This window comes from Salvia splendens, chromosome 17, assembly GCF_004379255.2.
Source record: "Salvia splendens isolate huo1 chromosome 17, SspV2, whole genome shotgun sequence".
In the NCBI taxonomy this organism is placed as follows: Eukaryota; Viridiplantae; Streptophyta; class Magnoliopsida; order Lamiales; family Lamiaceae; genus Salvia; species Salvia splendens.
Genome location: NC_056048.1, coordinates 24810606 through 24882694, shown reverse-complemented (window position 1 = coordinate 24882694; position 72089 = coordinate 24810606). Strand labels below are relative to the sequence as shown.

The following is a 72089-nucleotide window of genomic DNA, read 5'->3' as shown; positions in this document are numbered from 1 at the left end:
TTTGGTTTTTTTACTCAATTTTGAAAACTTGCCAATTAAGACCCAATTGTCATAAAACACTTTTTCAGTATTGAAACACTTGCAAATATTCATAAACCACTTTCTGATTCCAAAACAACCCACTTATATAATTTAAAATGAACAATAAAATTCATTACTCTAAAGCTCGAAATTCAATCCTAAAAAAACTCAACAGAGCTAACAAAACTTTGAAGGGAAGGCAAGTTAGATATTCAACTTATGTAGCTGCTCTCACTGTGTGGACTTCATGCTCTTCCATGAAGAATAAAGATGGCTTCAAGCCAAATTCTATGATCTTGACTTTTAGTTTTTCCTGGCCAAAATTCGTCCGGCACGGTAGCAATGCAACACACAAGTCCTAAAAGAAATTAGGAAAAAAAGAATCTAATTAGATCATCAATGAGGGTTGTGAGAGGAGTGAATTTGTGGGCTGTGCACGACACTCATCTCCAGATATTCTCTAAGATTAATTGATAAACGTTGGGTACGCTATGATCTAGATTCAGAAGAAGATGTAATGCATGAAACACAAACCAAGATTACCAAGACCACAGATCATTTCCATGCTTTCCTTCCACGGAATTGTTTATCCGAATGTTTTTGTTTTGTCTTCTTCTGTTGGCGAGATCTTGATATCCTGGCTTTTCTTGCGGCATCAGGCATGATCTTTTTGTGCTCCTTTTCCCGATTGCTTAAACCACCAGTCTGTCCAGCAACGATATGTATAAAAACACTAGACCAGTATATAATCATAAAAGCAATGCCATATTGCGACTTTATTATTCACATAAATCAATCGAGACAGATACTAATTCTGCCCTACAAGAGTAAAAATGAGGATAGTTGCAAATCTTGCTTACGAATGTGGAAACAAAAGGTCTATCTAATAATAAAGTTCTTATAGCATCGGTAACATAACATACCTTTTTCTTCTTTAGAGAGCTGCGGGCTTGATATTTCCCTCTGTCTTCCCTTCCTTCTCTGATCAATGCCAATTTTTGTTCCTTTGTTAACTTCCTCTTTATGTTTGCCTGATGCACATTAGCAAATGCATTAGATTTTTACTATCTAAAGAAGACTAACTGAGAATTGATAAGGAAACAAGAATATAAAGCTCCAACTTGAATACAGTAATGAACTGTGTCATTTTTCGTCAGATTCTCCTTGTATTTATCGGGTACTTGAAGCAAATATCATGTTGCGTGTGATTGATATGACGGTAAGGAAACTACTAAATAGGAGAGCTCACCTCGAGTGTTGCAGCATCTACTCTCTTGAGGCTAAGTTGGTCTGAGGTAGGAAGCTTGAATCCATGTTGTGTCAAAGCAGTCCTTGCATCCTTCTTAGCCTATTATCAAAGCCAGTGACATGTTACGTTCATATAGAAACACACGACCCTTTGCGATACTAGCCAAGAAAAAAAGTGGTCAATGGCCAACGCGTCCTTCACTCAGGAGTAAAAAGCACAAACCTTCAGCTCTCTGATTCTTTGGAAGTCCTCGTTAGAAAGAATTCCATAATTTGAGGATGAAGCGACGTTCTCAGTAGTTCCTGCTAATTTCTTTAAAGCACGAAGACTATTATTGGCAGCATTCAACTGGCCCTCAAAATCAGAGAACTTCCGTTTCTTCTGTTTCAGTTTATTGCTATCAACATCAGCATCCTTCCCAATACTATTATTGATTTCCAGTAAATCATCATCTTCACTCTCTTCATCACCGATTTCACTAGCACCGTCAACACTGTAATCAATATCATCTCCACCAGAGACTTCATCATTTTCGCCACTATCATCACTGCCATCATCCAATTCATCATCCGAGCCAATGGAGCCCCCGCCATCACTTTCTCCTATTCCATCCTCTTCAACAAGATCAACAGAATCATCTCCTTGACTATCATCCCCATCAATGTCCTCATCAGGACTATCATCCCCATCAATGTCCTCATCACTATTCCCTTGATCTTCTTCTTCCAATAGCTCAACACCTGGGATATTGCTCTCAACATGCACTTCACCAAATGCCTTAGGTTTAGCTTTAAGTTCAGTGGGCCTCCCTCTATCCTTCTTGACTAACAATGATGGGCAAACCTACAAACCAAGATTTCAGATTCTATGAAATACATATCTACACAGCACAATTTTCAAAAAAGGTGCTTACTTGAGTAAAGACAATCAAAAGGTGTGGAGGGAGAGATATGTACCTCTCTAAATAGTGTAAGAAGTGATCGAGCAGAAGCAGAAACTGCTTTCTCATGAGACTTCCTATATAAGACAAGGTCTTGGAGCAGTTCTTCAGTCATCAACTGGAAATAGGAGCAAAATGCATAGTCAGTCTCTGACTCTCTGCAACTGAGAAGAAAAAAGCAGGTCGGTAACATACTCCAAAACTATTCTGAACTTACCAAAGGCATGCGAAGACATATTTCGCGAACTACATTCAACCCGACAGTGATGGCCTGGAAAAAGGAGAGATGAAATTTTAAGATACTCAAGATGCAATGAATTAGAGGTTTCTCTTAATAAAGAACAATGGTACCTCAGGTCGTGATCGATCATGTACAAATTGGTTTACTATTTGCTTAAACAATGGTTCAACTGCATCTGGTGGTACCTAGTAGAAAGAATCCAAAATTTATCAATGAGAACACTATCCAGTAACTAAGATAAGCTCAGGAATCAAGAACAGAACACATAAATTCGGGTAATAAAACTTGAAGTTACCATTTCGTGGCAGGCTTGAACAGCTGCTGCAAGTAGAGTTGTAACATCTCGTTGATGTGGCTACAGTGAATACAAGCGGACTTGGTTAATATCAGGATGAATACCCTCCTCATGTTAGTAATGGATAAGCATACCTGGACGTATTTTTGAAGATACGAATAGAAGTTCAACAAGATCAGGTGGTGAAGGCCAACAGTTCGTGCAATTACTTTAAGCATCATCATTTTAACCTATGAGAAGACAAACAAAATATTTTACCACATCATTAAAGCATATATATTCCAGTCCAGCCATCACCCCATCATGTTAAAGTATGTAAATGAAGTACCTCAAACCTTTCTTGGGTGCTAGACTGCAGTCGAGAAAATAGCTTCTCGGAAAAACCCTGTGGACAAATTTTAATGAGAGCCCAACTCCCCTTGTGCCTACTATTAGAGAAGAGAGAGTGAAATTATAAAGCAAACCTGTGCATCTATCAAATGGTTTAGTGGTGAGGCGTGGTTTGTGTTACTTTTCTCGGATGATAAACGCTGCTGCTTCTTCATACTTCGTGCAACACGCTCCAGTTTTGCCTTCTTCTTCTTTTTGCTTGCTTTTGTGCCTTTATGGTTTGCCTAAATTGGTCAAAGTAATACATAAACATTTGGTATGCATACAGAAATAGGAAATGGTACATATCAAGAATGTCTCAAAAAAATTAATTGTTGAAAAAAGAAATTGAAGGAGAACATAGCTCAAGTTTATATAAATGTATTACTAAGCTATTATGTTATTGTCACAGTCAGTTTATATAATCATTTGAAGCAAAAGCAGACAACAAGTTAAAAGAATGAAACAAACCTTGTACATAGCTTCTTTATTCAGTACTACTTGAGGCTGTGGGGTTGCTTGGTCATCTTCGCTGTCAGAATCATCACTATCATCATCTTCAATCTTCTCAAAATCAAGAAGAAACGACAAGGCAGAAATCATGATCCTGCAAGGTTAAATTATATATAGAGACAATCAGATATCAACCAGATTAGCCAGAACTTATAAAGCAGCACAAAAAATAACTGGACAGCTACAACCTTGTCGACGGATGAAAACATGCCGTACATATAGCATTTGCTGTCCTATCATCACACCAAACTTTCCTCCGATGGAGATCACACAGGGTAATTAGCGCTCGCTTAGCTATTGCTTCTTCCTCTCGCTGATTTCCACAAAAATCATTAACATCACTTCAAAAACTTTAAAAACAAAGGTGAGAGAAACATATCATGTAAACACTATACCTGCAGCATTCCGAACAAAATGTTCTGGAGTGCCTTATTCTTCGGATCGTTCTTATGTTTCTGATTCATGTGCCTAATGCTTTGAATAACGTGGGAAAATGCCAGTTTTTGTATCGCTTTGTCCCCCAGTGTCTGGAGCTCCATGAATACTTCTAGTGTCTCAGCAATATCTATGATCTGGAATACAAGCAATCGACACCAAGAACTTAGAGAGTGTTCATTCTGCCTAGGAATACACACTTAGTAGAAAAATTGATCATAATACCATATCCAGTTAAACTTAACCGCACTCCATGATTTAAAAAAACACATTTCTATGCCACCATATTTCATTTTACTTTTTGCAAAATTGTGGCAAAATAGCGTGGAAAATAGCACAATACGGCATTTATATTTCACTCCTGAATCCTAATAATATCAATTAATTAACAATACCGAAAAATGATCCATCAAACGGAGAAAAGAGTTACCTTTCGATTGACCAAAAGTATCAATGCTTTCGTCACTTGCACCCGCAGACCGGAGAGAAGGCTCTTGGCCGAGGATTCCAGCAATTGGACCAATTCAGTCGGGAATTGGGCCAATTCCTTGGGGTAAAACGGCGTAACATGGGCCAAAAACATTGCCCTGTCGCCTAAGTCCTTGGCCACGGTGGTATCGGCGGAGATTCCACTAATAGAGGTGTAATTCAAGGCGGCTTGCTGCTGAAATAGGTCGAGGGACGATTTAAATTGATCGTAAACAAGCGAAAGCTCCGACCTATATCCTTCGGGATCGACTTTCATTATGGATTGCAGGGATGTAAGGTTCAGCTTTACCGAGGTCCGTCCCGACGCAGATATCTCATTGGCCGGTAGCGCCGCCATGGCCGAGAAGTTGAAGTACGGAGGAAGTGGCGGTGAGGGTTCAGGGTTCTGTTTTTCTGTTATTTCGCTTTTGTTTGCTATTTTTGTTTTTATTTATTTATTGCTGTTTTTTACATTGGATTAATGGGCCATGTTAACAAAATTGATTGGGCTCATTATTTTATTTTATTTGTTAGGTATACGTCATTTCCTTTTGATGGGCCATGATCCTTTTTTTTGGACTCATTTATCTGATGCACCATGTGATGGGTTTGGGGGATGGTGGTCTGGTGGATGTCGAGTCGGCTTTGTCGTCAAATGCCCTTCATCCTTAACGATTATGTTATGCTGTTTCATCGCTCTGCACGGTCATCCTTAGTACACGAGGTGTTGGCGGAGATGCTCCCTGAATTTTGATGTATTGTTGCTTCGCTCGGTTGAACTCCATGTGAGCTAAAAATGACGTCCTCTGTGCTGGATGAACCGTCAATGGATTGATTGTTAGCACTATTATCAGATGAATTCTCATTTTCTTCATGGGATCCATGAATTTTAAATAGTTACATGTAAAGGGATTATAATATCAATGGATGAAAAATAAAGAAATTGTAATGAAATTTAAGATAAAAAATGAATGAGAAAAGTTATAAATATTATAGATGGACTTGTGGCCTTGACGATTGTCGGCCATGGTCCACTAGAGAAGGATAAGTTCCACTAGAGTTTCTTTTCTAATGTAACACTATCTAACATTTATAAGTGAATAATAACTTAAGTATTTTATATATATAAGCACCCAGTACATACCCTGGTTCGATTTCCGGCTGGTGTAGTTTTGAGCCCATCTTTTCTTTTACTATTCTTTCTTTTTTGGTCCGTTTTTCTAAAAGTAGAAACCCTACAATCCACTAACAATAATTTCATCATTTTTTCTCTTCCTATCTACTTTACTCATTTTTTTCTTCATCTCTCTTACATTACCAATTTTGCATTAAACCTCGTGCCTTTTCCAAAGTTCCTACTTTTAGGATAGGAGGGAGTATTAATTTTTTATGTTATGTTTAGCATATTGTAAAGATTTTAATTTATTTGGCAATATTATTTATTTATTTGAGTCTCTTGGATGTCACGGTTAGTCCTCAAATAACCAAGTATCGAAAGTTGCAAATATATTAATGAGTTCTGATTCCAGTTTTTAAATTTGAGCTATTCCCCCATTTCATTTATAGTCTTCTGTCAATGAAAAATAATTATTTGAAGAATAATAAAGTTGACCCAATTGAGTTAATAATTGAAATGGTACCCAAAAACCGCGTTTGGATGCTGAAAAATAAGAGGAGGTGGTGAGGTCCATTTTCTCATTTCTCATAGTGCACAAAATAAACAAATTGTTACAAGTACAATGTTACAAATAAATTTTAATTAAGAAGATTAATAAGATAATCGAAAGCAATAAGTGGGATGATTAATCCCTACCACGGGGGATCCATTGTCCCAACTTCAACCAACATATGGAATAATTATTATTGTGCCCCAAGATTCTCATATATTGCAGGTGTGGGTGCCCACAACATAATTAATTAATTAATTACTTAAGTTAGCACAAAATAAATTTAGGGTTAGCATTTTATTAGCTTAATCTAATTTTTATTGCTCAATTAATGTAAGATGCCCCCTCAAAATAAATACACTAGATCTGGATTAGTTGACTGTTAAAGTTTCTTTTTTCTACTGGTTTTTATTTCTTTTTGACTCTTTGTATAAGTAAAAATAATTAAGTTTATGTCCAAAAGTAAAACATATAAATTTTGAAATCCTAATGAGTGAATTTGTATAATTTCAGTTAAGGTTATCTGCTATTTAATACTTACACTTCTTTAGATATGTAAATGTTGATTGCTAGTATTTTATTAATATATGAAAAATGAATTTTATATAAAAAACACTCAACTTGGAAATTCTAAAACAAGTAAGACTGCCGCAAAATAATCAAAATCACCACCAAAGTTAAGCAAAATATTGCAAAATCAAAGCCCAAAAATTAATTAGAACAAAACCAAGCAAACCGACCCCAAAGTCAATAAAAATGTAACATGGTATATTCTGTTTTATTTTGTAATTCTATAAAAAAGTTAAAGTAGTACTACTACTAATATTTTCCATCCATGCTTAAACATCAAGCTATTTTTGCTTTTTTGTACGCTATATATACTACTCCACAACTAGAATGTTTACAAGTTGGTCGAACTTCGAAGGGTCGTAAATCGTAATCAATCCAAAATTAATATCTATTTTATCTTCAAATTTAATACAACACGTATATATCATTTCCAGAGGAACACCGAAATCTACACTAAAATTATTATTATTATTATTATTATTGGTAATTACTAAGGATATCATAGTAATCCATGTGTTTATTTGTAGACATATCAAATAGTGAGACAGTTGTCCCAAGGATTTAAAGCTACTTGATGGGGTACGTACTAAACAAGCCCAATAGCAGTGACGGCCCATCAGCCCAAAGCCCAAGGAAGAGTATCAGTTCGGCATTACCAAAGAGTTCGGCCCCAGCCTACAGCTCGGTAAAAGCCGACCAATCAAGCTCTACTCTCAGATCGGCAAAAGCTGCTCGGCAATAGTTCAGCAGTTCGGTCTCAGTATTCGACCGAACTGGGAGATAGTGGACTCATGCAGAACCTCCACGACCTCCACTACACGATCTATTTAGTGGTGTCAACTCATGCAGGATCTCATGCAGGATAGCGGACCAAACAAAGAGATAGTGGACCCATGCAGGATCTCATGACCTCCACGACATCCACGACCTAGTTAGTGGTGATGCAAGCCACGATCTTAGTTCAATGTATAAATAGAACTTAGATCAGATAGACTAAGAGAAAAAAGCTCTCTAGACATCAAATATCATATAGCAAGTCTGTATTTGTAAGCTGTAAACCAGATCAAGCAATACAATCTTGCCCTCCTTTCTTCCCGTGGACGTAGATTTACCTCAGTAAATCGAACCACGTAATTCCTTGTGTCGTGATCTATATTTTTTACCTGCATTTATTACCATCAAAAATTCGCCCAACCATCACTGGCGCCGTCTGTGGGAAGCAGAGAACCAAATTTGTGATAAAGCGAATTTTTGACCCTTTTTCCACCCCAAAAAAAAAATGCATACCAGATCACGTAACACCCATAATACCGTTCGTGATAACCATGAGGAAGCTAGTCCAGCCCGCAGGTCTGGAAAACAGCCTCAGGAGAAATCTACTTCCAGTTCTCACGGAGAAGGAACAAGCCGCTCAAAGACTCATCGCACCGAGTCTTCCCAGCAGCCCGATTTGAACGAGGCTGTCAAGTTGTTTTTGGCCGAGAAGCAGGAAGAGTTCTTAATTTTCCTGCAAAAGGGCCAAAAGCCGGAGACGAAAACGGTGGATTCTCCCTCCTCATCCAGACATGAAAGTCACTACCGCAGTAGTGCCGTGTCTTCCAGGAAGAAGAATCCTCAACCCCGACATGTTCATGTTCCTCCTCGGTACCGGAATCACAGGAGAACTCCATCTCCTCCATACCGAAGAGATGTCGGGTTCGCCATGTACGGAGCATTGAAGACTCCGTTCTCGGACGATATCACCCGAACTCCCTTGCCACAGAACTACCGAACTCCGTCGATGACTTATGACGGGTTAGTGAATCCTCATGACTTCCTGGGACGCTATCAGTATAACATGGCGAACCAGGGTCTCAATGAGGTCCATATGTGCAAGCTGTTTCCCGAGCTGCTTATCGGGAACGCAAGAAGGTGGTTCGATAGCCTCCCCCAAGGCAGCATTAGATCTTACCGAGATCTAATGGATGCTTTCCACAGGAGGTTCTTTCAGAAAGCGGAAGCCCGAATCACTTCGGCTCAGCTGCTTTCTATACGTCAAGGTCGCGACGAAAAGATCAGCGACTTTATGACGAGATTCCACAAGGAATGCCTACAAGTAGATGATCTCAATGATCTACTTGTCATTTCGGCATTCCAAAATGGAATCCTGCCCGGAGCTCTCTACAGAAAGCTCGTGGAATGCAGTCCGCAAACAGCTCAAGAGATGTGGGACATTGCGGACCAGTTCTCCCGTGCCGATGAGGCAGACCGTCGCAAACGGTCTTTAGACAGCTCATCCCGAGGAGACAGGAGGAAGCCCGATCATAGCGATCAGGGACATCCTCGCCGAACTCCTTTTGGCGATCAGGGACATCCTCGCCGAACTCCTTTTGAAAGGATTCAAAGGACTCCGGTGCAAGACCGATTGGGGCCACGTCTCAATCCTGAGAAGCCGCCCGCTCAGTTCGTACCATTGAACAAGTCGAGAGCGGAAATTTTCGAACTGCATTCCGATATGTTCGAAAAACCAAAGCGGATGACGAAATCGGCCGCGCGTCGACCTCAGGATCAATATTGCTTCTTCCATCAAGACCACGGTCACGATACCGAGGAGTGCCGACATTTGGCTGCAGGTATTGATGCTCTTGTGAAAGCAGGGACGTTAAAAAAATACCAAAGCAAGCAGCCGAAAAAGAACAAAAAGCAGAGAGGTGCGAACTGCGCTCCTCAGGATCCGAAAAAGCAACAGGACCCCGAAGACGATGACGAGCTGCAATATGATGGAGTAATCCTGACTATTGATGCTCTCCCTGCCGGGAAGACTAAATCGTCCCTGAAGTCAGAGCGCAGAGGCTTCAATCGAGAGGAGCCAACGCATAAAAGGCTGAAGCAGGACGAAGTGATTACATTTTCAGATGCAGATCCCGTCCCGGCCATCTCTCCTCATCAAGACGCTATTGTCATCCAAGCCGGAGTGGCAAACAAACTGATCCACAGAGTGTTTGTGGATACCGGAGCGTCAGTCAGCATTCTTTTTAAAGAATGTTTCGATAAACTAGAAGTGGATCCAGCTCGGCTCAGTCCGGCTCCACTTCCTCTGAAAAGTTTCGCCCAGGAGGACACCCGCCCTGAAGGTATTATCAGCCTTCCGATCACGGTGGGAAAAGCGCCTACAAGCTCCAGTACGATGATCGAGTTCTTTGTGGTAAAAGCTCGGTCCCCGTACAACATCATCTTGGGAAGAGACTGGCTCAACGCAGTTCGGGCCGTTTGCTCTACTTATCACCTCACCATCAAGATCCCCACTAAAGGTGGGATAGCGGTCATCCGAGGTGATCAAAAGAGAGCAAAAGAGTGTCTGCAGATTGCGCTTAAAAGTGCCGAGCAATCAGATCGGCATCATCAAGCATAGCAATCACAGCAGCCGGAGTCAGAGGCAAGCGAAATGACCGAAGTCACACCAGAGTCGAACTCAATGACCGTTCAGTTATACGAAGATGATCCATCCAGAACGGTCAAGATCGGTTTCGCGGGAACGCCTCTACTCCGGGAAAAGACCATCCAGCTCCTCAAGGAGTACAAAGATGTCTTTGCATGGTCTCCGTTGGACATGACCGGAGTGCCCCCTGAGGTAATCACTCATCGGTTAAATATTGATCCTTCAGTCCGGCCTATAAAACAGAAGCAAAGACTCTTTGCGGCAGAAAGAAATCAAGTCATCCATGACGAAGTCCGCCAATTACTGAAAGCGGATGTATTATTCGAGGTGAAATATCCTTCTTGGGTGGCCAATCCTGTGATGATCAAGAAAAAAGAAGGAGGATGGCGGATGTGCATAGATTTTACCGATCTAAACAAGCACTGTCCTAAAGATTGCTATCCCCTTCCGAACATAGATAAAAAAGTAGAAGCTTTGATCGGCTTCGAAATTTTCTGTTTTCTTGATTTATACAAAGGCTACCACCAAGTTTTAATGGATGAGAATGATGCTTCAAAAACGGCTTTCATTACTGACTTCGGCATCTTTGCTTATAAAAAGATGCCATTCGGTTTAAAGAATGCCGGAGCCACATATCAAAGGATGGTAGATAAGCTTTTTCGGCATTTGATCGGAAAAGAGGTTGAAGTGTATGTTGACGACATAGTCGTCAAAAGCAGAAGCACTTCGGAGTACGAAGACAACCTCAAATCCACCCTCGACGTGCTCAAAAAATCCAACCTCAAACTCAATCCCCAAAAATGTACCTTTTTGGTAGATTCGGGAAAGTTTCTGGGTTGTTGGGTTTCAAAGGACGGACTCAAGGCAAATCCCTCAAAAGTTCAAGTTGTTCAGAACATGGCGATGCCGAAGTCCATACATGATGTGCAAAGGCTAACTGGATGTCTAGCCGCACTGAATAGATTCCTTTCCCAAGCAGCCGAAAAGCAACTGCCGTTCTTCAAAGTGTTGAAAAAGGCACCAAAGTTTGAGTGGGGAGCCGAGCAGAAAAAGGCTTTTGACGAGCTCAAAAGTTATTTAGCCAAGCTTCCAATTCTCTCTGCTCCAACAGATGCCGAAGTGATATTCTTATACTTAGCGGCATCAGATCAAACCATTAGCGCGGTGCTTGTACGAGAAGAAGGCCTAAAGCAGCTTCCCATCTACTTTACAAGCCGAGCATTAAGAGGTCCAGAAACAAGGTATCAACCTCTGGAAAAAATTGCTCTGGCGTTAGTAAATGCAGCAAGGAGACTGCGGCCATACTTCTATGCTCACAAGGTATGCGTCTTAACCGATCTGCCACTTCGGCAAGTTTTGACCAAGCCAGAAGCATCAGGCAGAATCGCCAAATGGGCCATAGAGTTGGGAGAACACTCAATCGAATACCTACCTCGGAAAGCCATCAAGGGACAAGCCTTGGCAGATTTTCTTACAGAGGCAAAGTTCGATCAAGTAATCCCTGTCATTGCCGAACAGAAAAATTCTGCCAATACCGAACTAGCACAGCCCCTGGAATCCGAAGTAGAGCCGCCGGATTGCTGGAGCGGATTCGTAGATGGAGCTTCGAATAAAACGGGAAGTGGAGCTGGTATTCTACTTATCGCTCCCGACGGACACGAGGTAACTTATTCACTTCGGTTCTTGTTCCCAACCACTAATAACGAAGCCGAATACGAAGCTCTCCTTGCCGGACTCCAGCTAGCGCAAAGTCTATTTATCAAGTCTCTCAAAATCCATTGTGATTCACAAGTCATAGTGAATCACCTGTTGGGTACAAGTGAAGCCCGTGATGAGAGGATGAGGAAATACTTGGACAAAGCGCAAAGCATTAGCCGAAGTTTCTCTTATTTTCGGATAATCCGCATTCCCAGAGTGGAAAAAAGCCGAGCAGATACTTTAAGTAAGTTAGCCTCATATCCAAGCTCAAAGGTGGAGGAATTGATGCACCGAAGCATTGATGAAGCTGAGGTACATTCAGTAGCCAGCTCGCCGAACTGGATGACGCCGATCTTACAGTATCTAGATCAAGGACAACTGCCCGAGGATAAGAGAGAAGCTCGGAAAATCACATGCCGAGCACTTCGGTATGAACTTCATGGAGGAGTCCTATACAGAAAGTCCTACCTTCAGCCGTTATTGCGATGTGTAGGGCCAGAAGAGACGGACTACATCCTTAGAGAAGTTCATGAAGGATCTTGCGGTAGCCACATCGGAGCTAGAGCTTTAGCTAAAAAAGTTCTGAGATGGGGGTATTATTGGCCAACTTTGGTACAAGAAGCAGTGCAGCTCGTCAAGACATGCACGAAGTGCCAAATCCATGCAAATATCCCAAGGATGCCGCAGACCGATCTATATGCTATGCAAAGCCCTTGGCCTTTTATGCAATGGGGCATAGACATAGTAGGACCACTACCACAAGCTCCTCGACAAATGAATTTCCTTATCGTTGCCGTGGATTACTTTACAAAGTGGGTAGAGGCTGAACCATTAGCTACGATAACGAGCTCGAAGGCATTGGATTTCATCTGGAAGAACATAGTGTGCCGATTTGGCATACCCCACATCCTCATTTCGGATAATGGGACTCAGTTCACCGACAAGACATTCAAGAATTGGTGCCAAGAGCTGAATATTCAACAGCGGTTCACTTCGGTCTCCCACCCACAAGCAAACGGACAAACGGAGGTAACAAACCGTATCTTGGTGAAAGGGTTAAAAGCTCGGTTAGAACAAGCCAAAGGACAATGGGTAGAAAATCCCCCTCAAGTCCTATGGTCCTACCGAACTACACCCAAAACCTCCAACGGTGAAACTCCGTACAGTCTGGTGTACGGCACTGAAGCCGTGATTCCGGTTGAGATCGGCGTACCCAGTCCCCGAACTCTAAATTTCTCCTCAGAAATGAATGATGACGGACTGAGAGCCGAACTAGATCTGGCCGAAGAAAGAAGAGAATTGGCCTGCATAAAAGCAGCCAAGTACAAGGAGCAAGTAGCCCGGTATTATAACCAAAGGGTGAAAAAGCTGCAATTTCAAGTGGGAGATCTCGTCTTGAGAAACAACGAAGTAAGCCGAGCAGAAAAGCTGGGCAAACTCGAACCCACATGGGAAGGTCCATATCAGGTGTCAGAAGTCCTCGGCAAAGGGTCTTACAAATTGACTCACGTGTCAGGAGAACAAGTACCCCGAACATGGCACATTTCCAACCTCAAGAAGTTCCATTTGTAAGAGACAGTCCGGTCAGTCAGTCTTGTGTCTAGTTCGGTCCTAGAGGTATGTGCTTTCTTTGTTTTTTACTTGTTCTTTGTGCTTGTTTTATAAAAGTTTAAAATCTTGTTCGTCCTTTTTATTTGTCTATGTGCGTTTTGTCTGTCTATGTGCGTGTCGTCTCTTACAAATGTTACTGAGGTATCTTGTTCTTCGAAGGCTGATCCCCTTTTTAGAACATATATAAGCCAACGATTGTGAGTCCAAGCTTCTAAGGAGGATACAAGACCACAATTCAGCTTAAGAAACAAGCAGTTCGTCTGAAACGAACTGCAACAAAGGGAAAGTCCGATCCACGCGATAAAACTCGCCGAATTAGGACAAGGGAAAGTCCGATCCCCAAGTTAGGACAAGGGAAAGTCCGATCCGAGCGATAAAACTCGCCAAATTAGGACACAAGCTTAGTCCGGTCAAAGAAATTTACTTCATAAGACCAAAGACGAGTCCGGTCAAAGAAGTTTACTTCATAAGACCAAAGACGAGTCCGGTCAAAGAAGTTTATTTCATAAGACCGAGGACCAAGTCCGGTCAAAGAAGTTTACTTCATAAGACCAAAGACGAGTCCGGTCAAAGAAGCTTACTTCATAAGACCGAGGACGAGTCCGGTCAAAGAAGTTTACTTCATAAGACCGAGGACGAGCACGATGAAATTTTTTCGCTGAGCTGTAAATACGCAGTGATAGAAGCGAAATGAAGATTTCATTTATTAAATCTTGTTCGGCATATAATTCTGCTGCCCTACGAGAAGGCGTTACGCCATTACAAAGGACTATTCTACTGTCCATGGTTGCTAAAGTTGAGCCATCTATTCACAAAATCCTCGTGAAGCCGAGTTCGGCCATTCCGGGCAGCTGAAGAATAAGCAGGTCGACGAGATGCTCTAATCGACCTACCGCCTCTTCCCTGAGCCCGGGAAGCTCTAGCACCTCGGCGGCGAAGAGTCTCTTCACGAATCATTTGCCGATCTTGCTCACTCATAGTCACCGCTCCTCTGCGAACTTCAGTCCGTCCTCGTCTTGACGTCTCCGGTTGTTCCTGAGTTCGTTGCTGACTTGGAGTAGGGTTTTGAGCAAGTGAATCAGAGGTTTGAGCTGGAGTGCGAGCATCTGTTGGCGGGAAATGCCTAGGAATCTCTCGATTGAGGGACGCCGGGAAAGAATGATGTCGTACCGAGAAGCCCAGCGCCGCAATGATTTCACGACTTGTTGGCAAGCCGAGCTCTCCAGCGCATTGTTCCTCCGGAGTACATGATATTCCTCCCACAGTTCGTCAACTCGTTCCTGAACTTCAGAGATGGTCATTCCCCCGCGCCTGCAGATGAAATCCTCATACGCAGTCCTCTCAGCGACGGCAGTATTCAGCTCGGCCTCCAGATCTTTCTTTTCGGACTCTAAGTCCTTATTGTCGGCCTCCAGCTTCACTAAACAAGCCAAGAGTTCGTCATTCTTCATCTGGTCAGCTATGGCTTTTTTCTCAGCTTCGTCTAAAGCGGAAGAGTACAGCCGCTTCCAGTGAAGTACCTCCAGCTCCTTAAGAGTTAAGAATACAAAGCAGCTATGTCAGTTCGGCATTTCAGTTTACTGAGCAGGTAGTAAACCACAACAGGAGTAAAAGAGAGTACGAAAAGCTATACGAAGACACAAGTGTAGAAAGAAGAATTTTTTCATTCATAAGAAAAAAAATTTTTACACAAGGAGGGCTTCAAGGCCATTTTACAACAAGGAAGAAACTAAACTAAGAGAAGGGAGACGAAATCATACTCCGCCAGCTTCGTCTCCGGCTCCTCGGTGAGGTTCAGCTTCCTTCTCCTTGTCTGCCTCAGCTTCAGCCTCGGCCTCCCTGCTCCCCCCAGCCTGCTCGGTGCCCCCATCACCGATCTGCAGCACCTCTTGCTCGGCCTGCCCGTCTCCGGTCTGCTGATCAAGCTGCTCGGTCTCACCCTCTCCGTGGAAAATTGGAGCGGGTGAAACTGGCCCTAAGGAGGCAAAGATAGCCTCCATATTCTCGTCCCGGTCAGCTCGGCAACTACGAACTCGGTCAGCAGAAAGCAGGACCGAGGACGAAGCAAGCTCCTCAAGGAGCGGCAGACTCTGGAGACGAGCTGCTATCTCTCGGCCGTACAGCGGCAGGACGACTTCGGGCCCCTGCTCGGCATTATCGGTCATCAGTTTCAGCAGATCACCGACAAAGGCCGAAAATTGATTGCTCAGAAAGAGTTTCTCCGCGAAAGCACGGAGAACCTCCCCTTGGGCAACCACGGCGGCAGCATCCCTCCGTTTCGTCTGCTCTCGCTGGATGATGAGCTGGTTTTTGGCAAACTGGGCTTCATCCTGGGCCGAGATCCTAGCAGCTCTGGCCTTCTCAAAGTCTGCCTTAGCCTGTTCGGCCTGGTGACGAGCAGCTGCCAACTTCCTCTGCATCTCAGCGTAGTCGCTGGACGCTTTAGAGAGTTCGACTGCGACGAGCTTGCTGAGCATGCTATTCCTCTGAAAATGGAAAAAGGAAAGAGTCAACAGAGGGGCCACCAAAAAAACATAGGAAAGAAGCAAAGCCAAAGAATCAAGAAGAGAAGTTACCTCGGCAAAGTCCGTTGGCCATGCAAAAGGCTCACAGACATGCTCCGAAGGGGGCGCCAAGACGATGTCTCTCTCCGGCGCTCTTGGGGGCTTCTGGGTCTTCCCCTTCCCCTTTGCCGAAGTGGACTCCGGCTTTTTTGGATCCGAAGAAGAGGTCTTCTGCCTCTTCGGATTCTTCTCGGCATCAGGCGCCGAGCTGGTAGCCTTCTGTTTCTCCGGCTCCTTAAGCTCGGAGGATTTGCGGCTAATCTTATTTAGCAAGTTCACTGCCAAAAAGCAAGAAAGCAAGGTTAGTTTTCGCCACAAAAGCAGTAAGGCACAAAAAAGAAGTCCTCACCCTCAGTCTCTTCGTCCGAAGACGAGGAGTCGAACACGAAGTCGCCCTTGACGAGCTCAGACTCCAGGTACTGCTTCCTAATCATAGGAATCTTATTGAGCTCGCCCTCGAGCTCGTCCAACGGTTCTAACCGAGGATGAGGAATCACGGACTTCGGCCCTCTCCAGGGAAAGCCCGGAGCCGCTGTCCTATTATAAAAAAAGAAGCGATGTTGCCACTTTGGCCACTTGGTTTTGCAGAAGGCCCTAAAAGGCTGTAAAGGGATCAAGTAAAACCAAGATCCTTTTCTCTTAAACTGGAAAAAATTAAGGATTGCCCTCAGAGACAGATCCTTATCTAGCCTACGCAGTTCGGTAGCAAAGGCCGATAAGTGCCTCCAAGAGTTCGGAGTCACCTGACCTAAAGGGAGTTGAAAAAAATCAAGCAGCTCTACAAAGGCAGGGGGAAGAGGGAAACGAAGCCCGCATTCCAAGCCGGCTTCATAAACGGTGGCGTAACCCTCCGGCGGCGAGTCAGCCCTATGAAGGTCGTCGGGAATCGCAACCTTCCCCCCAGGAAAAAAATATATTTCGTGTAGGGATATCACAGTATCCTTACTCAAGATGCTGTGAAAATACTCTACGGTCTTCTCCCCGGATTCTTTCCGGCTAGAAGACCCCTTACCCCCTTTCCTACCGCTACCTGACTCAGAAGAAGAAGAAGAAGACATGGTTCTTACTCTTTGAAAGTCTGAAGAAATTCTGAAGAAATTCTTGAAAGCGGAAGGAAATTTTTACGCAAAAGAGAGAGAATGCAGAAGAAGCAATAGCAAAAGTGTTCAAATGATGAAGAAAGGACGTATTTATCAGATTCGGAGAAGATTTCAAAATCATCGCACCGTTTCGAATCCCACCTTTTCAGGATTCAACGGCCGGATTTTACTGTCGCATTTAATGCAGTCACGCGCAAGGCACGTCCCCTGACGTCAGCCTCCCCCGTACCTTTATCCAGAATGCCGAAGTGACTCGCTTCGCCGAAGTGATTCACTTCGCTTTTCGGGGGGGTAGTGATGGGGTACGTACTAAACAAGCCCAATAGCAGTGACGGCCCATCAGCCCAAAGCCCAAGGAAGAGTATCAGTTCGGCATTACCAAAGAGTTCGGCCCCAGCCTACAGCTCGGTAAAAGCCGACCAATCAAGCTCTACTCTCAGATCGGCAAAAGCTGCTCGGCAATAGTTCAGCAGTTCGGTCTCAGTATTCGACCGAACTGGGAGATAGTGGACTCATGCAGAACCTCCACGACCTCCACTACACGATCTATTTAGTGGTGTCAACTCATGCAGGATCTCATGCAGGATAGCGGACCAAACAAAGAGATAGTGGACCCATGCAGGATCTCATGACCTCCACGACATCCACGACCTAGTTAGTGGTGATGCAAGCCACGATCTTAGTTCAATGTATAAATAGAACTTAGATCAGATAGACTAAGAGAAAAAAGCTCTCTAGACATCAAATATCATATAGCAAGTCTGTATTTGTAAGCTGTAAACCAGATCAAGCAATACAATCTTGCCCTCCTTTCTTCCCGTGGACGTAGATTTACCTCAGTAAATCGAACCACGTAATTCCTTGTGTCGTGATCTATATTTTTTACCTGCATTTATTACCATCAAAAATTCGCCCAACCATCACTACTCAATATCCAAAGGCATGGATCGATCACTTGACCATTTGGTTAAGGATAGACGAGTCTCATGCCACTCGATCACACCCATTGGATTAAAATTTTATTTTATTAATGTAGTAGTACTATTTTTTTTTCAAATGCAAATATGAATTATGCATAACAAGAAACTGTTAAAATTTATACTACTAATACTTTACGTTCATAAATTTAAATACTTTGTTTTCTAAGTTCTAGGCTTTGAGCTAGATTAGTTTAAATTTTTTATGTAATTGCATAAATAAAATCTGTATACTCATCCGTTCCACTTTAAGTGAACCATTTTTTTCTTTTTTGGACGGACGGAGTATAATATATTGAAAGTGACTTAATTAATGGAGTTTATAAATAATACTCCCTCCGTCCCATAAAAATATGAGCAATGAGTATGACACGGGAATTAAGACAAAATTGGTAAAGTAAGAGAGAGGAGGAAAATGATATGGTAAAGTAAGAGAGGGAAGGAGAATGATAGTTATAGTAGTGTTAGTGGATAGTGAGACCTACATTATTAAATTGATATAACTTTCCAAAAATGGAATGCACATATTTTTGTGGGACGGACGAAAATGGAAAGTGCACATATTTTAATGGGACGGAGATAGTAAAATTTTGTGAATAATACTAATTATAAGAAGAGAATAGCATTGCACGGTGGACAAATCTAATAAAATGGAACTTTATAATAAAATTTTGTAAATAATAATTAATTTAGTAGGGAAGATAAATAAATAAAGTATGATAAGAATACATTTAAGTCATTTTTTCATAATTACAAGATAAATGAGTTATCTAATGTTATGGACTTAATGTCAGGTTATAGAACAACTGGTGTGGGATTTATAAACTAAATGTGTTATCTCTTCTAATATATTAGTCTTTCGTGATTAGTCCTCTTGTTTGTCATGTAACATCTACCTTACCAAACTGTCCCAAAATACATAGATCTAATGAAATGGAACATAGCAAAACAAATTAATACTAGCAAAATCAAATAATCATATTAAATAACAATTTTCCAAATTTCCCAATAAAAACTAAACCTGTTTGGACGTCACCACATTAACAATTAAATACAACTCGACTCAAACACTTTATTTCATACGTAAATAAATTATACAAGACTCCAAAAGTAAACTCAAGTACGAGTCACTCTCTCGTTGCCTTTTATTGCAAAATAAATGAGTGAAACATATACTGAATATGTTGAATTCTCCAAAATTAAAAGTTTTACAAAAACCCAATATTGTAGTGTTATGTGATTTTGACAAGATCTAGTTCCAAGAACAAACAACAACCATAATAATAATAATAATATAAAATAATAACAATTGTAATAATATTATGTAGAGATGTTTATCTTTTTGGGAGGTCTTTGTGGGGATAATATTATTGAGAATAGGAAAATGTGGATGGGAAGGATTTATATGATGGGGTAGTATCATATTTATTGGGAGAGTAGAAGAATAGGGATTTTGGGGTTTTCTTTGTGGGGGGATAGTGATGGGGCAAGGGCACAGCTAGGGTTAGGGATGTTTCCTTCTCTTGAGGATGTGACCTGTCCCAAAGTTATCACCATGCTAATAAAGCTTTAGAATGAATGATGATTATGATTGATGCTCATGTGCCATCTAGTCGCCTTGAAAGGTCTTCGTACCTTGTCTTGGTTTTTGGGTGTGGTTTGTAATTGTACGTCAGAACCTTATCTTGTTGAACTTTTGCTCACTATCTATCTTTTATAGTTTGAGCATTTTCTATTACATCGGATTGGAACAAGTCCTCCTACTTTGATTTTTTTTTATTTCAATATGTGTTTATACATTTTTATGGTATATTAGTTCATTCTAGTTATGTAACTCAAATAATTGGATATTTTAATGGATTTATCACATCTATTAACATTTATGAACAAATATTATTAATTTAAAATCAACATCTAATTAGAATGAAAATTTGAGATGGTTGAGAATATGCAAGTTAATTTGAACTAAATCTATGAAGAAGAAGATGAGAATATTCAGGGATCTTTATGAAATTGAAAATGGAAACTCATCAAGTGCTTGTATTTTCCAGTTAAGTAGTAGTACTTGAAGTGACAAAAAAAAAAGTAAGCAAATTGAAAGTGAAAAATTGGAGTTGCGCGAACTCGCCCAAAAGTGAAAATCTTAAGGCATCATTAACCCCGACTCGGTTTAAGGCCCCAAGTCCCCTCCACGTCATCATTTCTCTATAGTTGCGGCCCAGGCCTCAACTGCTCTAACCCTGCAGGCCATAACCCGGGCCGCAACTAATAAATGACAATATTCACAACTTCAACATATTTGACTCGTAAATGTAATTCGTTGAACAATTCAAACAGGGAAAATAAATTGTTCATTCGAAAAAAGAAATTATAAATCCTAGAAAAAAAATACAAGTACAAAAAGACTAAAAATTATAACATAAAAAATGCAAAAAAACTAAAAAATATAACATAAAAAAATACAAAAAAATGCAAAAAAAATTAAAAATTAGCAAATTGGCTCCGCCGCCCCTCTTCTTCATCTTCCTCCCTCTTCTTCCTCTCCCCCTACCTCTTCTTCCTCTTCCAAATGCAAAAGAAATCAGAAAATTGAGCTCCGTCACCCATCTCCCTCTTCTTCCTCCCTCTTCTTCATCTTCCAATTTTTGGCAAAAATTGCTTCCTCTGTCACGTCCCCGAACCATCCAACGCCGGCCAGGCCGGACCGCGGGAGCGTCACCGGCCTGGGCCGGAACCTTCACCCCTCCAACGCGTGGGACGGGCCGGGACTCGTGTTTTGCGGCCCGGCCTCCCCCGTTAACGATGCTCTAAGGACTCTATTCCACATACTCTTCATCATGGTTGCATCCCAACAACATGACTTTGTCGAGGAGATGAGAGGACGTGAGAACAATAAATGAGTTTGTAAGTTTACTGAGCATTAAAACTCTTAAATCTAGTCCCACATCGACTTGATGATGATCTTAGCTCATCTATATAAGTATGGATAATCATACCCCTTATAAGGTCATTTAAGGAGTGAGTGACCAATTTCTAATACTGGGAGAAATAATCTATTTTCTTAGGACGGGTAGCTGGTAGCTGACCTTTATCTTGTCATGCATCACACTATCCCGGGTGGGAATGTGAGTGATGAGAGGATGCGAGATCTTCACAAATCAAATACCTTTAGGCTCCGTTTGGTTTACAGAATTGGAATTGGAATTCTATGGAATTGAATTGGAAGGAATTGGATTCTAATTCAATTTCAATTTCTATGTTTGGTAAAGTGAAGTAATTGATATGAAATTGAATTTAAATAATTTGTGCACACACACTATATACAAAATACACACTCACACACACTTCACACAAAATACACATAATATACACACACTGCACACACTACACACATTTCACACACTTCACACACACCGCACACACTACACACATTTCACACACTTCACACACTACACAAATTTCACACACTTCACACACTACACAAATTTCACATATTTCACACACTACACACATTTCACACTTCACACACTACACAAATTTCACACACTACACACACTACACAAATTTCAAACATTTCCCGCACTACACACATTTCACACACTACACACATTTCACACTTCACACACTACACACACTAGACTAATTTCATACATTTCCTGCACTACACACATTTCACACACTACACAAATTTCACACACTACACACACCACACACATTTCACACATTTCCCGCACTACACACACTACACAAATTTCACACACTACACACACCACACACATTTCACACACTACACACACTGCACACATTTCACACACTACACACACATATCACACATTTCATACACTACACACACTACACAAACTTCACACACTAAACAAATTTCACACACTACACACTACACAAATTTCACACATTTCCCGCACTACACATATTTCACGCACTACACACACTACACACATTTCATACACTACACACATTTCACACACTACACACACATTTCACACACTACACACACATTTCACACACTACACATATTTCACACACTACACACACTACACAAAATTCACACACTACACACATTTCACACATATTTCACACACTACACACACTACACAAATTTCATACACTAAACATATTTCACACAATACACACATTCACACATCACACAAATTTCACACACTACACAAATTTCACAGAGTTTCCGCACTACACACATTTCACACACTACACACACAACACAAATTTGTTTATAGTGTGTATTGTGTGAAATGTGTGTGGTGTGTGAAATTTGTGTTGTGTGTGAAATATGTTTAGTGTGTGAAATTTGTGTAGTGTGTGAAATATGTTTAGTGTGTGAAATTTGTGTAGTGTGTGAAATGTATGTAGTATGTGAAATTTGTTTAGTGTGTAGTGTGTGAAATTTGTTTAGTGTGTGTAGTGTGTGAATTGTGTGTAGTGTTTGAAATGTGTGGTGTGTGAAATGTGTGTAATGTGTTAAATTTGTTTAGTGTGTGTAATGTGTGAAATGTATGTAGTGTGTGTATTGTGTGAAATTTGTTTAGTGTGTGTAGTGTGTGTACTGTGAAATGTGTGTAATGCGGGAAATGTTTGAAATCTGTGTGCTGTGAAATTGTGTGTAATGCGGGAAATGTGTGAAATCTGTGGTGTGTGAAATGTGTGTAATGCGGAAAATGTGTGAAATCTGTGGTGTGTGAAATGTGTGAAATTTGTGTAGTGTGTGAAGTGTGTGAAATGTGTGTAATGTGTGTAGTGTGTGAAATTTGTGTAGTGTGTGAAGTGCATGTAGTGTGTGAAATGTGTGTAGTGTGTGAAATTTGTTTAGTGTGTGTAGCGTGTGAAATTTGTTTAGTGTGTGAAATGTGTGTAGTGTGTGTATTGTGTGAAATTTGTTTAGTGTGTGAAGTTTGTGTAGTGTGAAATGTGTGTAGTGTGTGAAATGTGTGTAGTGCGGGAAATGTGTGAAATTTGTGTAGTGTGTGAAGTGTGTGTAGTGTGTGTGAAATGTTTGTAGTGTGTGAAATGTGTGTAGTGTATGTGAAATGTGTGCAGTGGGTAGTGAAACATCTAATTTTATGGCTATTTGGAATTCTAATTTTTTGCTTTTGATATGGAATTCAAATCATGGAATTGAAAATTTTGGAATTATAATTCAATTCCAATTCTATACATTTTTGTGATACCAAACAATGGAATTGGAATTCCAATTCCAATTCCAATTCCATAGCTCCAATTCCAATTCCAATTCCAATTCCAATTCCAATTCCATAGCTCCAATTCCATGTTCCCAAACACACCCTCACTATTTTCTGACTTTTACTTGTACGTGACTTATAGCTTGGCGGAGGAGAGCAATCAATTCTTTCATGGAAGTATGGTGTAGAGAAGCGTTGCCCTAGCACGTGCACAACTTCTTATTTGGTTCGTATTACAAAGCAGATCAAATACTAAAGATTGACTACGCAAATTCAAGGTCATTTTGCGGATGCAAGTTATTCGATACTCTTTTGTAGTATTATTTGGTATGTAATCACTGGAATCTCGTCTTTTGCATGACAAGGACCCTGTGTAGCCTGGAACCATTTGATAAAGGTTGGTGTCTGGAATTTTTTTATGTGTCGTGACAAATGCATAAGAATTTAGTTGAAGTGAGAAGATGAACCTAACACTGAAGGTTACAAAAGTATATATAGTAGTTACAAAAAGTATGTATAGCAAATCAATTTTAATAAGAGGGAACATCTTTTTTAGTCCATGAACTTTGTTATAGTATTATTTTTGGTCCGTTAACTTTGAAAATATCATTTGAGGTCCATCAACTATGAGTTAATATCAATCGAAATACTTTTTTTACTATTTCTAAGTTTTTTTAGACGAAAATACCCCTCAATACCTTGAAGGGTGTATATTTTTATTAAACTTATCAAATACTCATATTTTTTTATAAATTATCTTTACTATATACATTTGACAAAATTTCTAAACCTTCAATATTATCACTTCATTTTGTGACACGCAAGAAAAGTTCATTCTTCAACTTTTTATAATTAAATATTATGGGTATCTATATCTCAAAATATGAGTATGTGATAAGTTTATGAAAATATACACCCTTCAAGGTATTGAGGGTATTTTTGTCCGAAAACCCTTGGAAATAGTAAAAAAGTACTTCGATTGATATTAACTCATAGTTGATGGACCTTAACTGATATTTTCAAAGTTCACAGATCTAAAATGATACTTTGACAAAGTTCATGGACTATAAAAAATGTTCCCTCTTTTAATAAAAGTATATATATAGGAGTTAAAGTTCTAGTATTAATTAGAGCAAATCAATATTAATAAATTCTCGTCAATTCAGATTTATTCAACCCCCAATTCCGATTTATTAAGGGCGTGTTCAGTTTTTAAAATATAGCCAGATTTGGTGCTATTTTGGGAAGATTTCAGCCGTTCATCTTCACGGAATTAAATTTGCTCGGCCCGAATATATTGCCAAAGCCCTCACTGTTCCTCTTTGATTTACCAAAATTCGATTCTCTCTGTGAAGCTGTTATATGAAATCTGGAGACAGAGGTAAAGTCATACATCAGGGCAAGATTACTTTTATGCCCCCGCAATTAATTTCCCACCTTCCAGCTTCACTTTCCCCAAAACATTCGTAAAATTTATTAAAAGTGTGTTTCATTTTTAATTTATAAATCTCAAATTATATTTTTTAATATTAAGATCTATTATAACATATATATTCTCATTCAATAATTCAGAATTTATCGAGCCTTCATTCTTAACCATTATCGTATTTTCAAATTTAATATTACTAATATATAGTCGCGTTTAAATTTACGTACTCCATATATCTATTCTAAAATTCTCTCAATTGAATATTTTATAGTAGTATTTTATAAATATAAGTCTCGTTATGCATTGAGAGTGATGTGTTTTGTGAACAAGAGTGAAGTGTTTTCTGAACAAGAGTGATGTGTTTTGTGAAAAAGAGTGAAGTGTTTTCTGAACAAGAGTGATGTGTTTTGTAGGTATGTACATAAAATGATAGTTTTGCCGGATAGAATGATACTCTGAGTTGATACAATGATACTTTTACTGATTTGTAGGTATGTACATAAAATGATAGTTTTGCCGGATAAAATGATACTCTGAGTTGATACAATGATACTTTTACTGATTTGTAGGTCCATATAGGAGAAATTTATCCCCAGAGAACTTGATCCCGAGAATAATTATGCGGTCGCTGCACGTGATCGTGTGCGGATTCTTTGCAGCGATGCTACCGTTCTTCGGAGACATCAGCCTGGTGGTGGGGGCCATCGGGTTCATCCCTCTCGACTTGGTGCTGCCGATGCTACTCTACAACATGACGCACAAGCCAACCAAGGCATCCGCGGCGTTTTGGATCAACAACGGCATCATCGTCGTGTTCACGGGCGTCGGACTCCTCGACGCCTTCTTCTCTGTGAGGAAGCTGGTTCTTGATGCTAAAGAGTTCAAGATTTTCAGCGATGATGTGGTTGATTGAATTTGAGTGGATGTAATGTAATACCAAGTTTATATAGATTTTCCTGATTTTGTATGAAGTCAATAACTTGTGTACATTCATTCAAATGTGCAGCCAATCCTTCCTTACTAAATTTAATTGCATTTTTTTTAATTCTTATTTAAGATTTAGGAGAAGGAATGTGAGGTATATTCGAATAGTCTGCCTCATTCCCTGAAACTATCATTTTATCCCCTGAAACTATCATTTTATCTCATGAAATCATCATTTTATCAAGTGCAACCACCATCTTACCTTATGAAACTATAATTTTATCCCCTAACACTATCATTTTACCTTCTGAAACTATCATTTTATCCCCTGAAACTATCATTTTATCAAGTGCAACTATCATTTTACCTTCTGAAACTATCATTTTATCACCTGATCACCTGAAACCATCATTTTATCAAGTGCAACTATCATTTTACCTTCTGAAACTATCATTTTATCCCCTGAAACTATCATTTTATCCATTGAAACCATCATTTTATCAAGTGCACCTATCATTTTACCTTCTGAAACTATCATTTTATCCCCTGAAACTATCATTTTATCCCCTGAAACCATCATTTTATCTCATGAAACCATCATTTTACATTCTGAAACTATCATTTTACCTTCTGAAACTATCATTTTATCTCTTGAAACTATCATTGGAAGTATATAAATTTTTAACGTACAAAATTGGGGGTTTTAATGAAAGTCAGATTTTAAACGACGAAAGAATTTTCCAACATGTATGAACAAACTTGTGAAAATGTGAAATGAAGTGTCAGTTAGTCACTTCCAATAGAAATCCATAACTTAACATAAGAATTGCGTCCAAAATAATTGAAAAATAGACAAAATATAAAAGCGGGTGTTCACTAAATTATAAACACTAAATTAATGGGATCATGATCATAAAGTAATGGACTCCAAAGACTCCACGCTATATAATTCCACTAAAATATCAAATATTAGTATGGTAAATTTTGAAAATAAAATCAACAAAGTTAATTATGATATGATCCTAGGCTTCCTACCTCGCTTTGAGAGTAATAGTAATTGGTTACTTGAACTTGAGCACAGTCCATCAATTTCTCTGCTGAAATGATAAAACTATCATTTTATCATTTGAAACTATCATTTTATCCACTGAAACTATCATTTTATCAAGTGCAACTATCATTTTACCTTCTGAAACTATCATTTTATCCCCCGAAACCATCATTTTATCAAGTGCAACTATCATTTAACCTTCTGAAACTATCATTTTATCCCCTGAAACTATCATTTTATCCCCTAATACCATCATTTTATATATTGTGCATCATTCACTTACACTCTCCTCTCCAATCACTTACACTTATCACTCTTGTACTTACTAGCATCTCTTTGGCACTAAAACTATTTGCGACCTTTTAATCAATCAGCCAAATATGAAATGTAAAAGAGGTTGTCATGTTATGGGGATGAATTATTTTATTCGAATTGCATTTTTTTCATCAGAAACAGTTTTGTGTTCTTCTTCATAATCGCACAATCGATTCTTTACCACATCCACAACTCAGGAAGGGGAATTTCACTCATACCTTTCTCCAATTGCTTACACTACTCAATTCTTAAGCGACGAGTTTTGAAATCAGACTTCACTTCCCTCCCCAATTTGTAGGAAGTTGAAAAATCGAATTTTGGGGTAAAACGCGCCTAATTTTTTTGTGTGCCCGCTGAAAATTTTCGTTTGGAGTTTGAAGGGGTTATTTTTGGGAAGACACTCATAAAAAGGGGTATTTTGGGAACACACTCATAAATAGGGAATAAATAAATATACCTTGAATGCAAATTTGAGTTGATTTCTGCCTCCTTGAACACGTCAATTGATTTACAAATATGTGGGCCCAACCTTATACAAATAGTAAAGGAATTTAATCAATACATTTGCAATGGCTAAAACTGAACACGCCCTAAATAAAAGAAGGAAGGAATAACAAATAGCCAAGAATTATGCTATCAATTCCTTAGTAACTGATTGATATCAATTGCCTTCTCGACAGGACAATCTTGTCCTTGAGGTTGGTATTGAGTCTCATACGAGACCCCCGCCACCAGACGCAACAGCAGAGCGGCATGCCGAGCTGGAGGCGACAACAGCCGAGCAGCACGGCGCAGCAGAGCGGCATGCCGAGCTGGAGGCGACAACAGCCGAGCAGCACGACGCAGCGCTTCCGGAGCCGAGCAGCACGACGCAGTGCGTGAATGACCGAAGTGAAGAATTGATTGTGTCGAAGAGATCCTTGAGGCCGAGAGACAAGCTCAAGGCGCCGAACAAGTTCAAGAATTAGCCGATTCGTTTTGTTTCTTTTTTATTTCTTTCCTTTTATGTTTTAGTATTTTTGAAACATTAATTTACTTATTGTTGAGTCGGGCCTGATGTATAAGCCCCGTTCGGGTTTTCTTTGCGGTTCTTTCCCGGATGAATTAGGATACGTCGAACCGCCCTAGGGTTTCTAGTATAAAATAGGGTATTTCATCAACACATTATTTTTATGAATGAAATATTTTCCCTAAACCTATCTTGCATTCCAAGAAACCCGAATTATCGTAACTTTGTTGCTGAGTGGAGAACGTCCACAACTCAACAAAACCCGTGATCTTCCTCCGAGATTGTCGACAGGTTGATTGCTAGTTCCCACGAGAAGAAAGATAACTAATTGTTACGGAGCACGTCTGTAACAACTGGTGCTTTCATCCCGTAACTCAACATCTATAACAACGGCGAAATCAGATGGCTTCGGATTACCCGAGAGCCGAGACGTCGTCGGCACTACATCTAGGGCCGGCGCCACAGCGCCAGGTAGCCGAGTCAGGGGGTCGGTCCCAATCAACGGATCCGATCACGCTAGGGTTCGCGCAGTTAAATGAACGCTTTGATAAGATGGACCGTCGGGTCGAAACCTTGGAGCGCCGACCGCATCCACAAGCGGCTGATCACACCCAAGTTTGGGACGATGCCGAACACGAATGGGAGGAGTATCGAGGGCACGGTCGGCCAGTACGTGAGGATCTTGACCGTTCATACCGACACCAGGATCGAGGTCGGGGACGCCCGTCTCGGGGTGGTCGCGGTGATCGGGGTGGAGGAGGCCGTTTTTCGCAGCGGCGCGATGTGACGGAGTATCGAACGGGTCGCCGTCGGGACAATTGGGATCCACCTCAGAGGCACGACGATTGGGACGAGGATCCGCACGAGGATCGCGGTGTCTCCTGCTGGGACCCGCCTCAGCGCCGAGAGCGTTTTCCCCACCAGGGAACCGATTACTCTTCCGGCTTGAAGATGGACGCGCCCCACTTTAACGGGGCGGATGCGCCAAATTGGATATCCCGCGTACAATATTATTTCGATCACAAACGGATCCCGGAGTCTGAGCGTCTGCATTATGTAGTGATGCTGTTTGACCCCCCCGCTTCGGAATGGATATTCAATTATAGGGAGACCAATGGTTTTGTAACGTGGCCGGAGTTCCTGGACGACGTCAGACATCGCTTTGACCCACAGAGCTTCAGAAATTACACGGGTCTGATCGCCAAGCTGGTTCAGACGTCTACCGTAGCAGACTACCACGCAATGTTCGAACGGTACCTCAATCGGGTGACCGATTTATCGGAGTCATCTCTGATTCCTATTTTTATCCAAGGGCTCAAGCAACCCTTGCAAGAGAAGATCGAATTGCAGAACCTGGTTTCATTAGCGGAGGCAATGGCATTGGCATTGCGCTTGGCTGCAACACAAGACGAGCGACCGCACCAACCGTCGCCATATCCGCGACGCCAGTGGTCAGGGAAGGAGCAGAGGGCCCCCCCGATCCCCGGTTCGACCCCAATTTCTGGACCACAGCCGCAAGAACTTCAGGGACGTGACGCGGACAAGGCACGGGTATACCCAATCAGGGTGTCTAACGCCGAGAAATCGGAGCGGGCACGCCGAGGGCTTTGTTACCATTGCCCTGAAAAATGGGTCGCAGGCCACGTCTGTAAGGTCAAACTTCTTTGCTATATGGATGACGATGCTGACAACCTGCAAGAGGATACCGCGGGAGATCAAGTGCCGGAGGACGAACTAATTACGGCTGATCTATCGCACCTTCACGCCTTGGATGGCCGAGGGAGCTCGAAACCGTTCATTGTACAGGGCACGTTGGGCGTAACCAACGTGCGGGTATTGATCGACACAGGCGCGACATTGGATTTCCTCCAGCCACTCATCGCCGAAATACTCCAGTTGGACCTAACACCCATCAGACCATTCCGGGTGTTGGTAGGTAACGGAGCATCCCTGCTCTGCACCCACATAGCGCGGGGCACCAAGCTGACGCTGCAGGGCAACGTATTTGTGGTGGATCTCCATATTCTCGCTCACCATGGGCCAGATGTGATTTTGGGAATGCGTTGGTTGGAATCGCTGGGGAAGGTGTCGGCGGATTTCGTCAGAAAAACGTTGGAATTTACTCATGGGGAGCGACCGGTTTTCTTACAAGGCTTGATGCCGGGGCCAAAACAAATATCCCTTCACTCGTTATACACATTAACGACGCAACCAACGGACCACGAGTTCTATGAGATTGTACCGATTGACAGCGGCACTGAGGCAGTGGAGGGAAGCAGCAGGGAGGACTTTCCTCCGGGCTTGCCGAACGGAATTCTCGCGGTATTAAACACACACCGAGCGGTGTTTGAACAGCCTCGTGGCATGCCCCCGCCGCGGCAGTTTGATCACCGCATTCATCTCCTACCCGGTACACGGCCGATTAATGTTAGACCGTACAGGTACCCCTACTTCCAGAAGACGGAAATCGAAAGGCAGGTTCGCGATATGCTGGAACAGGGTATCATTCGCCATAGTCACAGCCCGTTCTCGTCCCCGGTATTGCTGATCCGAAAAAAGGATGGCACTTTTCGGTTTTGCATTGATTACCGAGCCCTCAATAAGGCCACCGTGCCGGATCATTTCCCCATTCCTACGGCAGAAGAACTATTTGACGAGTTGGGAGGTGCTAGGTACTTCACTAAGTTGGATCTTCGCTCGGGGTATCACCAAATTCGAATGAACGGGGACGACATTTTCAAAACCGCTTTTAGAACTCATGATGGGCATTTCGAGTTTCTCGTGATGCCTTTCGGGTTGACAAACGCACCGTCCACCTTCCAGGCGGCGATGAATGCTATTTTCCAGCCACTTCTCAGAAAATGTGTTATCGTTTTCTTCGATGACATTTTGATTTATAGCCCGACCATTGAGCTGCATAGTAGCCACCTGGAAGCCGTTCTGGAACTGCTCCATGCTAATAACTTCTTCGTGAAGCTTTCGAAGTGTTCATTTTGTAGTATGTCGGTGGAGTATTTAGGGCACATCATTGACGAAGGCCATCTCAAGGCCGACCCGACCAAAATACAGGCGATGACGGCGTGGCCTAAGCCGGGAACGGTACGGCAACTGCGAGGTTTTTTAGGGTTGACAGGCTACTACCGCCGTTTCGTCGCCCACTACGCGATGATCGCGGCGCCCTTAACAGATTTACTTAAAAAAGAGGCTTTTCGATGGAGCCCCGAAGCCGAGAAGGCGTTCGCAGCTCTGAAGCAGGCGATGACATCAGCTCCGGTCCTCCAATTGCCGAATTTCGACTTGCCATTTTGCGTGGAGACTGACGCGTGCGACGTGGGCATTGGCGCGGTGCTAATGCAACAGGATCACCCCATTGCGTTTTTCAGTAAGAAACTGGGACCTCGCAGGAGGGTGGCATATACGTATCATAAGGAATTATATGCTATTGTGGAGGCCGTGCAAAAATGGCGACAGTATCTATTGGGGCGTGAGTTCATCATTAGAACGGATCAGAGGAGTTTGAAAGAGCTGTTACAACAAGTGGTCCAGACCCCAGACCAACAACTCTATGTTAGAAAGTTGATGGGATATAAGTTTGTGATCGAGTACAAGAGAGGCAGCATGAACAAGGCGGCAGATGCCTTGTCCCGGCAGCACGACGTGCCGAGCCCGCATCCCGATTTGCCTGCGACAGACGACGCTCCCGTCGAAGTCACGACGGATGTGGACGCGGTCCAGCTCCTACCAGTCGTCGCTAAGCCTGTACCTGATATATTGCGCGTGTTGCGCGAGGAGGCGGCCTCCCTACCCGAACTGGTGGAACTCTCGGCCAAAATCAAATCAGGCGACGCGCCCTCGCACTTATCATGGGCCGATGGCCTGATATATTACCATCGCAGGGTGTTGGTGAGCGCGGAGTCCAAGGCAAAACGGACGTTACTAAAGGAACACCATTGCTCGCCGATGGCGGGTCATCCGGGACACGAGAGAACATTCCGCCTATTGGCGGCGGGGTTTTATTGGCCAAACATGCGCAAAGATGTAGTGACGTTTGTGAACGAGTGTGTGGTGTGCCAGTCCACGAAGTATTCAACGCGAAAGCCGGCGGGGCTATTGCAGCCGCTACCCGTCCCGTCGCAAGTATGGTAGGATGTGTTAATGGACTTCATCACCGGGCTGCCCCAGTCCCGGGGGTATACAACCATTATGGTGGTGGTGGATAGGCTTTCAAAATATGCTCATTTCGCCCCCCTACCTCCTAAATTTGACGCCTCCCGAGTGGCGCAGCTGTTTGTGAATACGGTGGTCCGGCACCACGGGTTCCCTAAAACCTTGGTGTCAGATAGAGATTCGGTGTTCCTCAACGCAACATGGGAGGAGATGATGCGTCTGAGCGGCACCAAGCTTCACTTTTCCACCGCCTACCATCCGCAGTCGGATGGCCAGACGGAAGTCCGTAATCGGGGTTAGGAGCAGTATCTGCGAGCATTTGCTTCCGATAAACCTTCAAGATGGACGAATTTTTTACCATGGGCGGAGTTAGCTCTAAACTGTTCCCATCACTCTGCGCTGGGCATGACACCTTATAAAGCATTGTATGGGCGTGAGCCGCCCACGTTAGTGGCGTCCCCGCCGTCAGCAAAAACGCCGCCTAATGTGGCAGATATTATCAAAGAGCGTGGGGAGCTGCTGGTCACGTTACGGCGAAACCTCTTGCGGGCCCAGCAGCGAATGACGGATGTGGCAAACAGACACCGCAGGCACGTGGAGTTTGACGTGGGCGATGTCGTATGGCTGAAACTGCAACCGTACCGGCAGCACTCGGTTGCGAAACCGTTGTCGGCAAAGCTGGCGCCACGGTTCTATGGCCCCTTCGAAATTTTGGAGAGGGTGGGCCCGGTGGCATACAAATTACGTCTTCCGGCGGGTAGTAGAGTCCACAATGTGTTCCACGTGAGCTTGTTGCGTGAATTTGTGGCGGGCGACGGGGATGTGGACGGAGTGAAATTGCCTCCCGTGTTTGTGGGGGATAGGCCAGTGGTGCGTCCCGTGGCAGTGTTGGAGGAGCGCGTCAGCTGGCGGGGCGACCGACCGGAGCGACAGTGCTTGGTGCAGTGGGAAGATGATGCTTCCACACCTACTTGGGAGCCGGTCGAGGCGATTGGTAGGCAGTTCCCGGAGGTTCGCCTTGTGGACAAGGCGATTGTTAACGGAGGGGGGGTTGATACGAGACCCCCGCCACCAGACGCAACAGCAGAGCGGCATGCCGAGCTGGAGGCGACAACAGCCGAGCAGCACGGCGCAGCAGAGCGGCATGCCGAGCTGGAGGCGACAACAGCCGAGCAGCACGACGCAGCGCTTCCGGAGCCGAGCAGCACGACGCAGTGCGTGAATGACCGAAGTGAAGAATTGATTGTGTCGAAGAGATCCTTGAGGCCGAGAGACAAGCTCAAGGCGCCGAACAAGTTCAAGAATTAGCCGATTCGTTTTGTTTCTTTTTTATTTCTTTCCTTTTATGTTTTAGTATTTTTGAAACATTAATTTACTTATTGTTGAGTCGGGCCTGATGTATAAGCCCCGTTCGGGTTTTCTTTGCGGTTCTTTCCCGGATGAATTAGGATACGTCGAACCGCCCTAGGGTTTCTAGTATAAAATAGGGTATTTCATCAACACATTATTTTTATGAATGAAATATTTTCCCTAAACCTATCTTGCATTCCAAGAAACCCGAATTATCGTAACTTTGTTGCTGAGTGGAGAACGTCCACAACTCAACAAAACCCGTGATCTTCCTCCGAGATTGTCGACAGGTTGATTGCTAGTTCCCACGAGAAGGAAGATAACTAATTGTTACGGAGCACGTCTGTAACAGAGTCCTCCATGAAGAATTAATATCAATTGCCACCATAGTCTTGTGGATCACAAACGTCCCTAAACAGACCATCATCATTAGAAATATTGGGACATTTACTCACAAACGAAAGAAATATTACTCCTTCCGTCCATAAAAAATAGTCCCATTTGTAGACGATACAGATTTTAATAAGAAATTTGGTAAAGTAAGAGGGAATGAGAAAAAGTAGGTAACATAAGAGAGATAGAGAGAAAAAGTAGATAAAGTATGGAAGAAAGAAGAAAATGTGGATAAAGCATGAGAGAAAAACTTTCTATTTTTAGAAACCGGACTATTTTTTGTGGACATCCGAAAATGGTAAAATGAGACTATTTTTTGTGGACGGAGGGAGTATTTTATAACGAAGTGTGAGTGAAATGAGTTAGTGAAATATTAGATTTATTTATTGAAAATAGTAAATATGAAATGTGATATTTATAATGGTAATTTTTTCTAAAATGACTATATATGGTAATTTTTTCTAAAATGACTATATAAGACATGCTCTCTGACTTTCTTTGGACTTGTAGCCTGTAGGGGATTATTTTTTCCTTTATTACATATTCCTATTGTTAATTTTATAACAGATTTTGTCGGAACCTTATTGGACTCATGCTTAATGCTTTTGATAGTTTTATCTTTAAAAAAGACTATAGCTAGTCATATTATGTTTTACCTAATTACACATTACAAAATATAAATTCAAATTCAAATTCAAATATCTACATACTACGTGAAACAAATTAACATGGAAGATAAAAAAGTGAATTACATATATTCCACTAGTTTTTGCCGGTCTATTTTCAGCATCCTCATATTTTCTGTGTTTTTATTAACTCGGAAACTTTGATGACTTGATTCAAGTATTGGATACGCCATTTTTATCTAAAAGCAAAATGTATTTATACATATATTAATTCATTTTTTCTTGACCCAATGACAATAATCCATATGTAATGGGTCCTCATATGTAATAGACACTACATATTCCCTAATAATATTTTAATTTGATTGAATTATTGCATGTTCAATTTTTATGTCATGCATGAAATCATACCTCTCTTTATTAGAGAGAGAGAGAGAGAGAGGAGAGGTGTCAAACAATCCGTGCAATTAAGGCAATGAATGATTTCTTCATGTGTGCATAGGCACAATGGCTGGTGGGCAGCTTCCTCGAAGAATCTTTTTTTCTTACAAAAACACACACATACACACATGTGTTTGTCTATGTGTAGATATATATGTATGTATTTTAGTATTTGTATAATTAATAGATCAAAAATGCAGAGTGATATATGTTCCCTCCAGCATCTTACCGACCCAATTAATATGGTGGGGCGGAGAAGATGAATTCAGCCTTATTCCATCTCCAATTTCATATTGCTTTCACACTCATCCACATTTCATTTCAAATTTATGTCTTCATTTCTTGAAAACCTATTTTAAATCAAATCAAATTTCCTATTAGTATAATGAAATTATGAAATATTTTCATCTCCATTGATTCAAGGGTCATGGTTTTATAAAATCTGGATATACCATACCATTTTTTTCTCTTAATGTTAGATATATGTTGACTCCAGAGAAATTATTATAGATATTAGTAACGTGAGGTGTGATCGATTGCTAATTTTCTTAAGTTGCTAACTCTGCTAACTCATCAATGCAGTGTATTAAAGATGTCAACACGATGACATTTAAAATGTCATGAACTCATAATTTTGTGTTGACATTTTAATGTCATCGTGTTGACATTTTTAATACACTGTGTTGATGAGTTAGCAACTTAAAAAGTTAGCAATATAACGCACAACATGCATAGGCCGCACAACATGCACACGACCAGCGTGCACGTACCACATGTGCATGCTGAGATGGCGCGTGTTGCTTCACGGGACCAACAAATGCTTTATTTTTTTTCCGTTTTTATTCAATAATTATAAAAACATTATACACAAAAACAAAATAACTATTCTACTATGTAGTAGAAACGTTCCATTCTCTCTTATTCATATTATCATATAGGTTCGGATACCAACACCCTTACTTATTCTGGGGGAATAACTAAGTTGACACGAATTGCTTAGTTGCATATACTCCTATCTAGGATTAAATGTTTCATTTAAATTTGACACTGTATAAAAATAATGTAAAAATTAGTGAAATATGATCAATCCTATTTTATATATTAATTTTTTAAAATAAATTAATAAAATGACTTAGTGGAATTTGAAGTGTATTTATTGAAAATAATAAAAAAGGAGATATTTAATGGTGAAAATTCTAACGGGGCAATATGAGTATTTAATAGCGGACACAAGGAGTAAAATAATTTTTACATATAAACATGTTTTTTTTTTGGTTTGGGTATGGACTATGGAGCAATAACATTTGTGCCATGTACACTCACCTCTATTATATAAGAGAAGTAGGTTTCAATCAGCTTCCACAATATGTAAATCACAAATCTAGTTCACGCTTACCCAAACTACACACCAAGAAATTAGAATGGACTTAATTAAGCATGCCAAACTCTTTAATTAATTAATTTGTAACATGATTACGCAACAAAAAGTGTGGCTTTAGCAATACTTCAATCCTAGACAATTGATAATGCTACTAAGTCTTGCCTAATATCAAAACTACAATATCTTCATTTAGCCATAACAAGCACACTCACAAATTCTGACTTTTCACTAATTTTGCTATTATTAATCAACCAACATAGACAAGTTATTCCTATTACCTAATTTTCTAGGTTAGTGCGCTAATACCAAAAGAGTGTCAAACACACACATGATGGTTTTAAAGCGTATATACTTATATTGTTAGTACGTTATTAATTGGTAAGCATATTAAACTATACGTATATATATAATACCAAACTATACTAATACAATTAACTATGTTTCGACATTACATTTGGAACCATATATACGCCATGTATTTAATATTAGGTCATCACATATATATACACGCAGAAAAAATATCCCGATCATCGCACACGCTCCTCAAAACTACGTCGTTTTGATATATATTCATCTGCTAGATCAACTTTGATCTTGACCCATAAGTTTTCATTTGACGACTAGAATCTTAAATCTTAGAAAATTGGCTAAAAGATTAAAGTTCATGATTTTTAGAACCAGCTTTAAATTGGTGGGAAATAATAAGAATTTGGCCAAAGTTTGTGGATGTAAATATCATTTCACTAATCTTAATATTCAAAATGATTCTTTCTAATACATTCATTTGCCACTTCAATTTTCTGAGTTAGCAACATCAGTTTTGATTTTGTTGAATCCTAATTCGTGGGAGATTATCTACAAGGTCAAAGTTCGTGATTTTACGACCAAGTTATAAATTCACGAGAAATATCACAATTTTATCCAACTTTATAATTTAGAGACCATTTGCTCTTAATTTTACTGTTTTATGGTAATATTTTACATAAACATGTATTAAATCTTAAATATTACTACTATAAATAATAACTTGACTTTATGGAGTATAATTTCCATACATTGAGACACAATCCACACTAGAGGTCCTAAGACGTACGATATTTCACAACTTTAATTTCACTACCTGTTCAAAACCAGAACCGGCGGTTTCTCGTCGGTAGAGATATTTACAATACTAAGTGACGTTCGGATATATAGTTGTGGACTCAATTTACCATTGTTACATACACCATATGTATATTTATAATAAATTCATTATATCATATAGTATAGTCATATAAAATAATAGAAGAGGATCTGGCGACTCGCATGATTAATTGGAGGAGAAGGTCGATGATTGTTCTTTTCTGGACCACATCCATTAATTGTTCCCCTAATCATGCCATTCCCCCATTTTATTTGTTTTCTTTCAGTTTTTATATACTAAATAAACCATCCATTTGACCCTTTAATTAACAAATCACATACATTATTAATCCTTCATACTACTATATTTAAAATATTAAACTTGTTATACCGGAAAAATATGACTTTAATTATTTTAGTAACATGCTCTTGATCCTAGAAGATCAATTTAGTAATCGAGAGTCCACGTGTCGGCAGCCGATCCGTGGAAATACGATAGGCTAATGCACGCATTATGGTATATATGTACCGCAAAGTCACACACATTGCACTTATTTTGCCATCGATTTTATCACACACACTTTTCTCCGCACAATAATCTGAAAAAGCAGCAGCGAGTTCATCATCGACGACGACGACGGCGACGGATCCATGGAAGTAGGCTTGAATTTCAAGGAAACTGAGCTGTGCCTCGGTCTCCCAGGCGGCGGAGGCGACATCGGCAAGACCAGCGGTAAGAGAGGCTTCGCTGAGACGGTTGATCTGAAACTGAATCTGCTTCACTCCGACGACTCAGATCTGAAGGAGAACGTCGAGAATTCGTCATCCGGAGTGGGGGAAGCGGTTCCGATTAAGGATCCGGTCAAGCCTCCGGCGAAGTAAGCTGATTTTCGAAGAAATTGTGAGAAACGCGGTTTGGTAGAGTGATTTCTGGAAATTGAATGTGAGATTTTGATTTTTGTGAATCTAGGGCGCAGGTGGTGGGATGGCCACCGGTGCGGTCGTTCCGGAAGAACGTGATGGCGAAGCAGAAGAGCGAGGAGACGGCGGCTGCGGCGTTCGTGAAGGTGTCGATGGACGGAGCGCCGTACCTCCGGAAGGTGGATCTGAGAATGTATCAGAGCTACAAAGAGCTCTCTGATGCGCTGGCTAAGATGTTTAGCTCCTTCACCATGGGTACGTACGTTCAATTTTGAAAATAAAAACATAAATTAAAATCAATTTGAATCGTTGTTTTATTATCTAAATAATATTCATGTGTTGGATTCAGTTGGTAAGTATGGGAGCCAAGGAATGATAGATTTCATGAATGAGGGGAAATTAATGGATCTGTTGAACAGTTCTGAGTATGTTCCAAGTTATGAGGATAAGGATGGGGACTGGATGCTCGTGGGGGATGTTCCATGGGAGTAAGTTCTTCTTCAACTTTTTTTTTAAAAATATTTATTTTCTCTACTATATATGTAGCTGGATTATGGAGATGTTAAGGAAAAACTCATTAGATTATAATTTGCAGGATGTTTGTTGAGTCTTGCAAGCGCCTCCGCATTATGAAGGGATCTGAAGCCATTGGACTTGGTATGTGTCTTCATCCAACCTACCTTTGCTTTCTTCAAATGTTTATCATGAAAACAAAAAAATTAGGGTTTGTTTTAAGAGAGAGAAATATTATGATACAAATATTATGTGAGTTTAACTCATGTTTTGTCCATGTTTAGCGTTATACTATTTTTTCTTTTATATATTTATTTTTATCCTAATATCTTAAGAAATAATTATTAGTTTTATAAATTACATAAAAATCTAGATCTAATTTGTTGTTTTATTAATTTATTTTATAATAAAAATATGAATTGAAATTTGTAGAATTATATTATAGTCAAAATAAATATATAAAACAAAATAAATAAGACTAACATAGCTTAGACGAAAGTGGTGGTCACGTATTATTCTTTATGTAACATAATATTAGTGTCTTTATGTATCAAAATTCTTATTTAAGAAATAGTATAGTTTAAGACGAGTTTTTTAAATTATTATGTCTATTTTTATTTTTTAATAACATGCATTTTAGCCTTTCTTTTTACTCTTTTAATGCATGCATAAAAAGTTTGTATTGTAGTCATCTTAATTAGCACATGAATCTGGTTGACACCTATATGCCTATATATTCACAAAAAATAGATTTATCATTTTCTTTACGATGAATAGGCATGAAACTTTAACGTATTTTTCGTGACATTTTTAACTAATCAATATCAAATATTGCAAAAAATAGGTGGTTTTATTTATGATGAATCTAATTTTTTTAAAAATGAAACAGTTACTAATAGTTTCCTTTTGTTTTCGTTTATGAATTTAGCTCCAAGAGCTGTGGAGAAATGCAAGAGCAGGTGCTGAAGCATCTTGTAATGATCATCACTTAATTTTACTATTTGTGCGACTTGGTTTGATCCAACAAAAAACTTGTTTTTCTCTACGCCCAGTATTTGCTTATCTTGTAATCTTTCTTCTTTTTTTTTGTCATGTTTCGATTTTATTTCTGGGTTTTTTCGTGACTGTGTCTGTATTTTGTTATAGTATATATAGATATTGAAACAAGAATCATATGTATTGGACAAGAACGCAAAATACACTCATCTGTGTCTGGCTTTGTTATTGTGCTATTATTATAATCACTACTTGACTTAATTACATCATTACCTTGCTTAATAATTACACCCTTGATTTTGTTGCTACATCTTTGCTGTCACACTTGTGTTTATGTCTTCCACTTATAAAATGCCATGTTTATTATCTCACCAGATTCTCCATATCTTGGTATTTATTTTTTTAATTTATTGATTATTGCAAATCACTGTTTCTTGAATATTATAGTCCCCCAACTAGGGGTCTGGAGGGAACAAATCCATGTGCATGTTCATGGGACTATTCCTTTCATTACCAATACTTAATTATTTACACACATTGAATACCTTTCAATTTTTAAATTGAATTTCTTTTTCTTGGAATTTAATTTATTTGTCTAGATGGTAAATGTTGGTCAACTTTGATGTGATGGAAATTTCTTAAAATACACAGCAATGGTGGTTGGGAGCATATGCATATGTTCCCAGCTGGAATATTTTCTAATAAGTTTTCAGCTTAATTAATTTCTTTTTATGATTGAACTGAGGTCAATGGCATTTGAACTACTTGTTTCAATGATGCAGTCATCTGAGTATGGATTTCTTGTCAATGGATTTTAAAATTTTAATTAACCTTTTCTAGTCAATGCATTTGATTAGTACTGCATGCATTATTTTCTGGTCAATGCAATTAATTACTGCTACATAAATGATCGTGTTATGCGATTAGTATTATGGTTATATGTAACCATAATACCTAGGTATAGGGTAGTAATAATGTATATTTATAAAAATATAGGCTCTTACAAATAATTTGATTATGTAGTAGTAGTATATTTTAGTAGTAATATGTACTCCATATTTTAGCTATGATATATAATTATAATTATATTTATTTGAATTTCGTCAAAGTTATGTGATTTAATTATTTTTTTGTCAGAGTAGGGAAATTGATATTCGAACTGTCAAACACACAATATGACTTGAACATGCATGAAAGATTTTGAGCCCTCCATATTTTTAATGTGTTATAAAATGCTCAAATAAAAAGGATGGCGATCGAGCAACATATCCAATAGTTAGAAAAACTAAAACTCAATCAGACAATCGAGTAAGAAGATAGAACTTACCCAAATAAGTTAATTAATCAGCTCATGTAATAAAAAGAGAATGTTTTAAACGAAACAAGTATTTTTTGCATTTCAATTCAAATTTTCAACAATATAGTAGCAATTTAGAATATAAATACTAACTAAAAAGCGATGAAATTAGTGGATAGACAAAATCAAACGCTCTATGCAAAATTACTACGGAAGAAAAGCAACTCACAAATATTATATAAAAAATAAATGAACAACATACATCTTGGCAATATCTGCAAATTAACCTCATCATTAAAAAAGTGATCTTGAAAGCTTTAATATGAAAGGAAAGTTTTTGAACACAACACATCACAAACCCTTTTCAAAATATCATGAATGTTTGATCATGAGTCGTCCCACTCTCGAAAGAATCAGTTTAGATGTATCAGTTGGACAATTTAGTGTGCCAATGTGTATTTTTTTTATTATATATTATTTCAATTAATTACTTTGTTAATTTGCGCGTGTAGTTAAGATCTTGTGATCATGATTAAGAAATCGGAAAAGATGAGTTTTGAATATTTAAATATGACTTCCACCCATCATCTTTTTCCCTCATAATATCATTTAGATGCAACGAACTTCAAATGTAATCATGGTTTCAAAGTTCAAGTAGGAGACACTTTAAGGCTAACTAGTAGTGTAGTTGAAAGTCATAACTATTTATTTTATTTATTGAGGAAAATCTAGAAATATCTATTTCAGTGGCTCATTAATATTACTATTACAAGATCTCTTGCAGCAGTCATATTTATTGAAAAACCATAACTCCAAGAAAGGAAGAAAGGAAATCGTGTGTACGTCCGTCAGCCGTAAATAATTAGTTCGCATCAAATACTCCTTCCGTTCCATAAAAATAGATGAATTGGGAATGTCGCAAGTTTTAGTGCGTAAAAGTAAAAAATAAAAAGAAAAAAAAATAGTTGAAATAATGTAGTGGATAGTGAGTTCATAACTGATAACATAAAAGCACATGAGAAAAAATTAGTCATAAATGGATATAGACTATTTGTATGAGACGGACGAAAAAGAAAATTCGACCTATTTCTATGGGATGGAGGGAGTATGACTAGTGTCTCGATAGGCAGCTCAGTAAATTGGCTACTTTTTTGGCTGTCAAATGATCTAGTTGACAATTCTTATAGTCCGCAGTATATTATGTTTGGATGCCTATTTTAGGTCTATGTGTTTTTCTTCACGGTGCTCTTGCTTTGTTACTTGGGAACTGGGATCACCTTCGAAGTTGGATTCACAATGTAGCTCGTAACTCGTGGGCTGATCCGAATAGCCAGCCAAATTTACAGGGTTAGGGCTACAAATTTCTAATCCGATTAGCCCGCACCCGACTAACCCGCAACCTGTTAGAGCCAGACCCGAAAACCCGATGGGTTGGCCCGAAAACCCGATAAAATTTCTATTATTCTATTTTTTTATTCCTAATTCGACTTTCATTGATTAATTTTATAATATAGATAACTAAAAAAATAACTTTCAATTTTATATTAAATATACAAATTATATATTAGTTTTTTATTAATATAATAATTGATAAATAAATTAAAAGCTTCAAATTCACTAAAAAATATTTAAATTTCTAAAACATGCATTAAAATTCCACGAAATATCTCAAATATTAGTATTTGATCATGTTTATAATTGAGTTTAAGCATATATCTCAAATATATCATAATTAAATGTTTTACCTTGTATGAGTACAACTAATTTTAATCATTATTTATTGGATTGATCGCATGTTAATATTATCAGTAGCAGTCCGATTAACCCGCTGGGCTAGCCCGAAACCCGAGCTTTTAGGGTTAGGGTTGAACTTTTATAAACCGAAAGAAATCACAACCCGATTAGCCCGCACCCGATTGACCCGAAACCCGACGGGCCGGCCCGATTGACATCTCTACCTCCGTTCTTCACCAGCCATCCATTATTAGCGATGAACGCTTGCTTGAGACAATCTTCTTTACTGTGTTGACCCCGGGGATTCCTTTTCTGGATTCGCCATTGCGGATCCGGGGAATTGAAAATTCACAAACATAATAATAAAAAATGCAGAAGTGGATACAGACTATCAATTAAAAAGAACAAGTGTAAGTACTGAAACCATGGATATTAATTCCATTTTTTCATAATTCCCCAAAGAATAAAGGGCAAAACTTGTCTTAAACATATGTTCATTTTACGATTTTGGTCATAGACATTATCTTTTGAATTTTTGGATCTCAAACATTTAAACTCGGATCACAATCGGTCCAAAGTTAACTGTTCCGTCAAATTTTAACAGTCGACGTTTTTAATCCCGATTTTGACCAAATTAAGCTGTTAAATAACACAACAAAATTTAGCGACGGAACAATTCCGGCACTAATTGGGAGATTCCCGGCTGCGGCGGAGGGGGATTCCCTCGCTATCCCCGCCGTGGACCTGTCCCAACCCGGCGCCAAAACCCTCATTGTCAATGCCTGCAAAGAGCTGGGTTTCTTCAAAGTGATCAACCACAGAATCTCCATGGATTTCCTCACCAAATTAGAAGGTGAAGCCATGAAATTTTTCCAATTGCCGCCGCAGGAGAAGGCCAAATCCGCCCCCCCAAACCCCTTCGGCTACGGCAGCAAGGTCACCGGCCCCAACGGCGACGTCGACTGGGTCGAGTACCTCCTCTTCTCCACCAACCCCGAACTCGCCTCCCGCAACCCTAACTCCGCTGTGTCGGGAATCTCCCAATCAATGCGGTAATTCACTAATTCATCACTCAATTTCCAAAATTCGTTATTGCATGGAGGCGATTCCCTCGCTATCCTCGCTATTCACTAATTCATCACTCAACACTAACCCGGGAATCTCCCGGGTTGATAACACAACATTGCTTTTCTTTTTAATAATATTTGTTTTGTATTTTAAATGATAACTTATTCAAATAATTAAGGATATAATTAGAGAATTAGTAATCATATTTAACAGCTTAATTTGGTCAAAATCGGGATTAAAACGTTGACCGTTAAAATTTGACGGAATAATTAACTTTGGACCGATTGTGATCCGAGTTGAAATGTTTTGGATCCAAAAATTCAAAAGATAATGTCTAGGACCAAAATCGTAAAATGAGCATATTTTGAGGACCAGTTCTGACCTTTATTCTTCCCTAGGACAAAATGGTGCCCTAAGTTTGCCGGTATAGTTTTTCTCCGTTGAAGCCTAAAAACACAAATTAATTAACACTAGTAACTAATTGACTTATGAAGTGATCAATTTTATAACTGAACATATCTTTTTCAATCACTACAAGCTGGTAGGTTGTCACAACAGATTAATATTTGCATATTATGCCTTTAATGTATCTCATCAAGTCAAAGATCCATAACCAAAAACCCAAAACTATTGACACACTTTGTTGAATACATATACAATCATCGTTTCTATGTATAGATTTAGAATCAACCCTGCACAGCCAGGGCTTGCAAGTGCTCAGTGAAAACTTGCAAGCTAATATCATCAGTAAATATAAATTCTGAACCCTCTTTATACGTCGAATTTTGAGTGACAGATGGATTTAGCTTAGCAAGAAGGAACCTTGCCTGGCTGCTGTGCTGGTCACACTTGATGAATTTTGGGACTGGGATCCGTCCAGCCATCAGTTGCTCGGCATCAAGCTCCACAGCTTCCAAGAGTTCCCTAAAGCTTTCATGGCTCGGATCCTTGTCATAGCCAAGCTTTCTCCATTGCGCAATCTTAGAGCCATGGTGAATGACGACATGGAAGAAGGAATCGAAGAGTAATATCACATCGGAAGAGATGGAGCATATATCCAAAACAACTGCAATCGGTGGCCCATCAAATGAATACTGGAACAGGGTTGGCTGCACCATGATAAGAGAGTTCACCACCCCTTCACGGTTTAGCATCAGGCGGAAATAAGCAGTCTCATCTGGAGTGCTGTTGAAGACATCCATGAACTGGGATCTTCTCAAGTAATACATAAACTGTGGAAAGAGGGAGAAGTTTGTGGAAAGGCGGAAGGTTGATGGATCTTCTGGCACATAATCACCAAATTTAGATGAAAAACGTATCAGCATTTTATCCAACCATCTGATTACTTCATGGGCAAAAATCTCTTCTGTTTTATTGATGGCAAGCCTAGCCATAACTGAAGCAGCTGCTTCCTGATCGAATCCTGAAGCAATTTCTGGTGAGTGTTTCACCACCCACCTTCTTGCAGCAGTTGTCACCCTCTTCCGAACTCCCATGTTACTATATCTGTATTGTGTTATGAACTGAATGAAAAATGCAGAGCTCGGTTGAGATTTCTGTTCACCTGCAACTTCAAAGAAGAAAGCAATGCATGTTTTGCTAGTGACTGTACCCAGTTTCCAAATGTAGGTACCACCTTTACCAATCACTTTCTCACTCACTGTATCATTCTTCTTTTGGAGAGAAATGCAAGGTCCAAGTGCTCCACAAATTTTCACGTCTTTGGAAGTCACTATCTCTATGGTCACATCAAAAGCCATCTCTAAATTTCCATCACTGTCACGATCAAACATGTGACGCAAGCTTTTTCTAAACTCCTCAGATTCGAACGACTCTCCTAACATCATGAAACCATTGGAGCTTTCAACTGGGTCTTTCAACTCAGCTGCTCCGACCTGATCCAGAGAGCAGGCGAACAGATCAAGAACGATGGATGACTCTGATAATCTTTGAGATATTTGCTTGTAATATTCAAAAGATTTTCTATGGTAGGAAGCATAACCATTGTTGAGATCACGGTGAGTTCTAACAGCACTGCCAAAATCTGACTCAACAATCATTCCGGGGCCAACTGTTGCAGGTCCAGTTGTGAAGACCATCACACGCGAACCAGTATTTATCAAGCATCCTTCTAACAGTCCAATAGCAACTGCTATTGCAACCCCTGTACACCGTAAAGGTCGATGTCCTGGCTTGACCACAGGTGAAGAATGGATTTCTTCAATTGCTGTGGTGATACTGAACTCATATTCGGATACTGGAACCAGAAACCCTTGCTTTTGTACTGATGAAGTCTTTCCAATAGACTGCTTCATGTGATGGAGCCCAAGGAGCTCTTTGGCCTGATAGCAGAAGTAGGTAAGCATTCACCATAATAAACTTACAGAAATTTATCAAGCAAAAGCAAATTTAAAAGGAAGTAGTATCAATTTATTTTGAAGTTCTGATAAGTTTATCCATGGCTCTAACACCAGCAACCTCAAGGCCACACCATCAACTCTGACCAACCCCGACTACAAAGCAGCAAAGATGCATTCATGCCGTAACCTGAACCCATTATGCACACAGTTCTGCAGTAGCCCAAACAACTGCCTAAGGTTTGTACTAAGAACAACTCACGATAAATCGAATTACTTTCGTTATTCAATGAATAACCATAATTGCTATCAGTAATTAGCAGACAAATTGCAAATCCACTATTAGCCTGACAGCCTGGGTGACAAAGCACTATCTCAACAGTAGCGCACTGTAAAAAACAATTAATCTTTAACAGACCTGAATCTTCCATTGAATTGACTAACAGAGTGGTAAAACTAATAACAAGAAAGTTTCTAAGCTGCGTTTTGGTTGGATCTATGTTGTTTCTTTAACCCAAAAGCTTCAGCCAAGGGGCAAAAGGTGGCTACATGAACAATATGGCTCAGACATGGACGTGGGTACTGTGTGATCTGACACTGGATTTCAAGATTTTGTATACCATATTCAAAGAAATGGTCGAATTTGGGTTATACTCTTCCTGTCACAACAATTTAAAGTAACCACGTAATAATCAGTACATTAAAATAAATCACCAGCTATGGACATGCAAATCACAATATCATACAAAGATTGGAATTGCATCAGTTATTCTAATCTCAAGTTCTCAACAAATAAGGCAAGACAAAAATGTGAATTCTGAAGCATCTCAGTTCTTTATCAACATTTTCCAGAATCTCCTAGCTAAGCGATTTGAAAAAAAACATCAATATGCATATTCACTTTAATAGACATCTACTTGAGAGTTGAGATCGTTGGAGGAAACAAAGTACAAATTGTTGACGATAATAAATTCATGGATTCCAAAGTCAAGCAAACACGAATATAATTACATCATTACAAATAGGAAACAGTTCTGATCACATCAATGTAACAAAGTCCATAAGAATTTCAACTAGGAAACTACAAATTTTAATGTTCTAGTATCAAGGACAAATTACTGTATAGATATCACCTAGCATGAACCACTAAATGGAAAATGTCCTTTTTATCACACAATTTACACGTGGAAAAGGTGAATTCAGTTTTCTGCTTCCAAACATTATTGATCAGCATCAGGTATGAAGCCTGAATAGGTAAGCATTTATTTCAGCAATGTAACTGATATCTTTGAGAATGGGATACTACTGCTCATTCAATCTATTTAACTTTCACACACACAACTATGCAACTATAAGAGAACCATCTTGACGAGCAAATTCCATTACCTTTTCAGACGAGACCTCGCGCCCTCCATGAAACACTACAACTCTCAAACAATCTGTGAATGCCAAATCATACACCCTCACCATTGCATCAAAAACAACCAGTCCAACCAAAGCATTCTCCGGCAGACGTGCAATTATATGCAGCAACTCACTCTTCAAAGCCCCTAAATCCTCCTCCGAAGAGCAACCATCCACAACAAACACAAACGCCGGTCCAACTCCAGCACCAGCCCCACTCCTCTCCAAACCCAACCCCGGCCCCGAATATGCAGAAAAATTCGAGAACGAATCGCTATTCGATCTCGGCGCCGGGCATAGATGATACTCAACGGTGCTGTAAGTGGGGAAGAGCTCCGCGGGGATGTTGTTCTCATTGATATGATCGTACGATCTCGGAAACGGGTTTCTACGGTAGCAGAAGGGGCAAATCCAGATTTTGGAGGTGTAATCGACGCGGGAGTAGGGGTTCCAAACGGCGCCGCACTGGGAGCAGTTGACCGGGTCGTGAGCTAGGATCGGGAGGTCGCTGAAGGGCGTCAGCGGAGTGCACATTACCGATAAGGGAACGACCAGAGCTGAGACTTCGGGCTTCGAGAGGGGCCATGAGTGCCACGGCCAACGCAAACCCTCGATCGCTTCCAATTCGGTGAAATCCATGGACGATTTGGGAGGTTTTAGCGGATTTTCATTAGTTGATGAAACCTGAAGAAGATCGGGGGCAGGAGTTTTTCAATTTGAGGGAATTCATGAAATTAGGGTTTAATTTTTGCTAAAATTGAAAAAGTGATGGCCGGCTGCCATCCATCCGTAGTGGGGGAACAAAGCAAAGCATATTAATTTCACGACAGAGGCTGAAGGAAAGTGCACTCCATCACGTGGCCAGTCACGTGAGCAAAGTATTTTGATTAAATACTAGTAGTAATGTTGAAACTTCTAGTATTATAAATAGAATTGTAATTGATCGGATAAAATTTAGTATTTTTCATAATCTTTAAAGTTGGTCGATAAATTAAGAACTTTAACAATTGTATGAATTTTCCATTATGATTATTTTCGGCCATGACTAAAACGGCGTGAATTATTTAATTTCATGTGGTGGCATATGTATCATATTTGAAATAGATGTGTATTAATAAAGCCTTTATGGACTTATTAATTTCTAAGTAATAAACCATATAGCCTCTTATTTCGAAGTACCAATTGCCATAAGAAATTCGCACCATTGTTAAAGTTTGTGATTTGTTTATCCAATCAACTTTAAAGATTTTGGGAAATTTTAGCAATAGTTCATGGTTTTTCTGCTAATTAACCAATTTTTGTCAAAAGTAAGTAACTAATGTTCATGGTGTCTTTAAAAAATGGAAAAATATCTCTTGTTTTAGTAAAGATTGCAACTTTTGGACATTGTTATACATAAGACCCAAACTTGAACTATAGAAATTGAGAGTATGAGACACAAGTTTAGAATTTATTATTGCCGTCACAAGTGGTAGAAAATTAACTTGTACGTGTTGAAGCCGGTATTTTAACATTTTGAAATTGAAAATTGACTAGGACTTTGATAACTACTCCCTCGCCATTAGGAGTCCCGGTTCACTTTTACTATAAATAATAAGTGCACATCAGTTTCCACTAACTCATTCTACTCACATTCTATTATAAAATTAATATATAAAAATGAGCCTCATATTCCACTATCTTTTCTCACCCACTTTCCTTTATATTTCTTAAAACTCGTACCGAACTCAAATGAGACTCCTAATGGCAGACGGGGGGAGTAGTTTGAAATATCCAATTCGAGAACTTGTTAGACTGAATATTGAATTTTGACTTGATGAGAACTCGAAAGTTAGGTTTCTTGGAAAATATAGATGAATTTTAATTGCAAAACATTGAAAAAGTGGATAGTTATTTGCAACATTTAAAAAGTCACATGAAAACTAAAAATTGAGCCAACAGTTGTGGATTCAAATGAGAACTAGAACCACGGAATATTATTTGTTGAAAATATAATATACAGTACTATGAAATTTTTGTGGCACATTATTGGAACAGATCCTGTATATAGGTATTATATACGGAGTAGTACATTGCACCCATATGGCCTATCCTTCACCAGCAAATAAACACTCTGTTTCGCAAAATAACTCCAAAAAAAAAAACTCTTTGACAATATGTACATACTGTATAGTAACATTTTGAAGTCACAAATTATAACATTGCATAAGGAGTAGACAAAGGTGACAGTCTCAACTCTCAACCATGGAGTATCACCGAAACCCATATTTCACATTGTTGCTATTAGTCAAGACTCTTGATCACACTTAAATCAGCAAGCACCAACAAGAAATATATAGCTAACTTATCAGAAATCTATACATCTTATAGGGAAAACAGAGCTGCTATATCAAGATGGCGTCTACGCATCAACCTATTCGCTGTTCACATAAAGCATTGAGCATGATAACCTCTTGCTTATTTCAACTGCATACCCAAATTTTATGTATGCATACAGAATAACCACGGATAAACACAAGATCGGGTCAGCTGGAGTTCCAACTCAGCTACATGGTTCATATAAAGTTGCAGACTGTGAACCAGTGTTATCAATCTCGTATGGCGGCTTATGGCGGTTCGCCTAAAAACCGCCACAGGGATATGGCGTATTAGTATGGCGGATATGGCGTTCAATAATTAAATAAATAAAATAATACTTATTATTTATACATAATTCAAAAATTGGAAAATAACAAAAATATAACATCTAAAACTCTTAAAACAATTAATAAAGCATAAAATACAGCTCTAACCTCCATGTTTCTTGCATAATGCCCCATTCCTAAATGCAGTACTCACGCAATGTTGTCAAATGGCGGATATGGCGGTGCAATGGCAGCGCCATGTTGCTATGGCATTTCCACCATAGAACGCCATGCCATAGCGCCATGGCGCCGCCATATCCGTTATTTGATAACATTGCTGTGAACCACAAACTATGAGCTGAATCTTCAATATGATCATGAAACAAATGAATAAATGAGTTGGTGGAAGAGAAACATGACGCATTGCATTTAGCCAACTTGCATGACCTACCTACAAGAATCACGTGATGTTGTAAACTAATGCAACCATTACACCATCAAATACCACTGCAAGAATGCTATTTATCTATCTATCTACTACATGTAAACGACAAAAGCTAGTACATATGTGACTACGCATCTCAACTCTTGCTAACTTCAACTGCATACCCAAAATTCTAGAGTTCGTACCAAACTCAGTTAAGTAACACAAAAATCACATAAACATAAAGCCAGCTTCAGTTCCAGCTCAATACAAAGTTTATACAAAGTTGCAGATTGTGATCCACAATTTAGAGCATGCACCTTGGCTTAGATCAAATGAGTGCACGAATTGGCAAAACTGGATGCATCGAATTTATTCAGCTTGCATAATTTAATGCAACTGGCAAAACTGGATACATCGTGTTTATTCAACTTGCATAGTCTAATGCCACAACCATAACATCTTCAAATACCTTATCAGGAACGCTATAAACCTACACACATATTACTCTAAACGATACAAAGCTCGTTAGTACACTTATCTGTTCTCTACTATTGGAAGTTCCTGATCAGTTGCAATGCTTGATACAACGAATAAGCACCAAAATACCAATGCAGCAAGCAACAATAGCACAGTTATACTCTGATCAACACAATCTCAGCTTGCAAACCATTTAGATATAATCAAAAAGCAAGTAATTCAATCGCTCAAAAACAAAATCAAACGATTTCAGCCTCAAAAGTTGAATAAACGCAGCTTACATTAGTCAAAGGTCTGACAATCAGAAGAATGGCAACACTAAACACGTAAATCCAATCAGAACACTGAACTACGATTCACCTCTCAAACGCTAGCGTATCCCCCTCTAGGGCTATCCACCACGTTGAGCAACGATCCATAGGGCGAATCCTCAATCGAATCCTCCGGCGCCCTCAAAACGCCGTGCACGAGCACGAGGACGGCCCCAATCAGCAAGGAGACGAACAATTTCATCCATACGTGGCTCCAGAAGAGCGCGCCCAAAGTGGCGACGGCGAGGAATCCGATGACGTACCTCTGATCGATGTCGTAATCCAGGAAGGTGAGGGGATCGTCGCGGGCGAGGACAAGGTACACCCAGGCGGCGAAGAGGCAGAGGAAGAATAGAAGGGAGAGGGGGCGGGTGAGGAGGGTTAGGAGGAAGATGATCAGGGTCAGAACGACGTAGTTTGGGAGGAAATAGCGGAGGTTTTGGGTGACGCGGTAGGTCGATTCGGAGAGGGAGACGGGGATGCTGAGGGCGGAGAGGTCTAGGAACTGAGGCCACGGCCGGAGCATGGAGGAGCTGGTGGTGGTGACCGGTGGCTCAGCCGGAGTAGACATCTCGTGAGTCGTCTGGCTAGAGAGAGAAATAATGAAGGGTTTGGCTGAACCTCCAGCCAGATTTTCAATTTAATTTCGTTACACTTATTTTATTAAAGGTAGGTGCAAAAAATACTAGTAATATAACATGATTTTAAATAAAATTTCGTTACTGTAATTTTAGTATAGGTAAGTGGTATTCTATTGAAATTTGAAAACAATACGTTTTCTAGAATGTTAGTACAAATTTACAAACAATATAAATTTCAAGAGATCATCTAATATTTGATAATACATGTCCTAATACAACCCCATCCCATTAAAAATTAAACATTTATTTTTCAATACCATATTTTATGTAGTGTTATTTCGTCAATTAATGAAGAGAGAATAAAAGACGAGGATACGTTTCGTTTTAAATTAGTTAACTCAAAATAGAAAACGTTTTATTTTTAATTAGACAAGGGATTAATTAACAAAGATAATGAAATTGCGTTTAGGCCCAATTGGATCGGATTATGCAGCTGTTTTGTACTACTAGTATATATTTGGGCGAGCCCAATTCAATGGCTGGCCCGGGTTGAAAATAGTTTTTCCTCGTGATAGTTTAATATTCTACTCCATATTTTTTTAAAATTTCACATAAATTAATAAGATGAAGTTATCGACCTTACATTTTTACATGTCATTCCTAAACTTGCAATAAAATTTACTAGAGTAGTTTGTATGCATGTACACAAAAAAATGTTTTATCACTTTGACAGATAGGAGTTGTATTCTTTAATGATTTAATTTAAAGCCCATTTATTAGGCCCAAATAGAATTACAACAACTTTTGGTGTATCATGGCCCAATTGTTTTTTCATGCAACATTGATCTTTGTATGCCCTATCCTTCATTGGGATTTTTTTTTCACAATATTTAGTAATTTTCTCTTGTAAGTATTTTTTTCGTACTGGCTGTGAGACCACTTCCTTGCGAAATAGACTGAGATTTACCCTTTATTACTCTGTTGAGGTGGCGTGTGGAGACTCTCAAGTCTCATGGATGCAAATTAAATGTAACACATTTTAATAAAAAAATGATTAGCGTACTAAGAATGCAAATCAATCTCTCCTTCAAATTAGTGATAGCAATCTAATAATAAATGAAAGAATATTTTGTGAGTAAAGAAAGATTAGATCATGTGATTGAAAGATATTAAGAGCACCCACAACGGTGGACGGACGGCGTCAGTCCGTCCGTGCCAGCGGCACGGAAGACGTCGTCTTCCGCTGCGCTCGCGCCGTTGGCACGGCGCTGCTCGATGCATCGAGCACGTCCGTGCCAGCGAGCAGGTGACGTGTCGACGGCTGTGGTAGCGCTCAGCAACCCGCAAGACCCGAGACGAGTTCTTTTTGCGCAGCGTCAAGAGTCCGGGCGGAAAGACGTCGAAAGAGCCTTTGGGGTCCTTCAAGCCCGATTCAACATTGTGAAGGCCCCGGCTCGGCTGTGGTACTTGAACAATATCGCCGACATCATGTACACTTGTATTATCTTACACAACATGATTATAGCCGACGAAGGACCGATGGCGGCTAGCTTCTAAGACGAGGATGAAGCCGGAAGCTCAAGTGCGAGCTCTCCCCCACGCCGAGGTGTGCATACGACGGTGGGTGAGAGGATCCAAACAAGACACACAATGCGTGATATCCGAACCCACGTTGAGCTACAAGAAGACCTAATCAAACACATGTGGGCGAAATTCGGCAACGCGTAGTGGGTGTTTTTAATTTTACGAATTTAATTATGTAATTTTTTATTTTTAGTATTTTAATTATGTAATTTTTAATTTTTAGGATTTTAATTATGTAATTTTTATTTTTTAGGATTTTAATTATGTATTTTTTATTTTATTTGTAATTTGTAATATTATTTCAATTTTTTTTAATGAATTTTAATGTTATGGGAATGTTTTTATTTAAAATGAATTGTGCTCGTCCTTGTGGAAGAACACAACTGTGGGTGTTGTGCTCTTGCCTAAGAGCAGGCAGGAATAGTGGCGCCGGGCCCACAACCGTGCTCGTTGGCAAGAGCACGGTTGTGGGTGCTCTAATAAGTTCATAAATGAAAATAACCAATTTTCTTTTCGACGGATTAAAATAGCAAAAGAGTATTGTGTTGTGTTAGTAAAGGAAGTAGTATGATTTACTAACATTTACGAGCTATATTGTCTGACGCCATATATACAGTCCATAAAAATGCTACTTATAAATTATTCTTATTTATGAAATCCATTTTTCACATCATTATCTGGATTTGGCGTATTTAAATTCTTTGTTAGGAGTACTATTTAAAGCTATAGTATTAAATGAGGAATTATATAACGGAGTACTATATTAATATATTTAATGTGCATAATTTGAATGGTGTTGGGAAAGTAGACGTGGGCAAAGTAGTAACTGGGAAAATAGTATGGCTGTATTTGTTAAAATGACAACCTGATATCACAAGGCAATTTCGTCTTGCTTGTTTTATGTTCCTATATATCTCACAAATAGGGCCCTCGATTCTGCTCGGATGCTACACCCTCATTTTAGACAACGACGGTATATAGTCGAGATTCGAGATATTCACATGTAAGTTGTTCCATATTGAATCGTAGAGTAGAAAAAGATAATCTAAATATTCAATTATGGATATGTTTTAGTTAAAAATGTTAGTATCTCATTTACTTTTCTCGACCTACTGATTAGAGGAAAAACGTCTTATTAGTTGAGAAACATTGGGGATAGGGTTTGAGTGTGAACAATGAATGCAGGGTTGGTGAGTGAATTATTACGTGGGGTGTAATTGAAATACGAGCACATGAATTGATTTTTGAGAATAATATCTTATTACACATGGACTTTGATAAACTGCATCAATATAAATAGTGGGATTTTTGTGGCCCAACATAGATTTCAATCTGGAAATATATAATGAATTGAGTAGGGAATACCCACGGATTTATTGAAACAAAAATATGATAATTTTATATGTTGTCTCATCCAACATATCACAATTGACAATCTTTGTGTTGTCTGAGTGCATTCACCGGAGAAGAACAGTGTTCTACATACTCCGTCCACAATAGGAGTCCACGTTTGATCCACCACGGTTTTAAGAAATGTACGTAAATGAAAATGAGTTGAAAAATGTGAGTGGAATGAATGTAGGGTCTATTTAACATTTATAGTAAAAGTAGAAGTTGACTCTTATTGTGGAACAAATTAAAATGACAAAAGTTGACTTTTATGGTGGGATGGATGTAGTAATATTTTTCACCATATATACAATCATGTCTTGCATATCCAATATAGCAATGGACAAGAAGTTAGAACATGTTATGTCCAACAAAATTAAGATTTATGGGATGAAACAAACTAAACCATATAAAACTAAACAAAACGTTGGAACCAAAATAAAACACTCTTCATCAACAAAAGCCACGTAACAAAAGGAAAAATGAGTTAAATGTCACATTTGCGTCAACCAAGAGGAAGATAATTGTTTTTTCGATTATGTCACGACCGATCTTCTAACTTTAACTAAGTCATCGCACATTTGCTCGGGAGAAATAGGAAATTTCATATGCATACCTTTAGTCCACGATCCTAGCCTCTAAAGAATGAGCCTCTTCTCGAAATCTCAGTTCAATTCCATCTTTTGGAAAATTACTTAATTCTTGAGTCACAAGACATACCATGAAATCACCTAGAATTAAGAACTCCCAATTTTGTTGTCAAATCTCATGAACAGTGCATCCATGTGAGGTAGCAAGATCCTAGATCCTTAGGAGAGAAAAATATGATATTCCAACAATTTCATCCAAACTACCCCAAGTTACTAGAAAACCTGCATTGGAAAATGATGCAGTGGACTTTTTATGCTCTTTCCTATACAAAACATAGCCTATCTTGAATATTGGTGCAATCAAATCTAAAGAGTCTCTCCTTGGTGTTTAGCCAGCCTTGTAAGATAAACCAAATTAGAAGTCTCCATGCGAACTACTCGTGATAATCTCAATTGTGTTTGTATATATAGTGAAAATTATCTATTCGCATGTATCCCACAACATAAAATGTTCTCATTTGAAACTTCCTAAATTGAAATTTGAGATTACTCCCCCGTCCCATTCAAGATGTCCATCTTTTCTTTTTATTTTGTCTCATTTAAGATATCCACTTTCTATATTTGAAATTAAATCCTCCTCTCCTCTCCCCTCATTAAAATATTCAATTATTTTTTTCACTCTACTATATCACAAACAACTATTCTACCTAAAACTCCGTGCCACTCAAGAATGTGGTCATCTTGAGTGGGACGTGTTAGGTTTGGTATACTGAAAAGCATGTTTCGAGCAAGTTCACGCGAATAGAATCTTGCTTGTATACGAAAAACTCTACAATCCACTTTTAACCTGATTCAGTATTATTCGAACAGTTTGCACGAATAGAATCAGTATGTTATTACATTGTGTTTGCTTGTTCATTAATAAGATGATTTATAAACATTTAAATGCATAAGAAGCAAACAAAGTCTAAGTCTTTTGCTTAGTAGACTGGTTGTGGGCGCCGTTCACTTTAAGGTAACTACAATCGGTTCTATGCAATGCTTTGCAAAAGAAAAAGAAGAATTTCACAACCTAGATATGCTTTGGCTACCTATCGCGAAAGGTTGCAATGCCAGTCTGATTATTTCTAAGCCTTATTGAAATAAGATGACGTTGGTGTGGTATAGCACTGAATGGATCTAACAGTAAGACGTGTCTTTATGCTATCTACTGAAAGACTAGGTCTTGATAAATAACTATTTCTTAATTACATACGTTAGCATTGAGCATACGGTATTGATTATGCACTACTTTGACTTATCAAATGGTGTGGGTTTTTGGCAACCCAATAATCCTGATATATTGGGTAGTGATGATTAATATCTAGCGGTGCTAGGATTGCTATTATGTTGAATTGTGCGCGAGGTGAGTCTCGTTTGATAATGTCCTCAAGAGGAGATTGAACAAGGTTTTTATTATTCGGAAACTGGCCAGTTGGAATTTAATTATTCCATGAATAATAAATAAGTGTTTCTTGCTAAGTCCACTCTTGGAATTAATAAGATGTTGATTAATTAAGTCCATGACAAACTTTAATTAATTAATGGACATTTATATCTTAAGCCCGGGAAATAAATATTTAAATAAAACGAAAACTCGGATTACTTGTAATCTCGGATTTGGATGGGCAGTGCAATATTACTTCTGTAGTGGCTGCTCGTAATATTCCAATATAAGTTTATATTGAATCGTTGGTTCAATTTAATTAGTAAAACTAATTGGGTGAGCCCACATCCAAACCTCCATAGATCCATGGGCCCAAATATGAACTTAATATAAATAGGAGAATAAATGAGACATAATTAAGTTTTTTTTTGAAAATAACGTCCACTCCAGAAAAGGAGTAAGGGACGATTTTTCTTGGTTTTTCTCCTCCGTGAGATTTTCAGCTCTCCTCCGTGAGAAAGTTCTGTCTTCTTTATTCGAGTCCTAGTGTTCTGATAAGATCAGCCCACACTGATTTCGGAATACAGTTCGGGAACCAGTTAGAAGATCCGTGGTCTAGTATTGAAGATCATCGTGGAGAAGGCGCGAGCAATCGACGATTCTTTGGAGAATCAAAATCGGTAACTCTAAACCGTAGAAATCATGCTTTAGAATTTATATTCTTTGAGCATGAATTATTTGCATTCTAGCATGCAATTCTGTGTTAACATATGAATAGATTAATCTCATAATCTGTCAAATAGATCCTACGTCTGATTTATTTGTTTTGTACAAGTCTTCCGCTTGTGCAAGGGGCTCCAAACCCCAGCAGGACGGAGGGAGTATATTCATACTTTGAACTAGTAAAGAGATCCTAGGAGCTTAAGCCCCTATTATACTAATTATTTATTATTATTATTATTATTATTATTATTATTATTATTATTATTATTATATTTATGTAAATTATCGAACATTGTCATTAGTACTTACGGAATTAATTTCTACAAAAATATAAAACTAGTTAAATTTATATTAACATTCATAGTACTATGACTTATTTTAACGACAGCCTTTTTTTGCTATCACGCAGTCTAAATGTAAAGGAGAATTCAAGGTTTTTTGCTATTGATGTAAGAGGAAGACATGAATATCGCTAAATTTTCTTATTTTATTTGATAGATCAATTATGGGAGATTTCATGTCACCTCAACCTTAAACCAGATACTATTTCTCTTTTGGACTTGTCTATGTGCTAACAAGAATGATACTGGTCTTAAAAGAAGGCTGACTAGTAATGTCACATTAAGCATACAAACAATTCTTATATTTAAAAGATTGGGTTGATTCTGGTCTTCTAGAGCCACCTGTGTATAAAAAGTTGGATTAATGATCGAACTTACCCTAATATTTAGTGATTTTTTTCAACTGTATTAGTCCCTCTGTCCCGCCATAAGCGAAACATTTCTTACTTTAGGTAGGGCGTTCCGAAAATGTATACGAGTGGCTTATGGTAAGGCAGAGGAAATAATGCCTATGAAATTTTATCTCAATTTGCTAACTAATGTATAAATTGAATTTTGTGTTGTCAATTTCATGAATTGTTATTATTATCATACCTTACCAAATGTACAACAATATTGCAATATTTAAAAAATAATTTAATTTGCCAAATAGTTGAAAGATCGTTATTTAATTTGAAATTAATAATTAATATTCAATTGAGTAAATTGGATTTCAAGAAAACACAAAAAAAAGATGCCAATATCAGCAGGTGCATTTATGCAGCCTTTCTTTTTGTCGCGCAATTAAGATAGGGCAGAAAAATGTCTCATTTAAAACCACAAATGAAATTGTGGACAAGAAGAAACTAGCTTTGAATTTGCCGAATATGTTTTAAATTTGTTTGTTGTGCATCACTCTCCAATCTCTCTCTCTCATATACACTATTTTTAGGATAAGAATAATGTTAAAAATATTTTTTATCATCACAATTAAAAACATTGTATTGAATCTATAAAATTACTATTTCGAAAATGAAATGGAACGAATTCTTCGTTTGTTATGAGATTGGACCGCTGAGGTTGCACTTATTCAACAAGAAAGATGCATCAATGTATATATTCATGATTAAAAGGCTAAAATAGTTATTTTAATTCTTGTAATAAAATTATTTTTACCTTAAATTTACCTATAGATGGAGTACAAATTAGTGGATGGTAAATGCTTAAATGAATCTTATCTCAAATCTATGAAGGATTCAAAGGAAATAGTATCTTACTATTACTAATTATTTTTATAATTCATGCATATTGCACTATTGTCCCTAAATTATATGTATATAATAAAGATATAAATAATGACTAATCAAATTTTCTAATAGAAGGTTCTTTTCTAACAAATAAAACTATATAATTATGCATATAATATAATGTGTTATTATTCTTGCAATAATGAGAATCCAATAAATTTTAATTGACGTGCAACTAATTAAGGCATAGACGAAAGAACAGCTAGAATGTTAATTAATCTGTATTCTCAATTTGTCTGATTGTTGACATTAAATTTCTATCATATGACAACTACGATTTCACTATACTAATTAGGCTAGGTGTCTTGTATGCATTGGTACCATGCATTTAACCAATTTCAAGATATAATATACTACTATATCTATACATATATTATGTAATTCCTAATCTACGTATAAATGCAGAAATTAGATATAAATATGCACGTGATATGAGTAATTTTATCTTCTCAAATAAAAGCCAGTTTGGCAATACTCATCGAGCTCTAAGTCTCCAAGTGAATTAACTTGAAAATATCAAATTATCAATTAATACTTTAGTAATTCGAAATGAGTAGTGAAGCTTCCATATATTTGTTTCACCAGAATTTCTTTGTAAGATGATTATAATGCATAGCATAATTTTTTAAGGAATAATCTTGATTCAATTATGAATCTAACTATATTCAATGTCTATCATAAAATTAATTCAATCTAATCCGATGTCTAACAATGTAAGTACATTAAAACAGGGACGGAACCTTGTTTTTTTTTTTGGTTTTAACCACAGGTGTACCGAATTCGCCTTTTGGCGGAATCCCACTAATCTTGCTCGATCGGACTTTCGGCCTTAATCCGCAAGCCCGGTCGAGCAGGATTAGTCGGATTCGGTACACCTGTGGAAAAAAAAAAGTTCCGCTCCTGTTTTAGTGACACCATTGTGGGCCATAATAATATTTGTATTTAACAAAAAAAAATTTGCTCATAGATACTTTGAACTAAGTATTTAAGAAAGACCGTCACTTATAAATAGTTTCAATAGTTTTGGGTCATAATTTATTTTAATTGCAATAAAAGAAAGATAGATTCTCTGCACTTCTTGTAAATTGTAATCATTTTGAACCTGACAAGGAGAGGGAATAAATAATTGAAAAAGAGTAGTAATTGTTCCTCAAAGATCGGACACTAAACGGTATCTTTATACATTAATCATCTTTATTTTTCTTAATTGTCGAAGAAAATGCCTTTTATAATAGTGGAAGTTATTCCGTGCTACCAAAGTTATTTCTTTATTAAATTAATCTAATTCAAATTTAAAGAAATGCTTGCGAAATAATTATGTTGGGGAATAAAGATTTTGCATGTTGCTGGATTATTTATTCACGTTGAACAACATTTCCTTTGCACCGCGCTTAATTATGAGATTCCTGCATTAATTGTCCTACAATAAAATTAATCACCGATAAATGAAATGGAAAACATAATAAACTTTAAAACTAAAGTCAACCAAGATGAATGTATATTTAGATATTTAATGGCGGGTTTAACAAATGAAATTTATAGAGTCGTGTTAGGGTGATAATCGCCGATAATAAATGACAGACGAAGGACATAAGTTAATCCAATCTGAAGAGGTTGGGGTAGAGTTGTTGCATTGTGGATTGAAGGCACTGATTTAATAGAGTTTTACTGCCATCGTAACAAGCCAGAGGTGAGATCGGTTGATCGATCGAAGTCGATTTCTTCTGATCCATTAGATCCGCAATTTGTATGGGATTCTAGAAGCGTAATTAATGATAATCACATCACATTGTGTCGTTTATTAGTATTGATTTATTCATATAAGTTTGTTTTGTATAGATATACATTAGAATATATAATTGCATTAGAAACAAACAATGCATTGTACCTAGCTTTGTACAAATAAAGGAAATTGTCTCTATTCTGTTTTATTACTTTATTTATTTCTGATCGCCTTAGTCAAAGAATACAAATTCGTCGTCAATGACGTAATCACTATGAGAACAGATTTTTTTAATTTACGTATTTACTTATATTTATATTCACAATATTTCACAAGGGGCATTTGAGCTTTTACCCTAAATTAAAATTGTGTCAATTTTAACTTGAAAGTGATATTCAATTTTAGAAAGTATGGTAGCAAACACAAAAATGTGGCTGCTAATATAGATGACACGACATTATCTTACGTTTGAAGCAAACACATAAGTATAGCCTGATATATCGTCTTCATGAAAACAACCCAATAAATCATTAATATATACTTTAAAAATCTTTTAATTGCACAAGTATATCATTCAGAAATCATGACCACTATAGCATTACTAGTAGTATTTGCTTATGATGAACACTTTTTAATCTTTTTTTGAAAAATTCTTATTTAGTCGTTTTATGAAAATTTGGAAAGTATTAATTTTAGTTGCCATACCCTATTACTTAATTGTACCTTTTCTACTTAGGTACTGAATTTAGTTGCACCCTTCAAATAAAAAATTGAGTCACGCTACCATAGAGATTACATTCCGAAACATTAAGGAAAATACCTTACCACCAATCTCCATAATGGTTTAGTTGTAAAAGAATTAAAATTATAAAAGACATTTGTGTCTATAAAAGAATTAAAATATAAAATGTTGGTGTTTGAATTTTTCTTATCAACTCAGGCGATTGTGTGAGGACTTACCTAAAATTAGAAGATGGTCAAGACACAGTTGAATAGACAATTATCTTCTTGTTGGTTACTGTGAAGACGATTATCCGACTCATCCCCTTTTATCCAAGTGAGTGTAACGCTTCAGCTTTGCTCCTGGTGATTGTTTCATTTATGGGTAATTGGTGTTCTTTTAGTTTGGTGGGTGTTGTGTTGATATCTTTGAGTAAAAAAAATATAAACGATGAAATTAATAAATTCAATAAGACAAACCATTTCCAACATCAAGCTTAATTAGTTGAAGTATTAGTACAACTAAAAGTTCTAACATATTCTCTACTTTCTTTTTAAGTAAAATCATGACAAAGCCCAAGACTAGAGCCATAAAATTAAGCGAGCGAAACAAACAACGAAATAAAATCAAATAAAAAGATCTCAACTAGGCTACTACATGACTCAACTAACAAACTCACCCACATAACAAAAACTGAGCAAATGTAAGTGCCAAAATCACACACTCGAAAGCACCACTTAACACAACAATAAATGATCTACTTGAATTTTATATATATATATATATATATATATATATATATATATATATATATATATATATAGAGGTGTGATCAAATGCAAACTCCTATCTTTGGTACAAACTACAAACTTTAATCCTAAACAATCTTTAATCACAATCAACGGCTGACATGATCTATCAAATGTTAATGTCAACGTGCAATACAATTTGTGTCACCAGGGACTTATGTGGGATTTGTAGTATGAAGCGGTTATTACTCCCCCTCAATTTACTCCAACTTAACAATATTTGACGTGATTCCTCAAATTGTAACCGACGACAATGTCTTCCTAATTTATCTCTATTATACCAAACTACAATGAGTTTCATATTTGGAATGAGAATTAACATCGGCCACCATCTCTTTCTCATTCAACCATAAAGTTATCCCATGTGCATAGTTAATCTCATAAATCTACATTCAAGGTATCATCTTGGCCAATCCTGACACTAATCATCGACATTCAAGGCACCATATTGGCAACATTTGTGTTGAAGTGCATCGCATAAATCTTCTTAGGCGTTAGTTTACGAAGTATATTGGGCCGGCGTAAGCTCCACGTCGACGTTTGTGTTGAAATGGAGATGTTTGACGAAGCTCAAGGTATTTTTCATGACAATTTGAACTATAGGTGTTGTAAATTGTTGAAAATAATGACGTTTATATTTGATGTTTCTGCGTTAGTTGATGAATGAGGTTGAGTAGTAGGCTATGTATCGAATTGGTCGTTGTTGGTAGCATAATTTTGGTGACGTTTTTTTGTGAATAAATGGTCGTTTAAATCTTCAATACATGAAAAAATATTCTGCCAATGGTTCTGATATAGTTTGCGATGATATTCATGCTATTTTTGGCCGCTGACATTCCGTGGTGACATCCTTGGATGATGATTCTGTTTCGTATGTCCAACTGCAGTTAGATTTCGAAATGGCTGATGTCCCTGTGCTGATTTGTCTGTCATTGTTTTGGTACATTTTTTTTAATGTATACTGTAGAAATTGTTGTGCTTGACTGAAGAAATGTCAGTGTGCCTTTCAACTAGTCATTGTTCACATTTATTAAAAAATATCAACTTGTCATATGTAAAAAAAAATATCAATGTAGCATGTTTATTGAACCACTGCAAGTTTCAAAAGATCAATGAGAGCAGACGCAACAGTATTCCATTCTGTGGTGACAACATATTTCAACGACAAGATATTATTAGAGAATGTATACAACATGTTTCGACCTGAAATGTCAGCACACCATTGCCAAAATCATAAATTTTCAACCAATATCAACAACGACGTCTTCAACAAACTCTTACATAATAATTACCAATGTCAAGAACAATGTCAACAACAACTGAAAGTTTCAAAAGATCAATGAGAGCAGACGCAACAATATCAACAACAACTGAAAGTCAACACAAGGCGCGTTCTATTCTCCCTGATGATCGACTCTAGACAGCTCGTGGAGTCCCTTTTAATTGATATAAAAATCAAGAAAATCTCTCTGCAAAAAAGGTTCAGGGGTAATGCAAGCTCTACTATTCCAGCCTTAGAACAATGGCAAGCCGGAATGTCAATGTAAACAAATCAGCTCGTGGACTCCCTTTTCATCCCTATGTTTGATGAAAAGAAAAAAATCTAATGGCAAGCCGGAATGTCAATGTAAACAAAATTGCAACAAATCAGAGGCTTAGAACAATGTCAACAGAAACTTTCAACACACATTATCAACGTCACAGCCAAGATGTTGCTGTACTTTCCAGATTTAATTCCAGGCAAGCTGGAATTTCAACAAAATTGTTGACATTGATGACATTTATAAAAAAATGTCAACACCAACTACTTCAGGATACAAAGATGATATGATAAGAGTTAAAGAAAGGAAGGACAGAAAATAAGGTATGGGAAAGCTAAACAGTATCTTCAAATCCTTTAAAATTACAAGTATTACACTATACAAATTTCATTAACCCCTTCAACTAATAGATCTTTCCAAACGAAGATAGAAGGAATTCCTCACGTGATTGTGAAAAGAGGCCTATATTTAACAACCCCGGGGTCCAGTTTTATTTGAGATTCCAAGTTAGAGACATCTTGTTAGTTGCTCAAAAGTAAGGATCTTAATTTTCATTCACTAGTTTTCACCATAGAATACATGTTGACAATGATGACATTTATAAAAAAATGTCAACACCTTTCCCAGAATCATACATTTTCCTCCAAACTCAACAACGAGGTATTCAACCCACTCTTAGACAATAATTCCCAATGTCAACAACAATGTCAACAAAAGCTACAAACCACCATCACCAATCCTGAAATCATACAATTTCCACTAATGTCACCACAAAATGTCAACATATTGCAACAATGTATACAACAACTCCAAATTACCCAAATAGCTGAAAAACAGATTAAACTAGGGTCTTGCTGGAAAAACAGATAAAAAACTGGGTACAACAGAGTGTGCAAAATCAGTGGTGGGCGTGTGATTTTGAATCGAGCATTAGTTTTTCGGCTAATAATACGAACAATTACCAAAATTAAATGTTACCACGTTTGACAACTAGGTTTTTTGCTGGAAAATCTCACCATCGATCGAATCAGCGGAAGCTTGGCCACGTCGTCTTACAGAGCTCATGAGGCCGGCGAGAAAGGTAGACTTCAACACTAAATCCAATTTGATGTTTCCGCCGAACGCAACCACGGACGATTTCGGAGGGAAGAGGAAAAGGTAGAATGTGGTGGGAAGTAGGAGGGACGCAATTAAGGGGATTTGGTAACGTGAATAGTGTAGTGAAGCCGAACGACGCAATATACGGGATTTGATAATCTCAACAAAATCAGCGTCCAATTGTGAGACCCGATTCTACCCCTTGGTGACACATTTTATAGGGAATGTTGACATTATTTAATCACCTATTTTAAACCGTTGGTGAATTATATTGGGCCTATAGGATTAGAGTTTGTAGTTTGTAGTTTGTAGTTTATCATTACCCTATATATATATATATATATATATATATATATATATATAATTATTGTTTTTTTTCTAGTTTTGATCGGATAGCTTGTCACAAAAATATCTTGATTGGACAAAGTAATAGTAGTACTACAGAAATATTTGCCAATATCACAAATCAATGATAGCCATAGCAATTTCTACAAATGTATGAAAATAATTATTCCACGCAGTCAATGTTGAAGTGTTTCACATTCTTGATACAAAGTAACATGAATTATTTGGTCAAAAAAGTAGTTTCAAAAGCAATTTTGGCCAAACAAATTCTTTTTCACCACGGAAGACGGCGTAAGAACTAAGGGCATCATTAACCCCGTCCCCATTTCCGGTCCCAAGTCCCCTCCACGTCATCATTCCTCTACAGTTGCGGCCCAGGCCCCAACTGCTGTAACCCTGCAGGTTGCGGCCCGGGCCGCAACTAATAAATGACACTATTCACAACTCCAACCTATTTAACTCGTAAAATAAAAAACGCTGGAAATTTATAACACGGAAAATTTAATTTCATCGAATACTGCAAAATTACAACATAGAAATTTTAAAACTGAAAATAAAATACATAAAAACATAACGTCAATTCTGAAAAACATTGGTGCGAGTCCAAATTTTATCGATTAGATCGGCTTGGAGGCGAGTGTGTTGTTCCTCTTGGCGCATCGCAGCTGAACGGGCCATGACATTGCGGATGTCGTGAGGAAGGCCCTGCACGGGCGGCTCGGTGACAACGTAGTTGATCCCGGTGCTGGCGAGCGGATCGTCGCTCCACAAAGTGACGTTATCTTGCTCGTCCTCAACGATCATGTTATGCATTATGATACATGCATACATTGTGTCGGCGATGTTTGACCGCTGCCAACCACGGGCCGCTCCCTTCACGATAGCCCACCGCGCTTGGAGGACTCTGAATGCACGGTCGACATCTTTCCGAGCCGCCTCTTGCCTTTGGGCAAACATTGCCCTCCGATCGGTTGTCGGAGCTGTGATAGTCTTCACGAACACGGGTCATCGAGGGTAGATCCCGTCTTCCAGATAGTACCCCATACTATACCGACGGTGGTTGGCCGTGAACTCTACGTTCGGTGCTCGCCCAGCACACAAGTCGTTGAACAATGGAGACTCGTTCAACACATTGAGGTCGTTGGATGTGTGCCCTTGTGCCCGCTAGTGTATTGTCCTCTCCAAGCCGTTGGACAATTCTTCCACTGCCAGTGCATACAGTCGATGCTTCCGAGCATCCCCGGGAAGCCGTGGGCCCGCTCGTGCATGTCGACCAACTTCCTAACGTCGTCGGTCGTTGGCTTTCGCAAGTACGTATCCTTGAATGCTTCGACGACTGCCCGACAGAATCTAGCGAGGGACTCCCGGCCAGTAGGCTCGCTTACATGGAGATACTCATCGAACATATCTGATGTAGTTCCGTAAGCGAGTTGACGAATGGCAGACGTGCATTTCTGCAACGTCGATATACTTTCCCGGCCCACAGCATCGGTAGTTTGGAAGAAATACGGGTCACGAGCTACAACTGCGTTGACAATGCGTAGGAACAACGGCCTCCGCATCCGGAACCGGCGACGGAACATCTGATCACTCCATCGCGGATCTCTAGAGAAATAATCCGTGAAAAGCCGCAAGGCAGCTTGTTCACGGTCTCGGTGAATATACATCCGGGTACGTGGTACCCGGGTTTGTTGTTCGTTCCAAGCTTGAATAACAGCTTGGTAGCGTTCAACTTGGTTGTTGATTTCTTCTTGGATTGCCGGTAGCGCCTCTGCTAACGACCGGGACATTTGATCTTCGAATATTCTTTGACGTGGAGGCATTTTTTCGAATTCTAGGAAGAGATTTGAAGTTGAATATGAAGTTGAATGTGTATGAAAATGGAGTAGTATTTATAGAAAAAATTTTCGAATTTAAAAAAAAAAATTGGTTGCGGCCCGGCCCGAGGAGCGTGTAACGCTGGGCCGGGACTCTACAGTTGCGGCCCGTCACCGTGCAACGCCGTCCCAGGCCGGGACGCGGGACGCGCGACAGGCCGGGAACGCGGCCCCGGGATGGGCCTGGGCCGTGACTCTCCTCCGTGCAACGCTCGGGACGGGCCGGGACTCGCGAGATGCGGCCCGGCCCCTTGCGTTACAGATGCTCTAAGTACACTGAGTTTAATAAAAATGGAAAGGCATTTTAATAACTTATGTTATCCTCCCATGTCCAAAACCATATTTTATAACATGTCTTAAACAAAATCCCCTTAGTGCCTCTTTTCGAATATCAATCTCACTTGCGCTTCGAGACCTATCGAGCGACTCCCTACCCGTACCTTGTAGCCCCGAACCGGCTCCATTTTCGCACCGTAGTGGGTTCACCTAGTCATAATTTTAACCCTAAAAATTTAATTATGAGAATGAATGTTCACATGGGTGCACCTCACCTCCACCCCCATAAAAGTCTTCCATCTAGGTGGCCTCGCTTGTCCCCTCTTCCCTCGACATCCCCAACCACCTTTGCTTTTATATCTCTTCTCTTCTCCTCTCCCACTTCCCTCATCTCTCCCCCTTCAACCACCAATCCCTTCCAATTTAATCACGCAACGCAATCATCATGCCTGCCGATCTAAATCTCCGATTAGGCCTCCCCGGCTCCGACCAATCCGACAAGAGAAACAAGAGATCCTCACCTGAGACGGCGGAGGACACCGCCTCCAACGGTGTCCCCGCCGCCAAGTCCGCCGACGACCACGAAACTGCACCCGCGCCAAAGTAATTAATTTTAAAAATATGTATACTGACTAGTTCGACATTGAATACAATCCTGTATACTGATATATGTGTGGATGTGCAGAGCGCAGATAGTCGGGTGGCCTCCGGTGAAGTCATACCGGAAGAGCACGGCGGCGGCGGTGAAGAAGGCGGAGACGGAGAGTGGGATGTATGTGAAAGTGAGCATGGATGGAGCTCCTTATCTTAGAAAGATTGATATCAAGCTTTACAATGGCTATTCCCATCTTCTCACTGCTTTGGAAGACATGTTCAAGCTCTGTATAGGTATTTCATAAAAACTACGTTTACTTTTGTTACATTTCCAAATAATATTTATACATATTTGTTATTACAACTCTATTCATATTTCATTAATTTATTGTAATAATATTAAGGTTTAATTAATTTAAATTAAATAAACTTTTGATTAGGTGAATATTCAGAGAGGGAAGGATACAAAGGGTCAGAATATGCTCCAGCCTATGAGGATAAAGATGGAGATTTGATGCTTGTTGGAGATGTTCCATGGGAGTAAGTTCTCTTTCTCTCTCTATATATACTGTTTTATAAAATTCGGATTTTGAAAATATTGACTTTTCAATTTTAGGTCATCATTTCTAAAATGAGCTAAGAATGAACTGAAATGACCTTTATGTTTTGGTTCTGTGTTCTGCGATGAGATTGAGTTTTGCATATATTATATGAACGTGCATGCTAATGATGATGCGGAATTGCAGAATGTTCATGTCGTCTTGCAAGAGATTGAGAATCATGAGGGGAGCGGACGCGAGAGGATTGGGTTGTGCTCAGTAGTTCTTGGTCGTCGTTGCTGTTGTTGTTGTCGTCGTCATCATATATATATATAGATAGATATATGTGTGAAGAAATGAAGGAAAAGATGATGATCTGAGAGGAAAAGATGAATCATCGAAGTTGGGATGTGGAAGAATTGATTAATCTAGATTTTGAGATTAATTGATTTCCATGTATTCATTCAAACAGTTTTTTTAGCTTCCAAATATATGTGTGTCTCGTTCGAGAGGCTGAACTGGATTATATAAATATATATGAACTCCTAGTAATTAAATTACAGTGTTTTATTTAGAGTGTGAAAACCTCGGTGGTTTTCGAATTTGTGTTTTTGAATTTTGCTTAGTTGTAATAAATGTGTGAAGCCAAAAGAAAATACTATACTTAGGCGTAGAACAATACACATTTTATATATCTATATTGTTTATTGTTTCAAGTTGGGTTGTGTATTTCATTTTGAATATCTGACCGCGTTGATCAATTCGATCTGCTTTTTATTGAATATATATAATCATGTTTCTATTTTACCTATAGGCCATGTTTAGTTCTCAGGATTCTGTCGGGGAAAGTAATCTGATTCCTTAAATTTTAAATTCATGTGTTTGTTTCCGTTTTTAATCAAACTGGGAAAGTAATCAAAATCCTGAAACAAGGAAAGTTAGTACAACTTTCCAGAATTTTGAATCCTAACTTTTATTAGTTATTCCTTTTCTCAATTTTAGGATTCTTAAGTATTTAATGCAATATAGTATAGTTTTATTATTATTATTATTATTATTATTATTTATTACAATGTTTTAAAAATAATTTAAAAGTATAAACCATACTTAATTTCAGGATAATAAATAACTATAATTCAAATTATCATAATTATAACTATATTATTTATATTTATATTTAATTTTTATTATCATAATAATAATAATAATAATTTATTAAATAATTAAATATAATTATAATTATATAATAATATCATAATTATTACTTTATAAATTAGTAATTAACAATAAAATTGTAGTAAAATTTTAAATTATAAAATGTATTCAATTAAAAATTTAGTAAATATAATAATAATAATAATCTTATTTATTATTATATTATTATATATTATGATGTATAATCCATATTTAAACTATCCATCATAATAATAAATAAAATAATATAATTATTATCATTTGTAATTAATAATTTATTAAATAATATGTATTATTATTTTTTATAAATAAAAAATGATAAGTATATTTTTAGTTTAGTGTTTAAATCAAATATAAACTTTAAAATCTTGATATTTTCTAAACACGGGAAAGTAAAGTTATTAGGAATCATATTCCCGGGATTCATTTTCCCAGGAATCATTTTCCTTGTCAACATTACTTTCCCGCCAACCGAACATGGCCGAAATGTTATTATCCACACTATCTAGAGATTGATGCAACAATAGATATTTTTTAAATGTTTTTCTGAACCTTATATATATATATATATATATATATATATATATATATATATATATATATATATATATATATATATATATATAGGGTCATGTTAAAGTCCTTTGCTATGCTTAGATTTAAGTTCCAATTTGATTTGGATGGTTGGATCTGATAGATGAACGACGCTGATTTAAGCAATTCTTTACCATTCCGTAGTTCATTATTTCGTTTAATTCGTTCATTACGAGGGTGAAATAGTAATTTTAAGTTCTAAAATCTGCAAAAAATGAGGAGCCGCGATTTTAGTGGGATACCCCCACTACTTTCCATCTACCGCCTCATTCATCAGAACCCGTATTTACTCCCGCTTCTCTCTCCAAAGCGTCTTCTCAAATTCTCTCAAATTCAATTCAACTAGCAAACCCTAGCCGCCTACGCCATTGTATTCGACGGTAAACTGAAATTCAAGCCGTTTTACAGTCGATTTGCAGGCTTCGGTTCTGAGTTTTAAGGAGAGGTAGGGTTTTCCGATTGTTAATTTCGTTTTTCAATAACCCTTTCTTCAAGATTCGCCAGTAACCCAACACCCACACCACCATTCAGCCAATTACCACCAATCCGACGTATTTGTTACTGAAATCAATCTCCGTTGTTGTGTGGTTGGATTCTTTCGCAGATCTTAAAATGACGAAAAGAGGACGTCCAACTAATTCACAGCAATTCCAGCAAGAGGGTGAGCTTTTGTCCGTAGGTTCAATTCGAATTGCTTTGTATGTTTGGTTTGTAAACCCACATGGGTTAACATAATTTGTACATTATTTGCATAATTGTGTGAATTAAATTAACTACTGTATCCATTAGTCGTAAATTCAGAATCTGGTTGTTCGTTGTAGGTGGGGTTTTAGATTGGGAAAGAGTAGATTGTCAATATGTTTGTTCATTACTTGGTATAATATCTTCATTATTTGATTATGTGATTGCATTATTTGGATGGTTAAGTGGTTACATGTATATATATCATGTATGCTGCAGCATGCTTGTGTTATGATTGCATTATTCCACTATGTGATTGCATTATTTGCTGATGTGATTGCATTATTTGAAAATGTGATTGCATTATGTTGGATCCTGTTGTAAATCTGTTTGTTCATTACTTGGTATAATATCTTCATTATTTGATTATGTGATTGCATTATTTGGATGGTTAAGTGGTTACATGTATATATATCTTGTATGCTGCAACA

General features: G+C 38.6%; 7 protein-coding genes across 7 annotated transcripts; 4 read left to right on the top strand and 3 right to left on the bottom strand.

The window, feature by feature from the left end:
• Positions 1-60: 60 nt before the first annotated feature.
• Positions 61-4971, bottom strand: LOC121774606 (protein SDA1 homolog). The gene is made up of 16 exons (XM_042171467.1): positions 4494-4971; positions 4024-4200; positions 3817-3941; positions 3587-3722; positions 3211-3360; positions 3075-3131; positions 2881-2976; positions 2747-2806; positions 2562-2636; positions 2428-2481; positions 2227-2328; positions 1493-2113; positions 1271-1369; positions 945-1052; positions 565-726; positions 61-379 (listed from the first exon to the last, which is right to left on the bottom strand). The coding sequence occupies exons 1-15, from the start codon at positions 4887-4889 to the stop codon at positions 577-579; spliced, it is 2406 nt and encodes an 801-aa protein (XP_042027401.1). The 5' UTR covers positions 4890-4971; the 3' UTR covers positions 61-379; positions 565-576.
• Positions 4972-28479: 23508 nt separating this feature from the next.
• Positions 28480-32223, top strand: LOC121774518. The gene has a single exon (XM_042171379.1). The coding sequence runs from the start codon at positions 28480-28482 to the stop codon at positions 32221-32223; it is 3744 nt and encodes a 1247-aa protein (XP_042027313.1).
• A 5763-nt stretch (positions 32224-37986) lies between these two features.
• Positions 37987-40256, top strand: LOC121775241 (auxin-responsive protein IAA14-like). The gene is made up of 5 exons (XM_042172284.1): positions 37987-38435; positions 38528-38733; positions 38828-38966; positions 39074-39135; positions 39920-40256. The coding sequence occupies exons 1-5, from the start codon at positions 38209-38211 to the stop codon at positions 39955-39957; spliced, it is 672 nt and encodes a 223-aa protein (XP_042028218.1). The 5' UTR covers positions 37987-38208; the 3' UTR covers positions 39958-40256.
• A 2236-nt stretch (positions 40257-42492) lies between these two features.
• LOC121774517 (gibberellin 2-beta-dioxygenase 2-like) lies at positions 42493-44074 on the top strand. The gene is made up of 2 exons (XM_042171378.1): positions 42493-42631; positions 43623-44074. The coding sequence occupies exons 1-2, from the start codon at positions 42493-42495 to the stop codon at positions 44072-44074; spliced, it is 591 nt and encodes a 196-aa protein (XP_042027312.1).
• Positions 44075-44632: 558 nt separating this feature from the next.
• LOC121775062 (protein transport protein SEC23-like) lies at positions 44633-48656 on the bottom strand. Its single transcript, XM_042172026.1, has 2 exons — positions 47830-48656; positions 44633-46428 (listed from the first exon to the last, which is right to left on the bottom strand). Exons 1-2 carry the CDS (start codon positions 48484-48486, stop codon positions 44773-44775), a joined length of 2313 nt encoding a protein of 770 aa, XP_042027960.1. The 5' UTR covers positions 48487-48656; the 3' UTR covers positions 44633-44772.
• A 2919-nt stretch (positions 48657-51575) lies between these two features.
• Positions 51576-52329, bottom strand: LOC121773495 (PRA1 family protein D-like). Its single transcript, XM_042170366.1, has one exon. It carries the CDS (start codon positions 52255-52257, stop codon positions 51739-51741), a length of 519 nt encoding a protein of 172 aa, XP_042026300.1. The 5' UTR covers positions 52258-52329; the 3' UTR covers positions 51576-51738.
• Positions 52330-68322: 15993 nt separating this feature from the next.
• On the top strand, positions 68323-69686 carry LOC121773208 (auxin-induced protein 22D-like). Its single transcript, XM_042170022.1, has 4 exons — positions 68323-68599; positions 68682-68884; positions 69031-69130; positions 69337-69686. The coding sequence occupies exons 1-4, from the start codon at positions 68442-68444 to the stop codon at positions 69410-69412; spliced, it is 537 nt and encodes a 178-aa protein (XP_042025956.1). The 5' UTR covers positions 68323-68441; the 3' UTR covers positions 69413-69686.
• Positions 69687-72089: the final 2403 nt, after the last annotated feature.

Bases quoted from the DNA above. Each gene is read 5' to 3' on its own strand.
- LOC121773495 (XM_042170366.1), bottom strand. From the start codon at position 52,257: ATGTCTACTCCGGCTGAGCCACCGGTCACCACCACCAGCTCCTCCATG.
- LOC121774517 (XM_042171378.1), top strand. From the start codon at position 42,493: ATGCCTATTTTAGGTCTATGTGTTTTTCTTCACGGTGCTCTTGCTTTG. The intron at 42,632-43,622 runs GTTAGGGCTACA...AAATTTTAACAG, and splicing joins TAGCCAGCCAAATTTACAGG to TCGACGTTTTTAATCCCGAT.
- LOC121775241 (XM_042172284.1), top strand. From the start codon at position 38,209: ATGGAAGTAGGCTTGAATTTCAAGGAAACTGAGCTGTGCCTCGGTCTC. The intron at 38,967-39,073 runs GTAAGTTCTTCT...TATAATTTGCAG, and splicing joins GTGGGGGATGTTCCATGGGA to GATGTTTGTTGAGTCTTGCA. The intron at 39,136-39,919 runs GTATGTGTCTTC...TTATGAATTTAG, and splicing joins ATCTGAAGCCATTGGACTTG to CTCCAAGAGCTGTGGAGAAA.
- LOC121774518 (XM_042171379.1), top strand. From the start codon at position 28,480: ATGGCTTCGGATTACCCGAGAGCCGAGACGTCGTCGGCACTACATCTA.
- LOC121773208 (XM_042170022.1), top strand. From the start codon at position 68,442: ATGCCTGCCGATCTAAATCTCCGATTAGGCCTCCCCGGCTCCGACCAA. The intron at 68,600-68,681 runs GTAATTAATTTT...GTGGATGTGCAG, and splicing joins GAAACTGCACCCGCGCCAAA to AGCGCAGATAGTCGGGTGGC. The intron at 69,131-69,336 runs GTAAGTTCTCTT...GCGGAATTGCAG, and splicing joins GTTGGAGATGTTCCATGGGA to AATGTTCATGTCGTCTTGCA.
- LOC121774606 (XM_042171467.1), bottom strand. From the start codon at position 4,889: ATGGCGGCGCTACCGGCCAATGAGATATCTGCGTCGGGACGGACCTCG. The intron at 3,723-3,816 runs GTTGTAGCTGTC...TTAACCTTGCAG, and splicing joins TGTTTTCATCCGTCGACAAG to GATCATGATTTCTGCCTTGT. The intron at 2,482-2,561 runs GTACCATTGTTC...TCCTTTTTCCAG, and splicing joins ATGATCGATCACGACCTGAG to GCCATCACTGTCGGGTTGAA.
- LOC121775062 (XM_042172026.1), bottom strand. From the start codon at position 48,486: ATGGATTTCACCGAATTGGAAGCGATCGAGGGTTTGCGTTGGCCGTGG. The intron at 46,429-47,829 runs GTAATGGAATTT...TTCTGCTATCAG, and splicing joins GCGAGGTCTCGTCTGAAAAG to GCCAAAGAGCTCCTTGGGCT.